The 51255-nt window shown below is 45.4% G+C and overlaps 7 protein-coding genes; 3 read left to right on the top strand and 4 right to left on the bottom strand.

The window, feature by feature from the left end:
• Window positions 1–33511: 33511 nt before the first annotated feature.
• Window positions 33512–35130, bottom strand: GSTUM_00000712001 (uncharacterized protein). XM_002838021.2 has 5 exons: window positions 34450–35130; window positions 34212–34274; window positions 34038–34130; window positions 33745–33890; window positions 33512–33677 (listed from the first exon to the last, which is right to left on the bottom strand). The coding sequence occupies exons 1-5, from the start codon at window positions 34475–34477 to the stop codon at window positions 33663–33665; spliced, it is 345 nt and encodes a 114-aa protein (XP_002838067.1). The 5' UTR covers window positions 34478–35130; the 3' UTR covers window positions 33512–33662.
• A 756-nt stretch (window positions 35131–35886) lies between these two features.
• Window positions 35887–36563, bottom strand: GSTUM_00000711001 (uncharacterized protein). XM_002838020.2 has 4 exons: window positions 36433–36563; window positions 36339–36368; window positions 36230–36280; window positions 35887–36108 (listed from the first exon to the last, which is right to left on the bottom strand). Exons 1-4 carry the CDS (start codon window positions 36473–36475, stop codon window positions 36032–36034), a joined length of 201 nt encoding a protein of 66 aa, XP_002838066.1. The 5' UTR covers window positions 36476–36563; the 3' UTR covers window positions 35887–36031.
• A 316-nt stretch (window positions 36564–36879) lies between these two features.
• GSTUM_00000710001 (uncharacterized protein) lies at window positions 36880–37679 on the top strand. XM_002838019.2 has 3 exons: window positions 36880–37060; window positions 37114–37440; window positions 37510–37679. Exons 1-3 carry the CDS (start codon window positions 36908–36910, stop codon window positions 37549–37551), a joined length of 522 nt encoding a protein of 173 aa, XP_002838065.1. The 5' UTR covers window positions 36880–36907; the 3' UTR covers window positions 37552–37679.
• Window positions 37680–38897, bottom strand: GSTUM_00000709001 (uncharacterized protein; the record flags this gene model as incomplete). XM_002838018.2 has 4 exons in its annotated part: window positions 37680–38141; window positions 38198–38647; window positions 38699–38791; window positions 38877–38897. The coding sequence occupies 4 exons, from the start codon at window positions 38895–38897 to the stop codon at window positions 37740–37742; spliced, it is 966 nt and encodes a 321-aa protein (XP_002838064.1). The 3' UTR covers window positions 37680–37739.
• A 73-nt stretch (window positions 38898–38970) lies between these two features.
• GSTUM_00000708001 (uncharacterized protein) lies at window positions 38971–40045 on the top strand (the record flags this gene model as incomplete). The annotated part of the gene is made up of 3 exons (XM_002838017.1): window positions 38971–39181; window positions 39292–39521; window positions 39698–40045. The coding sequence occupies 3 exons, from the start codon at window positions 38971–38973 to the stop codon at window positions 40043–40045; spliced, it is 789 nt and encodes a 262-aa protein (XP_002838063.1).
• A 123-nt stretch (window positions 40046–40168) lies between these two features.
• Window positions 40169–41070, bottom strand: GSTUM_00000707001 (uncharacterized protein). XM_002838016.2 has 4 exons: window positions 40956–41070; window positions 40821–40896; window positions 40745–40755; window positions 40169–40667 (listed from the first exon to the last, which is right to left on the bottom strand). The coding sequence occupies exons 1-4, from the start codon at window positions 40966–40968 to the stop codon at window positions 40396–40398; spliced, it is 372 nt and encodes a 123-aa protein (XP_002838062.1). The 5' UTR covers window positions 40969–41070; the 3' UTR covers window positions 40169–40395.
• Window positions 41071–43051: 1981 nt separating this feature from the next.
• On the top strand, window positions 43052–45512 carry GSTUM_00000706001 (uncharacterized protein; the record flags this gene model as incomplete). XM_002838015.2 has 2 exons in its annotated part: window positions 43052–43498; window positions 43569–45512. The coding sequence occupies 2 exons, from the start codon at window positions 43052–43054 to the stop codon at window positions 45180–45182; spliced, it is 2061 nt and encodes a 686-aa protein (XP_002838061.1). The 3' UTR covers window positions 45183–45512.
• Between the last annotated feature and the right edge of the window lie 5743 nt (window positions 45513–51255).

The following is a 51255-nucleotide window of genomic DNA, read 5'->3' as shown; positions in this document are numbered from 1 at the left end:
ATGATTGGTTTATGAGTTTTCGCATATGACCTTGCTATGAAGTCCTGGATTTTGAGCAAGTGACCACTTTAGTCATGTGACTAGTTTGTTATGATTTGGTTTCACACATGGGACCATTTTGGGTCACATGACTACAGGCGGGAAGAATACTATATAAGGAGACCTATATGGCAGAGGAGGATAGGTTCTTCACACTTTGTTCTAAGTACTTTTCCTCGTTCTTGTTGTTGCTTCGCTCCAAGCATTTCTTTTACACACACAATGGGCCTTGATGACTTGGATACTGGGGGAGATATCTGAGTTCGCTCAGTAGTTCCTGGGGTGCTTAGTGTTGAAGTCTGTTGGCATTGAATGGTAGATTACTTGTTTGCTTCTCTCTTTCGTTGCCTGCTGGCTATCTCATGATGCCGTCACTTCGAGTACTTCATCGCGGTTGCTTACGAGCCCCATTCGGTAAAATGTCTTCAGCTTCCTGTCTATGGCCTACTCGCAGCTTTTGCATTCTATTGAAGGAGATAGAATATTGTGTTTAGGGGGATCACCCGTCTCATTCTTTGGGCCAGCTCATGGTTTTTGAGTTTTAACGCAGTCCATAGGTTTCGCGATACTAAACGCCTTTGAGTTAGACTGATGACCTTCTGAAGTTCAACTCATCGTACCGGCCGCATCATTCCTCAGGTGGCAAGGTAGTGCCTTCCCAGCCCATTCCCATTACGTTACGTTTCTACAGTCGGAATCCTATGATGTTGTTTATCACCATTCCCTTGGAAGTTTTGTCCTTGTAGCTGTTATGGTGGTTCAGTCAGGTGTTTCCTCCTCATCTCAGTGGGGACAGCTTTGATCCTGAAAAACTTTACCCCCTGGTGTGGTTTTTTATTGCTGCCTGGGGTGGTATGGGAGGACTGGGTGTCAGACACTCGTATTGTCTGGGTGTTTGAGTAGTTTAGTTGTGGACTGTGGTTGGCAGCTTCACCCAATGTAAGTGGGGCCTACCTTCTATTTGTCTGCTCCTGTTGGCACACCCTCCCACTTCTTATTGGGTCAGTTAGGGGTGCCACTTACCCATTGTTCAGTCTGTGCTTGTAGCCGGACCTGTGGGGCTGGCTTCGGCTGGCTCTACCTACTCTTTCCCGGATTGGTTAGACTTCGGTTTGTCTAGGTTAGATGGTGTGGCTGGTGCCGGTACCTTTGGGTATTGGTGCTGCCTCCTTTGTGGCTCTCTGCTGTTGTTGGTAGGTCCCCCTTGGCTGTAAGGTGTTGGGGGTTGCGGCTCTGTTGGTGTGGCCAAGACCAGTAGCTGCCTGATGGAGCTAGGTATGGGCTGTCTTGTGGCTATCGGATAGTTGATCTGTCTGAGGGGCTGGAAGGCTGGATGGGCTCTGTGGCATCTGATGTGTGGGGATTGAGGGGGACAGATTATGGAGAGAGGCACCAGCAAGCACCATTTGGGCCTGCATCAGGTTGGGCGAGGTCTAATTAAGTGTTTCCAGTTCGGCTTGGGTGGTTGGGCGAAGCTTCTGAGTACTGCAAAGCTCCCCGATGGACTGGCTGGCTGACAGACACCTGTGCGACTAGTGGATTGCAACCACCTAGTTAGACTTGTTTGGGTCTCGTGTTCTGTCTTTTGTGGGGTTTCTTTGGTTTCTTTGGTTTGGCTACAGGTTTGGCAGTAGGAGGCATGGCACCATGGATGGGAGATAGGCTCTACTGACCTTCTTGGTCTGTTACTACCTCCACATATTTCTAATGTTTATTGTTTTGGTAGTAGGACAGGCAGCAGGTAGATATCCTCCTCACTGATATGCCCTTTGGAGGCAACCGGTAAAGTGGGTTCATTGGATCGACAACCTACCATGCGGGTGCTAGAGGTGGACATGTTAGTTGCCTCCTCCCTGCTATTGCATCCCCTGTAGGTTTAGTTTATGTGTTTGTTGGTTTTCTAATATAGTTGAGGTTTCGTGGGACAGTTTTCAGACCGGGTGGTAGTGATTTTATATTTGTTAGATGAGGTACCTGGTCAGGTTGGTCTTTTGCTCGGTTTCGGCTACGCTTAGTGTTGGTTAGCTTCATATCAGAGGGGCTACAGACTGGGACTGGGATGGGTACTGGGTTGTTTGATGGTCTTTTAATTGGTTCCCACGCGGGCATGACTTGTGGGTGGCAGGTGCGGGGCTGTAGACTTAGTTAGCTTAGAATTAGTGGTATACCGGTTAGCGCTATCCCTCTGCTGGTGGGGGCTCGTCGTATGCCTGTATTGGCGGTACAAGTTTAAATAATATTAGCTTGAATTCTAAGTACTTTTCCTACTTCTTGTACTCTGTGTCAGAATTGAGCATAACCAATACTTTACCTTATTTCCCTCGGGTTAAATACTTCATCTGCTGTTACTTATTTTTATTTTTCGTTTTCGGGTAGTCAGTTAAAAGTTAGCTGTTCTCGCTTAGAAGATACTTGAGTGTGAGATATCTACGGCCTGGTCATGGTAATCACTCAGTGTAGTTTTGTTAAGGATGCCATCTTCGACAGGCTCCTCTTCTACCGATTCTCCCCCTGCTTCGAGGATGTCGTCCCCCATTCAATACGACTCCAACCCCTCCTTCTCACTCGAGACTGTCCATATGGCCTTGTCTCTTGCGCCTCCCACTGAGGCTGGTTGCGGTCTTATCCCTACAACTACACGGTCATATGTTGTACCTCAAGGGAACTTTAATTTCCTACAGTTTCACCACTGTCACGGGTATCAGATTGCGCTAAACCAGCAGTTTGATGAGTTGGTTCGACAAACGGTCGCTGTCCTGACCATTGCCACGATGAAAGAAGTGGAGGTTTTGGTGCTGGGTTTCCTAATTGGGAGACGCTGTTCACTCACATGTGGCTTGAGCAAGGATACTACCACAAGACTCTTCATTCGGTTCAACTCCGATCATGGCTCAGAATATTTGCCAGTCCCCGCACCCTCCTCCCCCAAAAACGCAGGCCATGGTCTCCAAATCCTCGGTCTTGCCTGCTGTGGATAACTCGATTATGGCTATGGTTGAGACATGTTTATTGTCTGCTACCCCTCCTCTCACTAGAGCAGTCCAGAGCAAGATACCCTGCTTCCTTTACCAGGCCTCTGTTCATAGGACTGGCTCATCCACCCTCTCATTCTTGGCAAGGATGTCATCTGGCGAAAGGGCTCTCTACGAGACCCGAAAGTTCAAATCAGATGACCCTGAGGATGAAGATTACAACCTCCCTGCTGCTGAGATACGACGCCGGATGTGATCAGCGTCCCTCGCTACAAGATCCGCTACTCCTGTTCTGGGGCCAGGGTTTTTAAGGGCCATCAATGTCGATTAAAGACAAAAGAAAAAAATCGTTCCTGCCATCCCGGGCCTGCCCCTCGACATACATCACGTGCACCTGGCAATTCTCCCCTATGCGGGGCTCCCATCTACCATTCAGGCTACACTACCATCCTTATCTCCACTAGTAACAGAAGATATCCTGGCCACCTCTGAAGTATTGGTTCAGGACACTCCCATGGGCTTGGAAGAAGGATGTAACTCTGAAATGACTGGACTTGGTGATAACATCCATGTCCCCTCTCCAGCAATGGCATCATCACCACCAAGCTTTGACAGAGAATCGACGTCACCTGAAGGACAGCTGTTGGGCTCACGAGAAACCTCGCACGATGCCCAAATACCGTTAGAAGTTCAATTGCCAGATACCCAGCCTGAGGAAGCCTATACCACAGTGGCTCAGACAGACTCAATCATGGCAGGAGTATGCAAGATATTAGATGCAGGTAGGACTCTCTCTCCAGGACCCTGCTTGGGTAGTATAATTGGGTCTCTGTTGGAAGCTGGAAGACATCTGGTCTGGCAACACTCAGCCCCTCCTCTCCTCTGAATCTGGGTCGATTGAGGACGACATGGTACATGATATCTGGGCTTGGATGAACAATGGCATCGCATTTGGTAATGAAGCACCAGAGGGCAGAGTAAATTACTGGAGCTGGGTACACCTGTTGGAGCGGGCAGTAAAGACGCTAATAGATATTATTGGTAAGCAAGGAGAAGTGATAGAGACACTGCAAGGTAAGTTGTCCTCCCACCACTGATCCTTTTCAGTGGTGTACGATAATACCCCGTCTGTATTGTTAGAGACAACACCACCCCCTGGCCCCTCTAAGGGAAAGGAAACTGCTACGGCAGTCCCTACTACTAAGGCCTCCTTCACCGAGGTAGTGAAATGAATAGCGTATGTGCCCAAACCTTTCACCACACAAGAGAAACAGGCACCCTCTGCCCACCCCACATTGCCAGCATCCTTCCACCAGTCTAGTAGTGGAAGCTGCTCTAGTGAAGGGGGGGTAACTCTACGTGTAGCTCACAGGAGTGAAGGCAAATTGATATACTGGGAAAATGAGGACAGGGGGAGGAAGAAAAGAGAGAGGGAAGGAAAAGTGGTAGACACCTAAGCAGAGCTGCCAGAAGGAGAAGAAAGGCTGCCAGAGAATCTGTTAGCGAAAAGGAGACCGCGATCCCGGCCAAGACTCCGGGGAGGAGCACTGACAAACAAGAACTGGCTCCTATGGCTGCTGTAGCTGCTATTCCATCAGCTCAGTCAGGGCCCACAGCCATAGCCAGCATTAAAGTAACCGTAGTCCTGATGTGACAGGAGTACCTACGAGTTCTGAGAGGGCCTCCAGACCCACTCAACTCAGAACCAGCACCGCCACAGTCGTCGCCAACCACGGATGCCCGCAGGAGGCATATTACCATGCAGTTCACTACATACAAGGAGGTGGCCTTACCAGAAGGAGTTGGCATCAAGGGTATTAGAAACCGGATCAACCCGACCTTCTCCAATCAAGAAAAGATTTGTGGCAATGCCCCGTCCATCCATACCGGCAACATCCGGCCAGAGATTAGTTGTATCTTTCTGACCCTGGTGGGGCACTCAGTTACTGAATTAGGCAACCAGCTCGATAAGGCAAGGTATGACCTACTTAGAGAATTATTACTCCTGGAGTTTGAATTCCAAAAGAACCTGGAAAAGGTGAAGATTTTTGTCTCTGGTGCCTTACTTGTTGACACAAGGGGAGAATCAATATTGAGGGTTGAGGGATGGACTGGAAGCACAGCCTTTGATGGCCTCTGTACTGACTTGGAGCAATCCAACACTGGAGTAGTTACTGTTTCCCGACCAGATATTATAGGATCCATCCATGCCATGAGACAGGCCAATGCCACCACATATGGTATCCACTTCGTGGTTGAAAAGAATGAGGCTAACAGGGAAAGACTAGCCGAGAGAAAAGTTTGGTTAAGAAGAGGAGCCCGTAATGTCTGGGTATTTGAGGAACATAGACCCCTAAAGATTTGTTGTAAGTGTTTGGAGACTGGCCACTTTAAGGCAACATGTAGTCACCCAGCTCGCTATCGGTTCTGTTTTGGAGTACATTTCTTCCAGGAATATATGTGCAGCAAGCTTGGATGCCCTAGAGGCGTAGGATAGGCCAGTGGACATAATAGGAGACAATATTAGCTCTGTGATGGGATGGACCACTTCACCGGGTACGAACAGTGCCCCGGAGTCAGGTCATCACCACTAGCTGCATCATCCTTACTTCTAAAGCAGGGGGCGGCCTTACAAACGGAACCTGCTGAGGAACTGAAACAACAAGGAAGTCCGATAAGGAGGGCCCAAAGAAGATACAGCAGTCATAGACAGTCTCCAACACCACAGTTGGTTGAGATCAGCAGTGATGAGGAAGATGAGGGTCCCCCTCGTAAGTCGGATGAGACCAAGGGTAAAGAACTGGAATGCTCCTCCTCCTCTCGCTCCCCGGTGCATGGGATTTTAAAAACCACTGCCACCACCATACCCGGTTGGGAAGATACCTTTTAGACCACCCGGGGTCACGATAGTAGTGTCCCCTATACCTCTGGCCCTTGTGGCCTGAGTGGATCAGTTGAGGCCCCCTTTTAATAGTTATTACGACAATGGCATTAAATGTGAGGAGGAGTAGTCAGAATCAGGTTCTGGTGTTTGATTTATTTTCTTTTGTTGATTTATCTTTTATTGTTGAACCACCAGTTGACCTGGAGGGGCTACATGTACCTATAGATGTTAATGGGTGAGATTTGTTTTCCTTTGTTAAGAAGTCAGGTGTTGAGGTATTTGTTCAATCCCATATTTGTAGGATTTTTGACATGGTAAGGCATGGGGAGAGTAATGCCAGTATTGGTTATTGGAAGAAAGGGGTGAAGAGAGTGCTTGCTGGAGTTTACTTTCGACCTGGATATACTAAGGACCAATTTATCGGATGGTTGGACAAATTTGGAGAACCAGACATTGCGTTTGGTGACTTCAATGCCAGACACCAGGATTGGGACCCCAATGCAGACCATAACAACATGGGTGGATGATGGCTGAAGCAGTAGTTCATGGCCCCAACTCGCGATATGAATATGGTTCCCCCAACAGTGTCAATCTTTCGGGACGTTTCCAGAATCAACCTTTGCCTACACTGGGCAGCATACATTAGACATCAGTACCTAGATGCTGCTGGCTGTGAGCATAGTGCTCAAGCCTTTAAGTTGGCGGTTGACCTTCCTGATAACATCATGCGTAGGAGGCCAGCCTGGAAGAAGGTAGTGTAGAAAAAGATTGGGAAACAGTTGGACGCACTGCAAGAGGTGAATGATAAGAGGTTGTCTGAAGGAGTGAGATGGGTAGTGGATGCACTCCCATGGGCCTTTGTTGGTAGAGGCCAGTGCAAGTGGTGGATACCAGAGTTGGAAAGGATGAGGTTGGATGTGGCTCGGCTGCGTCGATACTCTAAATGAACTGCTGAACAGACGGAGGACTACAAGCTGGTCAGATGTGTTTACTGGGCATGCCTATTAAGGGCTAGATTTGAGCATATCAGGAAAACAATAGCTGAGAGCCAAGACCCAGATATTTTTAGATTGGCACGGAAGCTAGAGGCTAAGCGAAACCTCCCCTGCATGGCCCGCCCAGATGGGTCCTATGCTAATACACATTCAGACATTAGTGACCTGATTGCACAACAGTTGTTCCCGGTCAACCCCACCCCTTGGGAGGATTCAGAGATCAATATGGACAGTGCTCAAGAACTGAAAATTGCCCTTACTAGGTCCCCTACGAATACAGGCCCAGGAGAGGATGATATTGGCTACCCCTTCCTGCGGTTTTGGAAGTGGAGAGATACAGCAATGTTGAAGCACCTGGTTGACTACAGGTTATGGCACAATATCTCAGACTGGCATAGAGCTGAGGTTGTACTCATACTCAAGCTGGACAAACTCAGGTATGATATCGTGAAGTCTTGGAGAATGATACATCTCCTCCCGATACCTGCAAAGTTTGCAGAGCACGTGGTCCTGCTAAGAGTGGCCACCTGCCTTGATCTGGTAGAAACACAGTTTGGGTCTCGACAGAAGCGCGGTGTTCATGATGCCATAGTAGTAGTTTTTGAGTTCCTATGGCATAACAAGGGGTACAAACAACTAATATTGTTAATGGATGTCGAAGGGGGGTTCGATAATATTGATGTCGATCTCCTGTCAGATTTTCTTGTGGCTCGAAGATGCCCCGTGTACCTGTGCCAGTGGATCCGGCACTGGACTTCCTGTTGGTCGGTTTAGTTTCGCTTCAATGGGTGCATCTCTCAGCCCTACCATGTCAGTAAAGGAGTGCCTCAGGGCTCGCCTCTTTCTCTGTTCCTTTTTGGTGGGTACATGGCAGATATATTCAGGCCATACATGCGATACTCCCCAGGTGTGCGACAGCTGGTGATCTCATAAATTGATGATAGGGTTATCATGGTAGCGGCAGAGTCCTGTAAAGTGGCCCAATACCACGCAGGAGAGATATTTGCAGACTGTGATCACATAGCCAGGGCCAGGGGGATGGGGTTTAGTCCCCTCAAGACCAAGTGGATTGGATTTAGGGATAAGGCATGGGGGGAGAAGGAACTGATGGGAGAAATAGTATTGCTATTGCAGGACTTACGGGTTCTTGGATATAGATTTAATGTATTTCTTAACTTTTCCTCTCATGTAAAGCATTGGTTAGAAAGGGAGTTAGGGGTTAGGAGTAGGATTTCGGCGTTGAGGAGGAGATTTGGAAGTGTTGGTAGATTAGGAGAGTGGGAGATTTACTATTTAGTGCAGGCAGCCTACCTTCTGACTGTCTACAATCAACTTGAGTTTATAACTGACCATGCGTCATATGTAAAGCAAATTCAGGTTCACGTCAATGACTGTCTCTGATCAGTGTTTCAAACGCATATGAAGCTGGCAAACAATATCCTGTTAGCCGAGTTCAGGGTACTGCCCGTTGCTGTTCAGGGAAGGTACCTACAATGGAGGTGTTACAGCCAGTTTATCAATTATCAATACTGTGACCAGCATCCCTGGTTTGCGGAAATACGGTTGGAATGGAAAGAGGAGGGCATGGTAGCACATCGGCAGATTTCAGATAAAGAGCTTACCTGCCGCCCAGCAGTTTCAATTGGGAACAGTAAGGTGGTAATGGCTGCACGCTACCGTGCACTGTACATGGACCTCTGTGCATCTTCGGATATAATGATATACACGGATGAGTAAGGGAGCTCTGAAGGAGGTGGCATGGCCTGGGTGGTTTTAGAGAAAGGAACCTTGACCCAAGTTGACGGGTACTCGGTTCCCCCATCTTAGAGCATTGTAGAATGCGAAGTGTTCGCTGTTATGTGTGCCCTCCAATACGCTCAGAGTATGGCCACGGGGCATCCAATCTATATGTTTCTAGACTGCGTGCTGGCCCTAATCACTGTGGACAATATGTTTGCAGATGGCAATTCAGTTGAGTTGTGGGAGGTAATGGTACCCTTGTTGAATACATTCTCATACATTAGTTTCAGTTGGGTCCCCGGTTACATGGGCATTGATGGCAACAAGATGGTCGACCTGAAGGCTAAAGCCCGCGTTGGACACCCCTTATGCCTGCTACCTTAGGAAGGAGCAAGTTTCGGGGTTGGTCATACCGCCCTGGCTCATGAGCTTCGTAAAGAGGAATGGGGAACCTGGTACGCTAGGGAAAGGCATGAGTATTATGCCCTGAAACTGAAAGCACCCGGGCACCTCCGAGGCCTTACCCAGATAGATTCCTATGTTTTGATAAGAATCCACAGTGGAACAGACATGGTTGGCCATGACAGCTGTAAAGGGAGAGAAGACAGACGCCACTGGACTGAGTGCCTCTGTTATACTAGAGACCGTCCTGCTGGTAAAGACTTGTATAAAGATTCACCAGTCTCAAGATGGAAATGTTGGTGGGTAGATCATCAGTAGTTGGGCCTGAAAATCCCTCATCATATTGGGGTCGCAAATGGGGAGCTAGGTGTGGCAGGTCACCTCTTTGATAGCATACTGATGGTAGAGAGAAGTTGTAGGACAGTATCGGTAAGGGTTCCTATCACTTGCACCCGGTGTAAGAGAAGACATGACGGTAGCAGCTGCGTTTTTCCTGGTGAGGTGACACTGCCAAAGAAGTGGTTCTTTTTGCCTGACCAGCATTGGTGTGAGTGTCCCAGCTGTGGTACGATCATTTCCACTATGGCCACCAAGAAACACGCCACTTTCACGGAACGTTTCGAGAAAGGGTCCTGGTGCTTACAGATATGTCATGATTGATTTTGGCATTCTCAACACCAAGAGTAGGATGAGCTGAACTTGATAATATGGACATCGGTGGTTTTGAGTTAGGCTAAGGTGAATGGATTGTTAAAGAAATCCTGCTGCATCTTTTGTAGTTTGGTGTTAGTGGAAGGGTACTTGGATCTGGGGTTGCATTATAAGAGGACAAAGAGATGTTGGGATAGACTGTATGTTTCCTTTGTTGAGTTTGTAGAACAAATTGTATTGGAGGCGGATAGGGGTGAGGGTATGAGATGGTGGCTGGATAGCGAGGTGAGAAGACGGGTTAATCCAGGATGGTACTAGTTGCAGCGAGCGCCTGTGAGCCCACATAGGTAGTGATTTTTGGATTTATGTTTGGAAGGAGCAGTTGCGAGGCGGAATGAGTCCACGGTAGTGTATTTTTAGATAGTTTGTTTTTTTATGGGGTGTGGGGGAGACTAGTCATGTGCCAGTGTTGGTAGTACTAGTATAAATAAAATTAGATTGAATTCTACGTACTTTTCCTCGTCCTTACCGTCGCTTCGTCTCGAGTGTTGCTTTCGCACCCACGAGGGCCCTTGATACCTTTGATTCTGGAGGAGATATCTGAGTTCACTCAGTAGCTCCTGAGATTCTTAGTGTTAAGGTCTGTTGACATTGCATAGCAGATTACCTGTATGCTTCTCGTTTCGTTGCCTGCTGGTTATTTCAAGATGCTGGTACTTCGAGCTATTCATTATGGTTGCTTATGAGACCCTTTCGGTAAAGCTTCTTCTGCTCCCAGTCTATAGTCTACTCGTAGAGTTTGCCTTCAATTGGGGGGGAGAGAATATTGTGTTTAGGGGGATCACCCATGTCGTTCTTTGGGCCAGCTCATTGTTATTAGGTTTTAACGGGGTCCATAGTTCTCACGATACAAATCGCCCTTGGGTTAGACTGATGACCTTGCCAAGTTCAACTCATTGTACTGGCCGCATCATTCTTCTGGTAGTAGGGTGGTGCCCACCCAGCCCCTCCCTGTTTCATTTTCGTTTCTATGGTTGGAATCTTACGGTGTTGTTTATCACCATTCCCTTGGAGTTTTTGTTCTTACAGTATTTACAGTGGTTCAGTCAGGTGTCTTCTCCTTACCTTGGTGTGGATAGCTTTGACCCTGAAAGTTCTTACCCTCTGGTGTGATTATTGTTGCTACCTGGGGTGGTGTGAGACGATTGGCTGCCAGACACTCACGTTGTCTGTACAGTTGGATGGTTCGGTTATGGATTGTGGTTGGCAGCTTTACCCATTGTAAGTGGGGCCTACCTTCAATTTGTCTGCTTCTGTTCGTTCGCCCTCCCCCCTTCATATCGTAGCAGTTGCGGGTGCCTCTTGCCCATCGTTCAGTCTATGCTTGTTGCCGGACCTGTGACGCTGGCTTTGGCCAGCTCTGCCCACTTTTTCCTGGCTTTGTTGGACTTTAGTTCGACTGAGTTGAACACTATGGCTGGTGCCAGTGCCTTCAGGTGTTGGTACTGCCTATTTTGTGGCTCACAGCAGTGGCTAGGGGGTTCCTCTCGGCTTCAAGGTGCTGGAGGATGGGGCTCTGTTAGTGTGACCAAGACTACTGGCTGACTGATAGGGATAGGTATGGCTGTCCTGTGGCTATCAGATGGTTGATCTGTCTGAGGTGCTGGGGGGGCTGGATGGGCTCTGTGGCGTCTGGCATGCGGGGCTTGAGGGGGGCTGACTGGGGGGGGAGAGGCACCTGTGAGCACTGGTCAGGCCTGCATCAGATTGGGTGAGGTCCAATTAAGTGTTTTCAGTTAGGCTTGGGCAATTTGGTGAAGCTGCTGAGTGCTGTAAAGCTCCCCGATGGACTAGCTGGCTGACAGCCACCTATGCGGATAGTGGATTGCAACCATCTGGTTAGACTTGTTTGGGCCTTGTACACTGAGTTTTGTGGGGTTTGTTTAGTTTCCTTGGTTTGGCTACGGGTTTGGCGGGAGGAGGCATGGCACTACGGGTAGGAGATAGGCCCCACTGACCTTCATGGTCTGTTACTACTACTATGTATTTTTTAGGTTTGTTGTTTTGGTTGAGGGACAGCGAGTAGGTACAGGTCCTCCTCACATGTACACTCTTCGGAGGCAACCAGCAAAGTGTGTTCATAGGGTCAATGGCCTGGCATGCGGGTGCGAGAGGTGGACATGTTGGTTGCCTCCTCCCTGCCATCGTGTCACCTGTAGGTTTAGTTTGTGTGTTTGTTGGTTTTCTAATATAGTGGAGGTTTCGCAGGACGGTTTTCAGACTGGGTGGTAGTGATTTTATGTTTGTTGGACCAGGAATCTGGTCGGGTTGGTCTTTTGCTTGGCTTCAGCTATACTTAGTACTGGTTGGCTTCATACCAGAGGAGCTATGGACTGGGACTGGAGTGGGTACTTGGTTGTTTGATGGCCTTGTAATTAGTTCTCGTGCAGACATGACTCACGGATGACAGGTACGTGGCCGTAGACTTAGTTAGCTTGGGATTAGTAGTATACTGGTTAGCGGTATACCTGTACCAGCGGGGGCTCATGGTATGCCAGTGTTGGCAGAACGAGTTTAAATAAAATTAGATTAAATTCTTAGTACTTTTCCTACTTATTATGATAATGAATATAAAACACCTTTAGGTTCTTTATCATTATCACAACGTTTATTATTGTTACGTCAAAGAAAGCTCTTCACGAATGAGAGTTAGAGAAAGCTTACGATAAGGATTCCGGATAGAAGACAAAGGTCTTGTACTATGAGTAACATAGGCAGAGGCCTAGTGCTATCCTAAGATTAAGCAAAGAGAAGGAGAAGAAGAGAGGTATCGTTCCCCGTTACCAAGCGCTAACTATCTAAAGCGAGATCATTCCATTACAAAGCGTCACCTCGAGTGACGCCAAATATACAAGACCGCTTCCTTCAACCCAGACAGGAAAGGAGATATCGACATCAACGATCAAAACCTTAATCCAGGAGGATTTAGCGACGCCCTGGATCACGTTTCAGCAGAGCCCTCAAGGGCAGTAAGTCCAGTAACCGCTGTGAATGGATCACCTGTCGATAGCTTACCTATAGGAACTCCATGACAAGAAAGATTTTGGGATCAGTAGTACCTTAGCCACCAGCCCTAGCAGCTCCGGCACCAGGTATCAGTGTACTTGGAATGACTGAAAATCACTTTTAAACATTTCTGGCAGCCACAAGAAATACCGGACAAGAGAATATCCAACAGCCAAAAGCCAAATAACCAGACACATTTGAAGGAGCTGAAGATAAACTGCGAATATTCTTAGCACAATGTGAAGGATACTTTGCGGTCAAGGGGTATATGGAGAAAATCACAAGGAGATTAAGATTCCCTTTGTGGAATCTCTATTGAGAGAACACGCGGGATAATGGATCATACCTTTCCAAAATAGAAGGAAACAAAGAAAATAGGTCACCTATGCGGAATTCAAAGCAACTCTTTTTGAACAATTTGGCAATCCCAACACCAAAGAGATTACGAGAAGAAAGTTAGAAAAGCTCCAACAAGGAAAACAGACTTTTTCGATACACTGGAATGAATGTCAACTATTGGAATGTGAGGCAGAATTTGACAATGCTACGTTCTATATCATTCTGCTAAGAAACTGCAGGGAGAGGCTGAAAGAAACATGGGAAATTTTTAACCTGTACTATACCACATCAGAACAATTTGCAAGATGGGCAATCGACAAGGAAAGCAAACTGAACATGGTTCAGAACAATTCACAAAACACCATAGCACATAGGCTGATCGGATCGTTGAGGAATGTGGATGGAACTTTCAAACTAGTAGTAGCAAGTCACGAAAGCAGTACATTACTACTAGGTGAACCAATGGAATTGGACAAATCAAGAGCAGTACCAGCCATGAACCTATCCAAAGAAGCACATACTGGAACGATGAATGGGAAACTCTACTGCAGGTGCGGGAAAGCAGGACATCAGATACCAGAATGCCAAAGCCGACCTGACAATGGATACTAGGTGATAAAGGTGGCTGGAAACAATCGCTTCCAATTTCAGAAAAGGAGCAACATCCGCAAGATGATTGCCGAGGACTTATCAGTGGAAAGAAGTGAGGGTCCCCAGTAAAAGGTGGTCTGGGAGACCCAAGATACGGACATGGAAAACCCAACAAGTTAGCAAACAACTATACGGTACTGCACGTACAACATAGAGAAGGAGATGGAGATCATATGATGATCAAAACAAAGATATACAATGAAAAGCATAAAAAGACAATGACATGTGCAATGCTTGACCCAGGTGCAACCGAAAATTTCATCGAAAAGAGAATCTGTGACAAATATGGCCTCAATATCAAAGAAACAAAGAAAGCGAGACAAGTCTACCTAGCAGATGGAAAGCCAAGCGCAATGGGTCCTATAACCCACACAGCAGAAGTACCTATGGACATTGACAGCTATAGGGAAATAGCAATCTTCCAGGTAGCAGACCTCAAGAACCATGAAATAGTACAAGGAATGCCATGATTCTGTAGACACAACCTGACAATGAATTAGAGTGAGAACAAAATGACCTTCACCAGTGAACTATATGCAACATAATGCCTCAACAGTTCGCCAGTGGTCTGCTCAACACCAGTACTAGAAGCAGAAGAAGAAACTTTGCATATAAAGTTCGCTGAGATACAGCAAGACAAGAGAGTCTGGATACACAAACTGGACCAAGGGGCAAAAGTACCTACCAAGGGTTCGAAGAGAGCAGCAGGACATGACCTGTATGCCAACGTGAGAATAAAGATACCCGCCAATGGGCAGGCAATAATTGCAACAGAAATAGCCATTGGACTACCAGATAGTACCTGTGGACAGATAGCACTCCACAGTAGTCTAGCAGTCAAACATTGACTTATGACCAATGCCAGGGTAATCAATGCTGACTACACTGGTAAAATAAAAATAGTCATGGCCAACCTGGCTCAAGAGGACTATGAAGTCCAGAAAGGTGATAGAATTGCACAATTGATTATTGAAAAGATCAATGATGAAGACCTACACGAAGTAGATTAACTGGAGGAAATCAGAAGAGGAGACAAGGGGTTCAGGAGCATGGACCAAACCCAGCCCAATACAACAGGAAGAGTTGAGATCAAAGAGATCACAGCACAAGCCTTCGGAAGGTACTATCGAAGGAGCAACACTACAGGAATTCTCAAATGGACATATGAAGACAAAAAAGTGGTCCTAGCAAAAATCAACATCAACACTGAGCTAGCAATCCAAGATAAAAAGTATCAGAGCAACAAGGGATGGAAAGAATTGATTCCAAAAGAATATCATCAATTCACGAATCTATTCCAAGAAGAGGAAGCCACTGGGCTACCACCCAGAAGACCAGGAATAGACCATGAGAATCAGCTGGACAAGGATGAAAAAATAGGAAAAACGAAGGAAATTCCCTACAAGAAGCTATGCCCTCTAGAAGAGGCAGAACTAGAGGAACTCAGAATGTACATTGAGCAAAACTTGAATAGGGGATGGATTAGAGACTCCTTTACATCAGGAGGATCTCCTATACTCTTCATCAAAAAGAAGAATAGAAAAATGCAACTCTGTGTAGACTACAGCGTTCTCAATTTAGTTCCCAAGAAAGATAGATACCCACTGTCCTTGATTGCAGAAGCATTAGACAGATTACGATGGGCTAAATACTTCACCAAATTAGACATCAAAGATGCATACACAACATATGGTTCAAAGTAGGAGACGAATGGAAAACCACATTCACCTCACGATATGGAATGTTTGAATACCTGGTTATGCCCTTTGGGTTAACTAATGCACCGCTTCATTCCAACGATTGATTAACAAGGTACTAAACAAGTACGTCAACATATATTGCATCGTATATCAGGACGATGTTCTCATCTATTCAGAAGATATGCAACAACATCAGAAGGACGTCAGCAACATTATGGCTATGATACAGGAATCAGGAATGAAGATCAAACCAACACAATGTGAATTCTATAAGGAAGAAACCGAATACCTTGGGTTCATCATCAACCGAAGAGGAGTCAAGGTCGATCCAGTCAAAATGGCAGCAATATAGGATTGGGCAAAGCCCAACAACAAAACAGACATTCAATGCTTCAGAGGATTCTGCAACTTTTATCGAAGGTTCATAGAGGAGTTTAGCCAGCTTGCAAAACCAGTCTATAACCTAACTAAGAAAGACAAGAAATGGGAATCAGGAGAAATAGAACAAAAAGCATATGATGCAATTAGAATATACCTGACATCAGCACTAATACTGGTTCTTTTCGACCCAAATTGAAGGACGATGATTGAAACAAATACCTCGAGGTATGTATGCTCAGGCATACTATCACAACAATGCGAAGACAGAAAATAGAGGTCAGTATCTGACTGGTCTAAGACAATGACTCCCATGGAATACAACTATAACTTTGCGAACAAAGAACTATTTGCAATAGTTCAGGCATTAAAGGAGTGGAGGAGATACATTCTGAACAATGACCATCAAGTCTAAGTTCTCACCGATCACAAAAGTCTGGTCCCATTCCTGACTAGGAAGGAGTTAAACAACCGTCAGATAAGATGGATAGAACAACTCAGCAAATACAACTTCAAGATTGAATACAGACCAGGAAAAGAGAGCGGAAAGCCTAATACTGTCACAAGGATTGCAAGAGACAAACCACAAACAAAAGATGACGAGAGGATTAAACAGAAAACATGGACGCTGTTACCAAGAGCCTACTTCCAGGCAATAGAAGTTATCGAATTCACATCTGAGGAAGAACAAGGAATCAAGAAGGCAATAGAAGAAGACAAAACAATTTGGGAAATAAGGAAAGCATTCAAAGAAGGAAAAAATAAAATAAAAGGAATTGCTCTATGTTTATGCTAATGGGAAGATGGAAACATGTAGTACGATGGAAAACAGTGGATTCCAGAAGAAGAAAAGATAAAGATGAGCATCATATGACAATACCACGATATCTCAATGGCAGGATATGGAGGTTCAGTGAAAACAACAGAATTGATCAAAAGGTTATTCTATTGGCCAGGACTACATGAGGATATCAAAAGCTATGTCAAAAGTTGCGACATATGCTAAAGGATAAAAGGAGCTAAACATGCACCTTACAGATTACTGAAATCAAATGAAGTTCCCGAATGACCCTGGGGAACAATTACTATGGATTTCATCACGGACCTACCACCATCTGAACAATGCAAGAGTATCCTGGTTGTGGTGGATCACCTGACAAAAATGAGTCATTTTATTCCAGTCAGAAAGAATAAGGATACGAGGGATTTTAAACAAACTTTCTTGCAAGAGGTTTTCAGACTGTATGGCGTTATAAAGAATATCATTACTAATCGAGAAACATTGTTCACATCACCATTGTAGAAAAAAGTAATAGGAGAAATGGGGATACAAAATTGGCTGAGCACTGCATTTCACCCACAAACAGATGGATAAACAGAATGGGTAAATGCAATCCTCGAACAATTTTTACGGGTGTACGTCAATTATCAACAAGACGATTGGTATAAGCTGTTATCAATGGCGGAATTTGCATACAACAATGGAAAACAAGAAATAATAGGTACTACACCCATCTTTGCGAATTACAGACAACATCCACAAATTCAGGCCACATATCATATGATTAACAGCATAATACTGGATAAGACAGACATGGGAAAACTACATGAAACATTACAATACGAAATGAGTCAAGCACAGCAACGGCAAAAAGAATAATACAAGAAGTACGGCAGACCAGATCCAAACACACAACCAGGTGACATGGTGTAGCTACTACCAAGCAATATCCATACAACACAACCATCAAAGAAATTAGAATACAAGAAAATTGGACAATTCCTGATACTGAAACAAGTGGGTAACCCAGCTTATAAGCTCGATCTTCCCCCCTCAATGCGAATATACAACACATTCCACATCTCACTCCCTGAATTACACAGCAATAATATGTTTTCTACACAATCAATTATTCCTCCTCCTCAGGTTGAACTCGATGGAGAACCAGAATATGAACTAGACAAAATAATCAATTCCTGCTTCTTCTATGGTAACCTCCAATACTAAGCCAAGTGGACAAGTTATTCACCCGAACACGATAAAACTTGGTATTACACATACGACTTCAAAAACACACAAGATGCCCTCTCAACCTTCCACCAGCGATACTCAGACAAGCTCAGCCCAGGTGATGATGACGTTCAACCAAGACAAAGGTGAGGGAAAACCTTCCGCACTGTTGTAACCACACTAGAGCAGGGGTGATAGCCCCTCTTAAATCACACCAACCAGCCCCGAATACTCATTCATGGGGCCGACCGACAAAGAACTCAAGGAGAGGGAAAAACAAGCGCAGCATAATGCCTTGTCATGGACGGTATGCTATGATGACAGATGTCAAACACACTTTAGCGACAAAGAAGGCGCGGGATGGTTCCTGAGAAAATGTCAGAGGTGTGGTCCATACCTGATTCACGTCCTGAAGTATTGGCAACAATGCTTCAGAAACAGGTAAAGAATGTACAGGGTGAAGAAAATCTCTGCGTGATACTACTCGCAGAAGGACAGGAGTAAGAAAAGGTTGGAAGAAGAGGATGCCAAGAAGGCTGGGGCTATAGAGACATGGCCCAGGGAGGGAGGGGCCCTAAACTCCTCTGCATATACAGAACTGGATGCCAGGAGCCTACATAGGCAAATCTGAGGACTCCGAGAACAACTTGGCAGGGCCGAGGCCACAATTTCAGCAAACGCCAAAATGATTGTAGAGCTAAGACAGCTGAATGATAGCCAGTGGCACACAATTGAGATTGTAAACCTGACCTTAGAGTCAGTAAGAATGAGATGGAGAACGACAGATGAAAAGTTCCAGAAGCTGAGAAGGACCATACGTCCGACTGGACTGGAACTATTGAAACAAGGAGAAAAAGCCTGATGGGACTCAGGCTTAGTGGGAGGGGAACTAATACCACAAATGTGGTTTGGCATGGAAAATGTTTTCATATGACGCATAATTATAAGTCATAGGTATGTTATTGTTTTACACATATGTCACATTTAAGTCATATCATGCGATGGATTGATAGGTTTCACACATGACTTGCATATGAGTCATGGGACGTGCGCCCAGCGAGTATGCCTTGCGATTGTGCCTTGCAGGTATGCCTTACACATATGATTCATGTTTAGCATATAACCTCATTATGAGGTCATGGGTTTTGAGTATGTAACTCATTCAGAGTCATATGACTTGTTTATTGTGTTATGATTGGTTTATGAGTTTTCGCACATGATCTTGCTACGAGGTCCTGGGTTTTGAACAAGTGACTACTTTGGTCATATAACTAGTTTGTTATGATTTGGTTTCACACATGTGACCACTTTGGGTCACATGACTACAGGCGGGAAGAACACTATATAAGGAGGCTGGTATGGCCAAGGAGAATAGGTTCTCCATGCTTTGTTCTAAGTACTTTTCCTCATTCTCACCAGCGCTTCACCCTGCACATTTCTGTCGCACCCATGATGGGCCTTAATGCCTTAGATTCTGGTGGAGATATCTGAGTTTGCTCAGTAGTTCCTGGGGTTCTTAGTGTTGAGGTCAGTTGGCGGTACATGGCAGATTACTTGTTTGCTTCTCGTTTGGTTGCCTGCTGATTATCTCACGATGCTGGCACTTCGAGCTACTCATTGCGGTCGCTTACGAGCCACCTTTGGTAAAATGTCTTCAGCTTCCTGTCTATCACCTACTCGCAGGTTTCACATTCAATTAGGGGAGATTGAATATTTTGTTTGGGAGGATCCCCTGTGTCGTCCTCTGGACCAGCTCATGTTTCTTGTTGGGTTTTAACAGAGTCCTTAGTTCTCATGATACAAAACTCCCTTAGGTTAGATTGATGACCTTTCCAAGTATCAACTCATTGTACCCACTGCATAATTCCTCATTTGGCAGGGCGGTACCCCCCTGGCTCCTCCTTGTAACATTTTTGTTTCTACAGTCAGAATGCTACGATGTTGTTTATTACCGTTCCTTTCGAGCTTTGTCCTTGCAGCATTTACAGTGATTCAGTCAGTTGTCTCCTTCTCGCCTTGGTGGAGATGGCTTTGATCCTGAAAAATCTTACCCCTTAGTGTGGTTTTTCATTACTGCCAGGGGTGGTGTAGGACGATTGGCTGCCAGACACTTGCATTGTCTGTGTATTTGGGTGATTCAGTTGCGGAGTATGGTTGGCAGGTTCACCCATTGCAAGTGGGGCCTACCTCCTCGTTGTCTGCTTCTGTTCGCTCGCGCTCCCCCTTCATGTCGTGTCAGTCGGATGTGCCTCTTTCCCATCGTTTGGTCTGTGCCTACTGCTGGACCTGTGAGGCTGGCTCTGGCTGGCTCTGTCTACTCTTTTCCAGCTTAGTTGGACTTCTGTTCAACTGGGCTGGATGGTGTGGCTGATGCTGGTGCCTTCGAGTATGGGTAATACCTTCTTTGTGGCTCCTGACTATGGTTAGTGGGCCCCCCTCGGCTGCGAGATGCTGGGAGTTGGGGCTCCATTGGTAAGGTAAAGACTAGTGGCTTCCTGATGGGGCTAGGTATAGGCTATCCTGTGGCTATTAGATGGTTGATGTGTCTGAGGAGCTGGGAGGCTGGATATGCTCTGTGGCATCTGGCGTGTAGGGCTTATAGGGGGCTGATTGTAGGGGGAGCGGCCCCTGCAAGTACCGGTCAGGCCTGGATCAGGTTGGGTGAGGTTTAATTATGTGTTTCAGACCCAGCTTGGGCTGTTAGGCGAAGCTACTAAGTACTGCAAAGCTCCTCGATAGATCAATGGGTTGATGGCCACCTGCACAGATAGTGGGTTGAGACCACCTGGTTGGACTTGTTTGGGTCATGCGCATGGGGTTTTGGGGGGTTTTTTTGGTTTCTTCAGTTTGGCTATGGGTTTGGCAGGAGGAGGCATGACATCACGTGTGGGAGATAGGCCCCCTCTGACCTTTCTTTGTCTGTTACTACCTCTATGTATCTCCTATGTTTATGATGTTCTAGTTGAGGAACAGGCAGTGGGTACAGATCCTCCTTACCAGTTTGCTCTACGGAGGCAACCGGCAAAGTCGGTTCATAGGATCGATGGCCTGACATGCGGGTGCAAGAGGTTGACATGTCGGTTACCTCCTCTCTACCCTTGTGTCCCCTGTAGGTTTAGTTTGTGTGTTTGTTTGTTAGTTTTCTACTGTGGTGGAGGTTTTGTGGGATGGTTTTCAGACCAGGTTCTAATAATTTTATGTTTTTTAAATGAAGAACCTGGTCGTGTTGGTCTTTTGCTCAGCTTCGGCTATGCTTAGTGCTGGTTGGCTTCATACAAGAGGGGCTACGGACTTGGACTGGTGTGGGTACTGGGTTATTTGATGGCCTTGTAATTAGTTCTCGTGCAGGCATGACTCAGGGATGGCAGGTACGGGGCCGTAGACTTAGTTAGCTTAGGGTTAGTGGTATACCAGTTAGCGGTATCCCTGTCCCAGCAGGGGCTCGTCGTATGCCATTGTTGGCAGTACGAGTTTAAATAAAATTAGATTAAATTCTAAGTACTTTTCCTACTTATTACTTTAACTAATATAAAACACCTTTAAGATCTTCATCATTATCGCAACCTTTATTGTTACGCCCAGGAAAGCTCATCACGAAAGAAGAGTTAGAGAAAGTTTACGATAGGCATTCCTAATAGAAGACAAAGATCTTGTACTATCGGCAATGTAGGCAGAGGCCTAGTGCTATTGTATGATGAAGGAAAGAAGAAGGAGAAGAAGAGAAGTATCATTCCCCATCGCCAAGAACTAACTATCTGAAGCGGAATCGTTACAATTGCCTTTAACCTGCATTAGTGTACTAGAAGTAAAGATCTAATAGGATTATAGAGTACCCAGTATCATGGTTAAGACCCCCACATCTTTCAAGACCAAAAAAAAAAAACACCTCGAACTAAAAAAGGTTTTGTGCACAAGGGAACGTATTTTCACCTTCAAAGATCTCAACACAAAGGGAAATACTGAACAATAACAACAATACCATAGAATATCATGATGCCATGCGATTACTCTGAAAGCACCATTTGGACGAAAGATGAGACCAAGAGCCTTATTCAATGGTTTGAGAATCCAGAAAATCTTCAAAAAATCAATAAGAGATATGGTATCACCAAGAAAGCTGTTGTAAGTAAGATTGCAACTCGAATTCCTACCAATGAATCTGTTAAGGTCGAATATAAATACGACAATCTGATGAAAGACTACCAAGCTACAGCAAATCTGAACAATCAGAGCGGATGGGGTTTATCCATACAGGGTTTAGATGAAGGAAGACAGAGTTTACATGGTATAATAAAACGTTTTATTTTTCTTCCTTCTCCTAATTATTTATACTAGTATACTATAAATTACCAGTTTCAATATTCTTTCTTACAAGAAATTATAATATCAGATTCACTAATTAAAAATATCAACAAACAAACTACTTTCACGCTGTCCATATTTCTTCTGCCTGGAGAAGATACTGGGGAATTGACCTAATATACGTCCACCTGTCTCTTATGACTCCGGCCTCGATCCAGTTACTACTGCTGCTACCATTGATCAATTATTGGTAGCTGTAGTCCCTACCATGACTACTACAATGAGTGATGAGCTTAACAGGTTCCAAATTCCAAGTCTTGGTAATATTGGAAAGAAGGAGGAGGAAGTCACAAGCGGTGTAAGTCGAAGTGTGGAGGAGAGGGAGAATTGGTGTAACGTGTTCGCAAGGTGCTAATCACGTTATTGGTAAAGATACGATAGTTGGCAGGTGGCCTGCTCTTCCAGAGAGGAGGCGAGAGCTGAGAACTAAAGGAGGCTTCATGGGCGTACTGAGGAACAAAGAAGTAACTGTTCAACCAAGTATATTGAAATACTGTCTGTCGAAGTCTGCCTTTTCTATCGTAGAAACAGGCAGTCTTTAAATACACAAATCTGTTCATGTCTAGCATGAACGAAACTAATCAAAGGTATCAATTGATACTCTTTGGTAAAATTCCTTAAGTATCAAAAACGATACTTAAAACATAAAACAAAACCAAGTATCAAACGATACTTAAAACAAACCAAGTATCAAAGCGATACTTAAAACAAACCAAGTATCAAAGCGATACTTAAAACAAAACATAAAACAAAACCAAGTATCAAACGATACTTAAAACAAACCAAGTATCAAAGTGATACTTAAAACAAAACATAAAACAAAACCAATAACCGAGTACCCGTACCGGTTACAATTGGGGTAGAGAAATTGGAGAGGAAGTTGTTGTTGTTGAATGGTACGTCAAGGAACAAGCAGCACAGGTGATAGATACTTCAGACTTTATTCAAGCTACAGCTCCTCGAGAATCCAGAAAATGACGATTTCCAGAAATTTTACTAGTCAATAGAGAGGAGAACACATCATCTTTGGGGATTCAAAGAAAGAAAAGAAGTAGATCAAATGCCCTTGTAGAAGCAGTTGGTATACTTGCTTCAGCAAAGGCAGAGGGAGAACACAAAAAGTTTGACTTTTTCAATCGGCATCTTCGACAATAAGGGAAACTATGAGAAAGAGAGATTGAATTGAAAAGAGAAAAGTTAGAAGTAGAAAGGGAACGGATCAAAGCAGAACAATGTCGAACTGATTTACTGTTCCTTCAGCTTCAAGGAACATTGGAGAATCAAAATGCTGGTGGTAGAGGCAATTTTGGAGAGTTCAATTAGAATTATTTTGAGTAAGATGTAATGTTTGAATATATAAAAGTTGTACTATTTTGAATTATTATTTCTATTTTCAGCTAATGTTATATGTTTTACTATTGATTGTTATTTTGATTATTTTTGTTTTTATTTCATAGTTTGTGTATTGTTTCATTAATTACATTCTGTTTAAAAAATATTCACATATTCTGTTTCTCCATTCTATTCCAGCGTAATGTTCAGCTTCAACTCCTAATACCTCATCCTCCCAGTCTTCATTATTCTCTATCTTATAATCTTCTTCTATTCTTTGTAGTAGCCACCACTCCTCATCATCTTCAATATCACAAAGAAAATTATGTAATACTATACAGGCCATTATCCAAGCAACTACTCATATATGATCATTTGAATTAGTTATCTTGATTGGTATTTCTCGTGAAGAACATCACCTGTTTTTTAAAACACCGAAGGCATGCTCAACCTTAATGTGTGTCTCTACTAGCTTTCTATTGAAATCCTTATACCCTCCCACTTCCCAGCTCGCAAGTGGTTCTTTATATGGTATTACACAGCAAGGTATAACTTGATACACCTTGTTTGCGAAAATATACTTGTCTCGTCGTGAAAAAAATAGATTAGGCTGTTTGAAAAATGATGTTCGACAAAAGGCTGTTGGATCAGCAACTGAGGCAGGAAAGCCACTCGAGAAAAAGATGAACTTCCATTTGCTATCACAGATCCCTTATATATTTAATGCATATTTCTTTTTTCTATTGAAATATGTCTTGCCATGGTATAATAAACCGTATTGCAGTACCATATCTGCACCATCTAAAAAGCTGACACATCCTGGAAACCCACTATCTCTTTCTATCCCAATTCTCATATCCTGAAATTGAATACTAGCTGAATCTGGCCATTTGATAAGGCATGGAAGGAGTCAAACAAGAGCAGAAATACTGCAATTACAGTATAGTCTTGCAGTTCCTTCACTAATACCCAAATGAGCAGCTCCACGAACAGTGGATGTACCATTAAAGCCCATAAAGTACAGAGCTGTTGCTAACTGTATGGTGGGAGAGGTTTGAGGATTATTAGAGTTGTTTTTAAAAATCGGATCATTGCGAATAAGGGAGAATAGTTGATTGAAAGAGTCTTGTTTCATCCGAAAAAATGCCATAAATCTATCTTCTGATATCATATAAATCTAATATATATTAATTTCAATTCTTTTTCCTTAAAAGTAGTCTATATTTGATTTATTACATACATGATAATTAAACATGTACTCAGTACGTGGTATTGGGTCTCATAGCATAAAATACTGCATCATTGGTATCCCAAGTCCAAGAAACTCAATAATCTCCATTTCTGACTCCCCTATCACCTCTTCCCCTCCACCAAGACATAGTTCTAGCCCATTGTTCCCATCAAGATTTATTATCACAGGAGTGTCAAACATCACTGAAAAAAACGTTTTTGTTGGAGTCTTCCAAGTTTTAAGGCCAATTGGAAGCTGAGCGTGAAGGTTGAAGGCATCTAAAAAGAAGAGATAAATCATCATCATCGTTGAATATCAATTGAATAATGACATTTTATAACCATATATCATGAAGTTGATGAATGATTCTTGCTTTTTCTGAGGTGCATGGCATCTGGTCCTGATTGTTGTTGTTTGGATATCACTTGTTTTTCTTCTTTACATTCTACATTATTCTGATTCTGATTATGTCATATTTACGTATTCTGTTACTGAATACTCACTTTTACTCATTACTGACCTCTTAACCTCCATCTCTACTAGAGGGAAAAGTATTGTCTAGTAAGCTAGACTTATGGTAAGTTAACTGTTTCTGGATGTGCCAAGCTTACATGAAACAGGGAAGTAAGCTATTTTTTTTCAGGTTTTTCAACTTTGAATACCCCTACTGTTGTAGGCACCTAAAATCCACCCCTAGGTTAACTCACTATGCAAATTAGGAAGAGCGGAGAGGGCTATTTCAGACTTCGGGCACAGCCCAACCTTTAGCAACGCTCGGTCTTGGCGAAAAACCATAACTCGAGATAAGATGGTACTACTAGCCCATTTGGGAAATCGGGAGTAAATCTACGCGGGCGATGCCCGTTCTCATCATGGCCATACTGAGCGGTACAGATTTTGTGGTATTCCGAGCACTACACCTCCTCGAACAACTGGGCTTTTCCCATCACGATTACTCAAATAGGTTAGTGCTTCCCATTTCAATTTGGACTGGCCAGTCTCGACAACTTAACTTGTACTAACTGTTACTGAGCGCTCGATGCGGTACATGTATTGTGTTATGAGAGTAGGACTGCCTGATAAAACTGTTCTGCGCATATACTGCCGTCAAGAGAGCATCCCCCCCGAAAAGTCTCGCTAGATGCACTTCATAACCCTCCCGCCCGCGCCACGCTCTGAGCTCCAGAGGATCACATTTGATATCTTCTCGTCCAGATTACAGTCTATAGACTCTTCACCCCATCATCATATGCCTAAAAATCAATATCCCTCGAAAGCACAAATACAGCAACTCACCAAGTACGGTATGCCAACATAAAAAAAAGAAAGGAAAGGAAAAGAAAACCTTCATCAATCATCCCACCACTCCCCTCCCACTCTAATTCATGTTCTCCCCCCCCGCCAATTTAAATCCTCTCCCGCCCCTCCTTCTCAAGCCACTCCCCAACAATTTCAACAACAACCTTAACCTCCCTCCCCCCCTCACCCGCAATCCTCGCCCTAACGGCCAAGACCCGACACGAGAGCGTGTCCCCCACCTTGACCTTCAAATTGCCCTTCGCATTGATAAACCGCCCGTGTGCCACCTCAAGCGTGAGACCAGCAGAGCTGGTCACGATGCGAGGGACTTGAAAGTCTATAGATGGATGATTCTCCATGACACCAGCGATGCCTTCTGTGTCGACCCGGGTTATGGTGATTTTGAGGATGTCGTTGCGTTGGGGCGCGGGAGAGGAGGTCATTTGGACCCAAGGGCGGGCACGTGGGTTGGCGGGTGGACGTGGTCGGTCTGAGGAAGAGTAGTAGTATTCAATTAGCCGGTTGGAACTCTCTTTCTTTTTTTTGTTTCCTCTTTTATACTCAACTCTCTGGATCGTCCTGTTGTGTTGACAGTCGGTTGAGAGAAAATTCCCCCGTTGGAATGGGTTTCCCGGGGGAAGTAATTATACGACGTATTTTCTTTCACGCTTGAATCTTTCCGAGGAGTTTTGAAGGCTGGTTTTTGAAAAAATTGCGGGATCATATCATACTATAGCTTGCATTTGAGAGCTCTTGAAAAATATTAGGGCTTGTTAACGCCCTCAGTGGTTTTTCTCTGGTTTTCTAGGTTTGGAACAGTTTAGGTTTTTTTTTTTTTTTTTTTTCTTGCCGTGCGGTTCCCACTATCAAAGTGCTCACTTAACAATCCCCAACCCCATTTGATAATCACGAGTTATGACTCGCCCATATCCCGGCGCCGAGGAAAGCGGCCGGTTCTTCTAACACACTTGTCAAATCTCACATTCCGAATCTCCGAGACGCTGGCGTATCGTACCTGCCATAGCAATCCATAATAAAGTCCAGCCTGCAATGTCTAGGCGGCTGTTATAATTCCAAGGCATGATTACAGAAACAAGAGACCCGCCGAAAAAGGGTGGGTAGGGGGGCAGGGCGCTGCTTATTACCCCAGAGATCTTCAAATATCCCAACATTATGATACACTTTTTTGCTTACAGTTCAACATGCAGGCTTCCTAATGAATTTTTGGTTTCATAAAAAGGGTCAGTAAGGTGCTACATGGACATCGATTTCCTTTATGCCCTGCGTTCACAGGGATTCAATTCTCAGCAAAAAATATCAATTAATAAAAAGCACAATGTACCGCCGAACAGAACCCAATAAGTCCGACCAAATACAGTACGATACCCGCACGCACCAAGCCAGAACCCAAGACACTCCACACTTTCCCCAAGCCCTCCAGAGACCCACCAAGACGGCGTGTCAGACCGCAAAAGCGGGAGTAAAGCGCATCCATTCCGAGAAACACCAATTCCCCAGGTCTCCCAGCACGGGCAGTCAGTCAAGCTTCCTGTCCAAGTCAAGTCAAATCATTTCCCCACTGCCCAGCCCAATACAAGGAAACAGTCCATCTCGGTGTCCAATTTTGTAGCGTAAACGTTGGTGTTCCCGGCATCCGCCGCACACCAAAAACCCACGACGAGATCATTCCCAACCGGAAATTCATCTCAACCAGGGCACGGAATGTATCCATATCCACATCTCACCCCGAGGACGAACGAATCCCTCCCATAGCAGCGGCACGCGGTAGTCACTAGTACCGTATGAGTATCCGGCATCATGCCTGCTAGAAGGAAGAAAGAAGAAAAAAGCCGTAAGCCTGATAGACGGATGAATGAACACCGAGTAAAAAAAACCCACATCACACACGTAATCCAAGTTGGAGTCGGCGCCATATGATACATCCGTGCTCGCACCCACTCCCCCAGATCCTGGATACAACTAAAATAAGGCGAGAAAAAACCCCCTCGCTATCGGGCGAGACCGGACCGCATTCTCCAGGGTTGGAGATTTAGTGTGCGCCAAGGACCCACAAAAGAGCGGGTTTCGAGTGACATGTTATGACCGCCACGTTCCTTCATTCTCCACCCCCACCGACTGTGTCGTGTCGCACTCGCATGCACAAGCCGACGGACTCGGTCAGATAATTCCCTCAGACCCCCCCCCCGTTCCAATGCAGCGGAGGAGGAGGACGCAAGCCCCGGCATGCTTCGAGCCACACTGCGCCAGGGCGAGGCACTGTTCACTAGACCACCTGCCGTAACCAGAAAGCTGAGAAGCGTTCAACATTGCACGCTTGCGGTTCCGCCTCAACCGGTGCACCAACGACCATCGCAGCCATCATAACCAACACAACCAACCAACTAAACCGCCAGACTCCTCAGCGAGGCGGCACCCTCAGCGAGGCGCGGCATACCTTGGCAATCAAGAATAGTTAGTTAAGTCAAAATAGTTAGTAATATGAATTTCATCATATCGTCTTAAGCACAAGTGAGTGAATCAAGAAACTCAGTCCACGACTTTCATACCATACATTCTGATAATGGGATTGAAAGACTCCACAATTCCTGTCCATGTTCAAGAACAAATGGCCATCAATATGGCTGCCATTCGAACTGCTACAAGCCTTACTGTTGCTGCTGGGACGGTAGGAGCAGCTCCTAGCACCATTATGCATCTCCAGAAGGGAAAAAGGAATTTGTAACGATTCCTGTTCGGATGGTTAGTTCATGGCGATGGGGAAAGATAGTTCTCTTCTTTTTTCTTCTTCTCGCCTTATGATAGCACTAGGCCTCTGCCTATGTTACCAAAAGTATAAGATATTTGTCTTCTATCAGGAACACCTATCGTAAGCTTTCTCTAACTCTTCTTTTTAAAGAGTATTCTTATCGTAGTAGCAATAAAGATAGTGATAATAATAAAGAACGCAAAGATGTTTTATATTCATTAAAGTAATAAGTAGGAAAAGTACTTAGAAGAAAGCGTGAAGAACCTATACTACTCGGCCATGCTGGCCTCCTTATATAGTGTTCTTCCCGCCTCAAGTTATGTGACCCAAAGTGGTCACATGTGCGAAACCCGTGACCTCATAGCAAGGTCATGTACGAAAACTCATAATCCAATTATAACATAATAAACAAGTCATATGACCCCAAGTGGTCACATGCACAAAATCCATGACCTTATAATGAGGTCATATGCAAAATATAACTCATATGCACAAGGTAAACCTACAAGGCATACTTGCAAGGCATACTCACTAGGCACATATCCCATGACTCATGATCAAGTCATGTGTGAAACATAACAAATCATAATATAACAAGTCATATGACCCAAATGAGTCATACGTACAAAGAAATAACATACCTAGGACTCATAATCATTAGTCATGTGAAATCCTTTTCCATACCAAGCTATATTCATGACAGAAAGGTAAGGAAGAGGGCCAAAGAAGGCAAAAGCTCTTACCTGAAGAAGAGCGAGCAGTGGTACACCAGTGCTACTTCCACTGCATTCTAGGATTTCCACCGACTTTATAGCAGTTGCATGAAATTGCAATCTCAATTGTACAAAAGAGAAATCTCCATGAAACACTCGGAAAGCGATGGAAGGAAGGTTTTAAAAAAAATATCCAGAAGTGAAGTCCTGCTTCAGTAAGTAATTGGATTTCATTTGTATTATTTGTGGAAATAATCAGCAATTAATACATTATTTCTTTGACAAGATATTCATTTTTTCTGATTTTATTATTTTATTTGATTATATATTTTATTTCTTTTCTAAATTAGTTCTTCTTGAACATGTATTAATTAGATTTATATAGTTAGAATCATTTGTACAAGAGTACAAAATTATGCTCCAAAATATCTACAATTTTGATGAAGTTGGATTTTTATTAGGCTGAGGTCAGTGAGAAAGAGTATTAGAGGTTGTTAGAAATCCTTGTGAGAATGGGGAATTGAAGTATTGTGTACAAAGTAGATTTTTATTACTTTATATTAGATTTACTAAAATGAATACAAAGTACTAATGGAAATATAGATGGTGCATGTGAATTGTGACCGTTATTAAAGGTGTTTGTGCTAATAGATCTACACTCAAGATTACAATTATACTTAAAGCAGAACAGTTTGTAGCGGAGTGGTTCAAGAAAGTTAGAGGTATACCAGAAGATATAGTTTTTGGGCGCTCGCATAACGGCTGGACCAATGAGAAATTGGAAATAGAGTATTTGAGACAAAACTTTAGAAAAGACAGTATTACAGCACAGAAAGCGAAATACGAGTATTGACTTCTACTATTCGATGGACACAGTAGCCATGTCAATATGCCATTTCTTGACTTCTGCATTTTACAAAAGATCATTCCCCATTGCCTACCTCCCCATCCAACTCATTGATTACATCCATTAGATGTTTGCATTTTTAGTCTCTATAAATACCAGTATCAAAATGTTAGGAATACAAGAAGCGGATACCCAAGAGTCACCTTAAGTAGGATAACCTCACCCAGAATCAGAATCTCTGGTCTCCAACACCCCCTTCCAGCCCCCTGACTGGGCCTGCATATCATCATACATATTAATCTCAGTTGCATCCTGTGACTATAATACCACAGAGTTGAAGGTATCAGAATAACACAATATACGTCATTACTATCAGTCCGACTGGATCCAGTTGACATGATATGTGAGAGGGGACCTTCCGCTAGGTCTGAAAAGTGGAATAGAGTAAATCTGTCAACTACTCTAAAGGTTAATAGGCTTCAAAGATGCGATACCTTTGGAATGAATCGTAAGTAACAGGACATTTTTACATAAAGAGATGGTATTAAATGGTAAAGGATCTCAGCAAGAGACTAATACATTCACATCCACCCTACAATGTCTGAAAGAATCTAGAACTCTGAGCTATACTACCACAGAAGCCATTGGACTTCATGGAGTATTGAAACCATATTACCCAGAGTAATCAAGAGTTGTCGACCGAGGGAATATTTATCAATCCGGTGGAATAGCTTTCTGTGAATTAGTAGGAAGTCCTCTGGAAGATATCTATTGGTTGTATAAGGAGTTATGCAGGTTTAAAGTCTGATAACATAAAAAAAGGTCATAATATGACTAACTTAGCAGATGCAATCCACAAATGAAACTGATCATTTCATCAATGACGGAAACAATTAGAGCTAACTCAATTCGACTTGAGAGCTAGGCCACAAGTCTAAAGACTGTAAGGATAGGATAACTACTATTGAGAATAGTATAGTTCCAAGTTAGTTATATCGTAATTATCAAAGAGAGTGTGGTGATTTTCAGGGTCTTTAGGTGTTTGCATCTTTCAAGAATACCCAATGTTATGAGTTATAATCAGAGAGATTTATAGTTATATGATAAATAGATGTAGTCTGTAAACACTCAGATGCAGAGTATAAATATTGAAGTACCTCCCAAGTTTTAGACATTATCAAGCAATAGAGGGGACCTTAACAATATAATATTGTTTTACAATTCTATCTTGCTTTACCAAATTTACTTCGCTCATAGTAGTCATAAACGAAATGAGTGAACTTGAGCCTTTCTTGACAATCTCTGTTTACAGAAACGAATTTTAATTGACCTAGACAATTCTGAAGTCTATCAGATTGTTTTCACCTAACACAAAAGAAACTAATGTCCCGCTTTGAAAGATATAAATACGGAGTATCAAAAGAGAATTTTGATAAAATTCTCATAGTTACCCATAGAACTTTCTTCTCATCCAGTAACATTCAAAGCGGATTCCGCAATATAGGCCTTGTTCCTATCAACAGAGACATTGTACTTGCAAAAATTCAAGCCTTGTCTTCTAAATCACCAACAGTTCATTAAACTTTCACAAGTTCCAACCAACCATACCCTAATCTGACTTCACCATTGCCTGAGCCCTTGTGTGCTCTCTTAGTCTAACAAATCGATGACTTGTACATACCACGGAGCAAAGTAGAAATCAAAAACAAGAACTAATTATACTTGCAATGCTGCTGACAAACAACCCACAGGAGTGGGAACAAAAGAAAATAGTTACCAACCTACTCTTTACGGCAAACTGGGAACTTACTGAGATTGAAGAAAAGGAGTGGCAAATTCACAATCAGAAACCACAGTTAGCTGATATTCACCATAAGTGCGGAGTAAATCAAACAAGAATACTTACCTCCAGAAAGGGTTGGATAGATTGAGATGATATTAACCACTTTTTTGAATCTCAATTGACTGAGGAGCGTAAGGTAGCTGAGGGGAAGTACAATTGTGTGACAAGTTTGGTTGCTGTAAGAAGTAAGAAGTTAGCAGAATGTATTGAGAAAAGGAAGGAGACAGAGAAGTTAGAAGAGGAAGGAAAGTTACCTAAGTGTGGCAAGACAAGTGCTACCCTGTGAGAGGAGGAAAGCCATCATACACATCAGATATCTGAGGTGGAGCAGAAGGTTGAGAAATTTGACAAACACCTTCAGGATTTGGCCTTTGATGTGGAAGCTGAAAGTGAAGATTTTCTTGGAGGTCCTGAAGTGGAAAGCGTTGGTGGCTTTGAGGTAAAAGGAGCAGAAAATTTGGAGGAGGGAGCAGGAGCTGATGGAGCTCCTACTCCGAGAGATGTGTCTTTGGATCTGACACTTGATTTGTAGTTTGAACCTCTGAAGTAGACAAGCATTCCTGAGGTGGTTGTGTTTTTGATTGTTATGTGGAGAGAAGAGAAGAAAAATAATAAAATAAAGGCCCTCGTCCATAACGGGTAGAATCACATCCACCATCCATGCCAAGACACGCCGCGCCTCGCTGAGGATGCCACCTCGCTGAGGTGTCTGGCGGTTTACACACTCGAATAACAACTCGTTAACCAAGATAAAATGATTGATCGAGGCTATAACCGCGGTCTAAGGTAATGTGGGGCACTTTTTCATTTTAAGCTCAACTACGTCATGGCCATGGCCCAGGACCTTCTTTCTTGTTACAAGGTCCGACAAGCAATTATGAAACGGTTATTTGGGGTTAACCAGCCGAATATATCCTTATCTGTTCAAGTTAATGACTTCCCTACCCTTGCCAGGTGAGCCCCGCCTTTTGCCCACGGTTGGAGTCAGGTGCTGTGTGGCGGAGCATCTCAGCTCTCGACAAATATCATATCGTATCGTACAGTACTCGGGTAGTCAGAGAACCCCACTCGAGGTCAGGTATATACACATGTGCGGTACCCAGACCTTTGCCTCCATTCACAGTTCACAATGAGAATAAATACGACTTAAGGTCATTTTATTGATAAGTCTACCTCAATCCCAAGTCTCACAAGGCATCCAGCGAGAAGAGGGGAAAAAGAAGGAAAAAAAAACACACCCCCAACCAACCAACCAACCAACCAACCAACAAAACCCCCTCCAGCCAGAATCCGTTGGAGTAACGTTTTATTAAGTATGTATACTGCAAACCCCCGAAATCTCAAGCATGCACACTGTAATAAACCCCACATGTCTTCCAGCGCAAAGCATTCCTCAAATACCAACGTAAACGGTGTTGAGGAAGGCTGGAGACGCAGGGCTTAAAACCCGTGGATCTAAATATCATGTGAGCAGAGCCTCCAACCGAATTGCCGGAAATTATTTCCGAAGAAAATGGCTCACCTTGATATTCTCTTTGGCAAGTGCGTACTTGCCCATCTTGTCGCTTCCTTTATCGGTAAGGAAGTCCATAACCTTTGTACGATGATCGCCTTGAAGCTGGATCACCTCTCCCATGTCCTTATCCTGGATAATAGTGCCATTGCAAGCTGCAACGATGGAGGTAACACAAGGTCAGCGCCTCCGTTATCTCAAAACAATCAAGGGGCAAGATCGATGCCCTGCCTAAACGATATGGAAGACAGACGGGCAGAGCCCCCGAATCGAGCAGAATGGTGGGGAAGGGGGATAATTACCATATTCCTTTTTGAAAGCTTTCAAAAGAGCTTTAGGACTGTATTCTTTAGACAACCCCTGGACAGTCGTCAAGGTCTTGCGACCGTTGCGCTCTGAGAGAAACAAGTAAGTAAAAATGTGCAGAACCAAGTGCAACTAATTTTCTCACAAAAAAAAACTCAAAAGGTACTCACGTTGGATACGAATATGGACGTAATTCTTGGGCTGAGTATCACCAACGTCGTCGGCGAAAGGATCTAGGAAGGTGTTAGCATTCAAAAACGACAGCTTAAGCGATCGAGAAGCATCCAGCAGTAAGGCGGCGAACAAGGCCAACCAATGATATCGGATTAAGCTGGAATCTGAGAGGAGTTGTGCCTCCAGGCGAAAGCACTGATGTGGCGAAAAACTCGAGAAAGAAAAAAGACTCACCATTAACCTTGAGATTTTCGATGGACATAAACAGACTTCGAGGGGGGTTGGGTATGCGGGAAAGCTGTTTCTGGGTGCTTCGGAGCAGTGGTTTGGACTTGAAATGTAGTAGTGTTGTGCCGGTGATAGCTTGTGTGTTGGACGGGAATGCGAAGGGAGAGGGCGGAGGCAGGAATGTTCTTGGTGGGGAGAGAGAGAAGGGGGTACCGTAGGAGGAGGCAGAGGGGTGGAACTTAAATAGGCGCCGCTGGGCCACAGCGAAATCAGTCAGATGGCGACGAAGCAGGGCTGGAGTGGGCTGGCAGCTGGGTTCCCTCCTAATTTACTAATTTACGAGCACAACATGTAACTCGCAAACTACCGGTACCGGCACGCCATCATAGCAACCCACCAAAACGAGGCCCAGCAACCGAAACCAAACCAAACAAACGGAGCCCCACCACCAATCATGTTCTATGCAAAAACCTTATGATAGTCCACTCGAGTACTCTACCTGTGCTCATATGCGTTATGGGTAACCCAACTTTGCTACGCTACCCCGTAGAAGGCTGTGCTGAGTGAGAAAAGGAAATGGAGCAGCGAGGGGAAAAGGAAAAAGGAAAAAGGAAAAAGGAAAAAGAAAGACGACCGGATAGAGTAGGGAGGAACCCCTTCTTCCCTACGATCTTGCCCTTCAAGGACTGAGGGAGAAGTTGAACAGCGAATGAACGAGTGGTCTTGGCGACCTGGTTGGATCTGGGCTGAAGCAAATCGGAAATTTGGCTGGGATTTCGCAGGTTTCCTGTCTGCTGCACGCTCTCCCACTGCTCGCTAGTCTACTCGAGTAAAGGCCTACCGGTATCGTATTGCACGGGGACTGGTGCAGCACCCACAGCGATACAGTACCGTACCAGCACCCGAGTAGTCCATCGTAGTCATGATAAAGCCAAAACGAACCATGAGCTCCCTACAGCCTGTTGCGGCGTTTAGCAATAGCACGAGGTGCTGATCAGGCATCTTTACTTACCCTATCATTTCTTCAGCACTGAGGATACCAAAGCACGACACAAACACCGATACCGCGCGAGTACTCCAGTACAACCTCAGTCATACACTACCGGCACGGCATTATATTGCCCTCCTCTCAAAGGACAGAACTATTTGATAGGGAAGCGCCGAGTCATCTACTCGAGTACCGTACTCGTACTGTTTGCATCTCATCCTCCAGATAACAAGAGAAATCCCTCGTCCGGAGCCCCTATCACCCCCTCAATAAAATTGTCTCACATTCCCGTCACCCTTAGTTCTGTGCGAATTGATCTGATCGTTGCCACCATCGCCGCCTACGACTCATCTTCACCGCAACAGAGTGACACAAGCCCGCCATCGTGGCAGGGCCGACTGAAACCGCCCGCTTCCGTCTCAAGAGCCACAAAATTGAAATGTGCGCTGACGAGGGATGGTAGAAGAGGTATTGATATTTCAATGATACACGACTGCCAACACTAAATTCCAGTACCCTATCCAGCTCGTACCATTCACTTTCCCCCCACCTGACAGATCTATGCTTTTCTAGGAGAAATAGTAGATAGTGAAAAGAGTTCTAATGATGCTGTCCAGCATTTCCGGAGGGATTCGCCCTGGCGTTGGGGTTGCGGGGGTCGTTCTTATACTCTTCGGCTGTGGTTTGTTAGTCAAGATATGGTCCCTAACTTCGTACTTTCCTCGCAAAATCCTCCAAGCACAGCAATTTCCATATGCAAGAAAAAACAGAGCAAAGGGATGGGCCAAAAACACATACTATTGGCGAGAAAATTGGAAAGGCTGTTAACTCCGTAGAAAACAACCACACCTGCACAAATTAGTCAGCAATTCCGGATTGAACCCTCCCGATTAGAAATCCTATGTACCAGCAATATAGAAAGGTGCCATCGGCTTAGCTAATCATCGTGCTCGTTGTTAGTGAGATACTGAGCGGGGAGGAAATTAATAGTAGAAGCATACCGATCGGCGTAGGCCATTTCTTCCCAAAGATTCTTTCGAGCATGGCGAGAGGTCCGTAGAAGTCTGAACGGTTTGATGGTTGGCGTTGGCAGGGAGGCGATTGACGGCGATGAAGAAATTGTGGGAAGTGGTGGTGATGGTTGATGTTTCGATGGTGGTGGAATCGGGTTCGGGTTTGTGGGAAAGGGGACGTTGTCCGTGAAATGGATCAACCCCACCTAAAATTATTTCTAGGGAAACTCAAGAATACAAAAAGCAATAACAAAACATCCACTGAAAAGTGCAAATAGATTCAAACTACAATTTTAGTACATCCTTCACATCAACTTCCAATTCGCTTGACTTGCGCCAGAATCACTTGTGACAAAGAATACCCTGCACAGCAGTGTACGAGTACTCAAAGCTGGCCTTATCAAGAGCCTCCAAACAACAATCACCCTATCCCACCAAAACAAAAGCAAGGCAGAGCAAAAAAATGTCGTTCGGAACCACAAGCACAATTTCCTCACTAAACGGCTGCGTATCCTCCCTCCAAAACTCAATCCGGCTCCTAGACTCTTCGATATCAATCCTGGACTCGGGAGTCCACGATTTCCCACGCATCAAGAAAGTCCTACAATGTACTCGGGTTCGTTCGTCCCGACTGCGGACACTGCAATAGACGGCTAATAGGGGGGTTAGCACTTTGAACTTATCTCCGAGCCAACACTGTACGCCGCACAGACCGCCCTCGCTGACGAGATTGGGCCGGAGGTTGAGCATTTGCTTCGCCGGGTGGAACAGCATTTGGCCAAGATGGAGAGGAGGGAGAAGGCGCTTATTGCGAAGTCGGAGTTGCAGGAGGGGAGGCTGCAGCAAAAGCCTTCGCTCTATACCACAGCTTCTTCAAGGCAGAGAAGTGGACTTGGCGGGAATGTTCAGAATATAGAGAAGCTGAGGATATTGAAGGGGAAGAAGGAAAGGTTGGCTCATACAATTGAGAGGTTATCATTACAGGCAGGTCACAAGGTATATCATTCTTTTCAACTTGTTGGGCTCTTCCACAGAACAAAGGTTGACATTGGCTGCAACCAACAGGAAAGGCAATTGAGGATGACCATGAACTACGGAGCATCATAATGGAGTTTGGTGGTGTCGGTCGGTTTCTCGCACACGCATCACTGGTGAATTGGCGTTATTGCGGCCTTAGAATTATTGTTGGAATCTAGTCACAAATATTCGGGAACACTATGCTTTCCAGTAACTTATTTCAAGGTCCTCAGCACAATCGGTCCAATCAAAGACGCATCTGCAAAGAACAATCAATCCTATCTCTGGCAAACTCCAGCTGCACACTTCGCGATGTCCAAGGACTTGATGACCAGTTCCAACGCATGCTCTAGACCTCCCAGCTTTGCCCAGATAGCCATTAAGCTGGGATCCTGACTCTCAACCCTGACCCTCTCCTTGACCCGCACGTCCCCCCCTCTATAGCTATAAATCTGGTCCTGATTAGCGGCCCCAACTCCATTTCCCCCACCCCCCAGCCCCACAGCCGCAGCAAATCTTTCCCGAAAGCCAAACGGGGACTCCAACGACGGTAATACAAATGCGGGCCCACGATGCTCCGGGGGAGTTAATGGTTCTAGCGTCCGTAGTTCCACTATGAGTGCCGCCTCTGATATATAAACATCAAGCGCAAGATGAGGATGAAGTGGAGGGTCAAATATCTGAGCAATCAGCCTGCCGTAAACCAAATCGCAGAATAGATCTCGGGTGAACTTACTCTGTGATCCATGGCGTGGTAGGGAAACAATCGATGCGCCTGGGTCCCTCTCAATGCATCTCTCGCAGCACGAACGCTCCTCATTGCCCCACCCAGCTTCTCAGCAACGCCCATTCCCCCATTCACTATGTCCAGACCCTCCGCAACGTGATTTCCAACATCCGCCAACTGCTCCAGCACAATACCCTTCCCCTTGGAGTCCAAGCTCAGTTTATGGCAGGCAAACCCCTTTGTATTTGGCAGCCCGTACATCTTGACCTGCATATCCGATTTAATGACTTTATTAGCCACCCGCGTCGCATACCCCTTGAGTGACTCCGAGCGCGGTGAGGAAAGAACTAGCGTAGAGCCTGTGCTCGATGCGAGGAGGTTGGAGCACTCTCGCAGGCCAGAGCGGACATTGTCGACTGTTTCCTGCAGGGTGTCCAGAAGCCAGGCTAGCTCTCGGACCTGTTATCAGTTAGAGCGAGATGAGGATTTGGGGTGAGGGAGAGGTCTGACGCCAGATTCTTCTTCAGCTTTCAATATATCTTCTTCGACGCGTGGGGGGTAGAGGGCTGCTGCCATAGCGCCGTTACCGTTAAACCGATAAGGCTGGTTTGGTTTCGTTAGTTGGTTTGGTTGAAGCGAGGGAGACTGCAGCACCAAGACACATGGAAAAGGCTCAAGTTAAATTTACTTGTAGGATTGCCCGAGACATAGGATCACCCCTAGTCTAGACTACGGTATTGTACCTACCTACCCCCGCGTCCCTGCCGTTGACAACGCCAACGATGAATTCTCTAGTGCTGAGACCGGTCATTAGGCGAACGGGTCTGGCGAGGGATCTTCCCAAGGTTGCTTTCACATCTCAATTCGTACCCTTCACTTCCCTATCTCGACCACCACCCAATTACGAGGGTCATGTTCCGCTCACTATCCCCGAGAGAGGATTCCTTGCTGTGGGTTCGGCGGTGATGTCACTATTGAGCCCTCGGCGTGCAGGTAATTTTCTTCTTCTCCCGAGCTTAGCTCATCCAGAACTACGATAGCTGTCTGTTCTTTATTTTAATGGCCGTAGCCGCCCTCTATCAGGGATGCTAATATGCACACAGACCTGATTGCAGCTCTCGGAGAAGCTACAGCAACACCATACTTCATTTACAGGCTCCGAGATGCCATGCTATTATCCCCTACCGGTCGGAGGATTCTCAAAGATCGCCCCAGAATTAATTCCACCACAATGAGTATGGGGAAGCTACGGGAGTTGCCGGACGGCACCGTGGGCAAGGAATACGTAGCGTGGCTAGACAAGGAGGGCGTCTCGCCAGATACTCGGTCTCAGGTATATATTGCTGTTCCCGTCCAAATGCGCCAAGGGTCTCAAAGTGTATTTTTGCACGTCTTGTTACATTTGGACCAGCGGCGGTTTGAAGACCGTTAGTAAGGCGTAGCCGGATGGTGGCCCCGATATCTACATTGGGGGAAGAATCTCAGAAAGGAATTGCTAACAAGAAATAGGTTAGATATATTGATGATCCGGAGTGTGCCTATGTTATGCAGAGGTACCGGGAGTGTCACGACTTCTATCACGCTCTTACAGGGCTACCTATCATGGTTGAGGGAGAGGTTGCTTTGAAGGCTTTTGAATTTGCAAATACACTTATTCCCATGACTGGCCTAAGTATGTTTGCGGTGGCAAGACTAAAGCCAAAGGAGAGAAGGAGAATCCTGACCACGTACTTTCCTTGGGCCATCAGAAATGGACTGCAGGCCAAGGAAGTGATGAACATCTATTGGGAAGAGGAGTTGGAGACTGATGTGAAGGAGTTGAGGAAGAGGATCGGCTTGGAGAAGCCTCCGGAGTGAGTGTTACCATATTTTAAACATTGGCATTGGTGCTAACATGATACATTGTCTACTGTAGTCTGCGAAAGATCAGAGCAGAATTGAGGGCCCTGAGAAATACCGAAAAAGCTACAAGGGAGTCCGTGCAACATTAGAGTACTACTTGTATCGCTACCACCGCACAAATGGTTCTGTTTCTGCCCGTTCTCTCATGGCTCAGTCGCCCAGCAAATTATTGGTGATAGCGTTAGGGAATTTCAACCCGCTCAGTCCATCATTAAGATGGCGTTTTGTAGAAACAGCACGGCACTCAAAAACCAAGCAAAACACCATTCCCCACATCCAGGATGACCAGAAAATCACGCCACCATTCACAGATCGAAATCGTCGTCATCATCAAGAACACCTTTCCGACGTGAAAAAACAACCTTCTGCTCGGTGGTCTTTTTCTCATCGATGGCATTGATCAGGGCAATCAAGTCCTCCTCCGTGACACGTTGGCGAATCTGATTAGAACGGGCCATCATGATCAAACGGTTCTCAAGATCGCGAGCCCTCGATTCCTTAACCATGGCTATCCGGCCAAGACGGTCGACGGCTTCCGGAGCAAGTATTTGCGAAATTATAGACTTCCGAGCTTCATCTGTTGGTCCCCAGATATGAGTTCAGAAGACAAATGAGACGGCGGGGATCAAGATTTGGAAGGGCAAAAAAAAGAACCTTCTTGTTGCCTATAGCCACGGTAAGAAAATATCTGTGCATACAACATTTAAGGGGGGATCTTATTAGACAATACTTCTTATCATTTCCACCCTGACCTTGGCCCTGTTGGGCGAGCTCCTGCATCCTCGCTTGGCGTATTTTCTGCAAGTCTGTGCTAGCCTGGTCAGCTATGGTCATTCACGCAAAATGAAAATGTAGGAAGCCGAACCATCGTCATCCATGTTGCGAGATCTGTCGGGTATAATGTGACGGATAGATGAGGTCGGGGAAATTTGACGATAGGCGGTGTGGGAGATGGGATGATGGTGGTGATGAAAGGTTCCCCCGTGCCCCTCGTTTCCGTGCTTCTTTGCCCCGCATTCCAGGATTTTTCTTTTGGTTGCGATGCGGCTGCCAAGTAGGGCCAGTGACGGTTGGGCAGCGCCTGGGTTCCCTGTATCATGCTTGCGTAGTTTTCCTCCCCGAGCGGCTTCAGCGGCGCGAGGGCCGTTGTTACTTCATTGGGGCGAAAGTTGCACTCGTTAGACGCCGTACTCTTCCCGTCAGGGACTGATCGGATGGTTACAGGGCAAGATTTGTTTGAAGCATGACAGGATATGGGTGCTTTTCCATGCCCGAGCAGCCGCCTTACTCTCTGCTATCATAGCTGTACCGGTACGTGTACAGTACCGGCACGGTACCCGTACCCGAGTAGGTACTCGCACTCCACTCAATCGCCCATTTCTCCGGCTCTTTTCCCGGCCAATTCGTCACCCATTCTTCCTTGTCACACACCGGTACTACAAGCACCGTACTAGTACAACCGCTTGCCGCCTCTTCCCTCCTGGATTCCCCTGTCTTCCTTTTTCTTTGCCCTTTCGTGAGCTGGGATCCACAGGCTCCAATCAGCCAGCAAGTTGCTGTGCGAGCACGTACTCGTACAGCACAGATGGCACTTGTACCGGTGCAGAACGGTACGTGTATGATACCGATACTGTAGAGGAGAAACGGACACAAGCCGCTTATCCTAATTCGATTTTTTGGTACTGTAGAAAATGGTAGCCATCATTCCGTCACCCGTCACTTCCTTCTTGAGCTTATTCCGTATGGCCTTTTTGGCGTTTTTGAGGGTTTAGCTACACCTCGCAGTTACAGTTTAAGGCTTAGTCCTCGCCAGGCGCCTGCTATCCTGTCTACTTGGAGAAGAGAGAGTGTGTTGCACTTTTTCCCGCTCCTCTCTTCTCATCCCTCGAAAAAAGCCTTCCTGCTGCTGCTTCCTGCTTGCTATTTGCTGCTCGCTGCAGCCTGTGTTGAAGCATCTCGTTTCCCCTTCGTCTTCTTCCGGGAAACCTGCTCCGGTTTCACACGCCTGCCGGCCAGCCAGCCAACAATCCGCCGGGACAGACTGATACCGATACAGTACTTTATTGTACTCCTACAGTACCATACCATTGACAGGACAGACGGTTGGGCTAGCGAACCAGACACTTCTGCTCTTTCCCTTCCTCTTCCCCCTCTTCCCCCCCTTCCCTTTCCTCTTCTCTTCACCTTCTCTCATTCAGTTGTTAGTCCAACCATTCCCTCCTTTCCTTCCCTTTTCCTACAGTACTCCTAGCCATCTTCCGCCAAACCTTTCGCACCGCTGTTGTCACCCTGTACACTCCTCCCCTCCCCCTTGTAGCTGTCAGTTAGCCAGTCGATCCTTGACATTTCCCTCCGGTCCCTTCCGCTGCTACACCATCATTCTTTCTCTCGCTCATAGCTTTTACAAACATTTTCCCATTTTCTATTCTCTCTCTCACCTTCTATCTCGAATTTCCCCCTCCTCGCGAAAAAAAAGGGAGTGTCAATCGTTGCATCAAATAGATCACCGCCCCGCTTCGAACCGTTCCCATACTCGAGCATAAAGAAAAAAAGTACTCGTACACATCTCTCCCACGAACTCTCTTCTCTCATTCACCTCCTGCTCCATACATATCTCTCCTCAACTCTGTTCCCATCTTCTCCGACCCTGCCCTTCGCTCCTGTTTCCGCGCTTCCGAGCCATCCTTTGGCCCCTCCCGACCCCCTTCGAGACTTATTTCGTTCCAGGCCGCCAAGCTGGCTGAGTGAGTTTTCCACGATAAAACCTGGCTCTCGTAGCTGTCCACCATGTCGCTAAATCCTTTCGATCTCTCTCGCAGATATCTTTATCTGGTCCATGCCAACGGGCCGCATGGGCCCCCCTTTTCGGGACCTTCTTCGAAACCTCCTCTCCGTTCGGTGACGACGACCGGCCATAAACTCTCACCCTTATCTATAACCTCCCCGCCAGCGTTTTCAACAATGACCGCAGACCGTCCGAATCTGTGCAAATCCGCTAGCGAGAGCGCTCTACGGGTCCCGACCCCTGATGGAACATCAAGTGGCAGGTCAACACCCGGCGAGAATGGGAGCATGGATCTCAATGTGGAGGTAGCAGCCCTCAGTAATAAGCTCATTAATGCGATCAATCATCAGACCCAATTGGACGACTCGCTCTCGCAAACAAGACATGAATTGGAGATTTCCCGTGCAAGAGTTAAGCAATTGGAGGCGGTGGCCAGGGAGAACACTGACATGTTGGCCAAGGGGCTGCTGGTCAAGAAGTCGGACATTGAGGCCGAAACGAAGCAGCTCAAAGACCGCTTAAATGAAGAGAGGAGGTTGAGGACCAAGGCTGAAGAAGAAAAAAGGGTCATAGAACGGGAATTGGAAGGTTTAACAGCTGCTTTGTTTGGTGAGGCTAATGAGGTAAGCAGTCGCTCCTTAGGCCTATTTCTTGTCAGTTCCGGGTCCTGTTTCTCGCAGTTAACAGTATTAGATGGTCTCCGTAGCGCGGCAAAAGGAAGAGGCGGTTGATAAGAAGAATGAGCAGCTGAGATCTCAATTAGCTGATACTCAGCTCCTTTTGGCTTCTCACCAGGAGCAACTCGCCGAATTAAAGCAAGTAATCCAGCAAATGACAGCGGAGAAAGAGGAAGCAGAGACCACTATGTCTACCGGGACACCTTCAACTCCGGCGCTTGGGAGTAGGACGAGCAAAGAATCGTTAGGTCGTGTCTTTGAGGCCTTGCACTTGTCTCCCGACCTGGCCACTATCGAAGATGTACAGCCGTGCCCGCCTACATCCCTAACGAGCTTGATATATCCTGTCCTTAGGCATGATATCCCAGCCTATCTCGATTTCTGTGAGGTTTTGCATTCTCCGAAAGGAGGTACCAAGACTTCGCCCATACCCCGACTGTCAAGCGGCTCTTTTTCGCCTATACAAGCTATGGGTATCGGAATGGGTATTTCCTATGGTTCATCATCAACCAGCAACTCCTCCACCGGGCTCTCTAGTGCCCTGTTTGGAGCTAGGGTGGACAAGGGCAGTGATGGCCGTCCAGCAAGTCCGGCGGGTGTCGGCTCCGCTATCAATGGCAATGCTCAGCAGCAGATCGGACTCGCCTTAAAGGAAACTAAATTTTATAAGCGAGTTTTGGTTGAAGATATTGAACCTACTCTCCGGGTCGATTTGGCGCCTGGGCTTTCCTGGCTGGCTCGCCGGAATGTGTCCTCAGCAATCATTGATGGCTCCTTGCAAATCGATCCTCTTCCTATGAATTCGAAATCCAGTGCCGTTAGTTGCTCCATGTGCGGTGAGAGCCGGTTGGACGAGCAGCATGTCAGGACTCATCAGATGCGCACGAGCGATAGTGCAACTGCCCTGAGACACATGCTATGTACCTATTGTGTCAACCGCACAAGGAGTGTTTGTGACTTTCTGGCATTTCTACGAACTCTCAAGGAGGGCATGTGGAAGTGTGACAGTGAAGGTGATGAGAAGCATGCGTGGGAAGAATGCATCAAGCTGAGGGAGCGTATGTTTTGGTGCAGAGTCGGGGGCGGGGTAATACCAGCCTTTATTCACAGGGAATCGGCGAGAAATTCTGAGGATCACGGCGGAGCTGGGAGTTTGAGGCCTGCCGGTGACGAGACCCCACGTGATCTGCAATCTCCTAGGACACCAGAATTGAGAGGATGTGAAGGCCAGGTGAAACTGGAGGTTCCCAGGAGGAGAATAAGTAGGGAATTACCACCAATTGTCCCTGGGAAGGCTTCTGTTAGCGAAACTCCTTCGCCGATAGCTCCTTCGCCGGTCGACAAGGAGCTTCCCCCACCTCCTAGAATCTCCCTCGACAGCACCGCGAATGAAGAGGCAACTATTGAGAACCAAGAGCCGTCCTGGGAGAACGGTCCTGCTGTTGGCATGACCTCGGAGCATTCACCCCCCGCAGTCTCAAAGCAACCCATCGAGCCCGAATCGTTGGCTGCCCCGATCGCAAAAACACCTGGACCGCCTGCGACCACTACTAAAAAGGAGCCCACTGCGCCCGCTGGCGCAGCCGGGTCAGATATGGAGATTCCTCAAGCAGTTCCAGGAGCTTGGTAGTAATCCTCTAAGGCGTTTATAATACTGGAGATATTATTTTATACGAAAGATAATGGATTGCTGAAGCTAGATTTTCGTCCGGGGGGGTGTTATGGGCAAATGTTTTATGTTGGACTAATGCAATGGGGAAGGGGGGGATTTTGCTGGGGCCGAGTATTTATTTTTATTTTTATTTTTATTTTTATTTTTTTCCTTCTTAATATTATACTTCTTTCCTCTCTCTTTCCTCTCTCTTCTCTCAACTAGCTTCTTTCCTGATATATAGTTTTACCACGATTCCATCGTCCAACTGTGTTTGTTTCTCTGGAGTTCTTTTCCTATCCCCCCCCCACTCTACCTGTTTCTATTTTTGTTTCAGGATCTCTTGTTTCGCATTTACAGAGGTTTCACGGTGTACCATGTCCTTTTTTTTCCTTCTCTTTTCATTTCTCTCCAGTTACCTTACTTTTTTTACCTTCCGTTTTTCGTTTTCATTCCTTCTTGCTTTGATATTATCATATGTTACGGGACACGAAGAAAGGAAGAAAAAACTGGAACCAGAGGCTGTTCTCTTTTTTTATTTGGCTGTAACGGGCTTCTATATCATAAAAAGCTGTTCTTTTCTACGGCATGCTAAGTTTGGTTTTATTCAGTTAGTTAATACAAGGCTGGGCTGGGCTTAGGTTCTTCCAGATATCGGTATCATATGGAAGAGGTTTCCGAGTGATTTGCTGTGCGTTTGATATCCTGGTGAGGGGTGAAATTGTTCGGCTTAATTTTGCTCCCCATACTGTTTTTCCAGCCCAAATCCGACTCCGGTAGTGTATAACAAACCGCTCAGCCCCCTCTATATCTCCCCCCTCCTCTTCCTCCGCTGCATCTCAAGAACCACGGGCGCAGCACGCATTCTCGCAAACTCCTTCATAGCGACTGAGTCCGTCTCCGTGCGGATGGCAGTTCCAATGGACATGAAGAAGCTGTTTTTGCCGTTGGTTAATCAAGTTGCGCTCCACTGGGGTAGGGGTCAAACCCAAATGTAGCGGCAGAGCCGAGCATATATTGTCCTAGTGAGCGAAGGAACCCGTTTGGACCTGCGCCGTGTTTCATGAGGTTGTAGCCTCCTATCATCTCAGTTAGTTGTGCTGCAGCGGGAGGGAGGGGAGGGGGAGCACCGAAGAGGAAGCCGATGCAGAGCCCAACGGCTGTTTATAGTCGTTAGCATTAGTATGGGAGGGTAGGGAGTGGAAGGCAAACAAGTCCCCATTATGGCCCCGAGTTTCACTAATCTCCGTTAGCAAATTGAATAGGGTACGGAGAGGGAGAGGAAGAGGAGGGATACTCTTGTCGAAGAGAGTAGGGCCATGAGAGCCATGGCCTCCAGACGCAGATACTGGTACGGGCATGTTTGTGGGTTTTGTGGTGGTGATGATGGTGGGGTGAGTGAGTTGTGGCGGGGTGGTGGGGGATAAGGGATGGGATGGGATGTGGATGTGGATGTGGATGTGGATGTGGATGTACGGTACTCGAGTAACTTAGTGGCTGGTTTGGTGTAAGGGTATGATATGATATTATCCCTTGGGCGGTCTGAGACAGTAAAATTCGCGACAGGCACACTAACCAATACGCTAATCCAGACCTGGGCGCTTGGCAGCTTATTAAGACATGCTGTGATATCAGAATAAGAGAAGGAGTTTATATATGAGTACAGTAACCAAGAAAACAACGGTCGTGAAAAAAAAAAAAAAAAAAAAAAAAGAGAACTAAGAAAGTTGAAAGATCTATTAGAGTACATGAATATCCTTATGACGAATATTAAAACAATGGCGGCAAAGGGCAAATCCACATCCAGGGCCATGACACCGATACTGAGTAGTTGGTGCTTGCTTGTCCTTCTAGTTCATAGCACGTAAAATAAATTGGCACTGAGTACATTCCAGCCTTTTAGAGCCAAAATGTATATACTGATGGGGGGTTGAGTTGCCTGGTGGACAGCTAGGGGCAACAGGAGAAGGAAAAGTGGTGTGCTGCTGGAGTTTACTGTAGCAGGTTTTGTGGATGTAGGAGGCTTTGCAAGGCTTTGAGGTGGGCATTCAGGCATAGTGAGAAATTAAATTCTCTGCAATAGCAACACAGAAGAGCTGGGATTCAGAAAGTAGTCTGCAATTAATGGAGACTCGGTGAGAGAGAAGATAGGAATTTATTACGGTGGTATCAAGAAGTCAGTAGAAGATCGGATGCCAGTTCCGTAAGCATTTCAGTTGTGTGAAGCAGTAGCTCTGGTACTGGTCCGAACCATCTACTTCTACCTTATACTAGTTGTAATCGTTTGTGATTACAGGTATTGGAACATTTGCCCAGTCTATAGTACCAAAAGCCTTACCAATTGCAGGTCTATTGCTGCTACTCTGTTGAGGCTTTTTCCACAAAATGGTAATCCTGTCTTTCCAACTATGGATTGTTGTATAGAAGTGAACTGCACTCTGATCCTGCCATTGTACAGCCAATACCTTTCCAGTACTACTAGCAGGGCTACCAGAGAGCTCATTCCAAGGAATATTGGACTGATTATCATGTAGGTGGAGTGGAAAAGCAGTTTTCCGTACTCTTGCTGTACGATATCCCCCAATTCCCAAGTCTCTTAACCTCTCAAAAAGCACAATTGATGGAAAGTAATTATCCATATAGAGGTTAAAGTGAACCTAGGGGGTTCTAGGTAGAGCTAATGCTAGCTGGTATACTAGTGATCCAGTAATCTTAAGATCACTATATTTAGTCTAAACTTATTAGTTTAAATTTCTAATTAAAATTCAAATCATAATATTTAAATAGAATTACCTCAAGCCCAGCAACAGACTCACTTCTAGAAGCATATAGCCAATTATAGGCATACTCGGTATCACATAAGGCAAATACCTTATAGCCTTCTGTAATTGGCTTACTAGTCATTCTATAGGTATGAAAGCTTTTTTCCCCCAAGTAAATCATCGTTTCATCAACAGTTACATTTGACAGAGGTAGGTAATATTTTTGACACCGGTCACGGAAGATGTGATTGAGTGGTTCCAGCTTTTGGAACCACTTGGCCTAACTAAGCTGAATCTCCAGATCGGATATGTGTAAAACGCGCTTTATCAGACAGAAGTGCTTTAATGACATCGCTCGAACTAGTGTGGATCCTCAGTACTCCTCCTTCCAGTAATGCCATACTACTACCTCTCTCTTTGTACCTAAATACAAAATCAACAGAAGAAAAACCCGTACTTCATCTGAAGTTACCTTTTTCCACCTCCTCCATCCTAGTCCTCTAGCGCCTATCTTTTCCTGCTCCCTTTCCTTCATTACAGCATACTTATTGGTACCTTCTACCAAGATACTAATTGTAATCTCATCTAAGAAGAGTTCAAATAATTGAAGTGGAGTGATTTCACTATCATTCCATAGACGCAAAGGCAGACCAGTAAGCTCCATCCGAGATTGAAGTGGTCTGTAGGGCTCTGGGGTAGTTTCACTAGCATCATGGTTCCCAGATTAGTCTAGATTTCCCCTTTGCGATCACAACTTTTCTGTATCACGTCTTGTACTAACTCTGGGTATCATATTTGATGAAAGCTGTGAAAGAGGAATTTGTGACTTCTTTGATCGTGGCATGAGGGAAGCTTGGTATATCTTCTTAATCAATTTACTTTACATCTACATGTTATAAGATGTGAGGTTGCCATCTCTTGTCAATCTTTACAGAGTTTTTCTTTAACATACCTGTCGCGGATTTTACTGTCTCAGACCGCCCAAGGGATATTATATCGTACTGGTGTGACCTAGGGGGATAGGGTAGGGTAGTTTATCAGTCATGCAAGTCATTTCATCACCCACTAAATGTTTGTGTTAAGTAGTTTGCTAGATGTGCAGAGTTTTCTGTATTCAAGCCACCTTTCTGTTCCTTAGTTTAGGAGTGTGTGACCATTGGGAGTACACCATAGGAAAATCACCACTCTTAAGTTCTTTCAATTTGGCCGAGCCACATTTCCTTTTAGCCTACCCTTGTATAGTGGGTTTATTGATAGTCTGTTGGGTCATTTCTACACTTATCTACTGTGTGGGTTAACGAGAGGTCATAACTGCATCATGGAGATAGGATACGGTACACACAACCCACCATCAAATCAATACAGGTAGAAGAAACAGTGTGACAACTGGTACTCTGAAATGGATTGGGGTTAAGAAGCTTGACGACTTGCTCCTCAATCATCACATCAGATCTTGTCATTACCAGTGTGGAATCGCAAGATTGCGGATGGAATTGAAGAGAAACTGGTGCCTGTCCTTGGAGAGTGCCTAGACTGCTTGAGGGCAACAAGACTAGAAGGAGCTGAGTCAGACGACCTAAGTATCTTGTATTATAGAAGGGACAGGTACTGGTACTCTATCATAATGTGTGAGCTGTGGGAGGAAACGAAGGAGGAATTGAGAAGTCTGAGTCAGTCAGCATCCTCCGGGTATCCCGTGTTGTTAGCTAGTTGGCTTAGTGGTACAATAGGTCGACAACACAAGATGGAATTGAAGTTTACTGAAGAAGAAGAGATCAAGATGAAGGAGTTCTTAGAATGGATGGACCCATAGTTCGCTACTTTAGGTGAAGAGTTTGATGGAGTAACTGCTAAGTCGAAGAGGATGCGGGTAGCTTGGCTACATGTTCCTTGTCCGGCACGCTCCGTTACTGTGAGGTTCATGCTTGCATTAGACCAAGATGTCTAGTGGGATGAGGAGTGGCTGAGGGAGGCCATGATTGACCGGTTTCATAAGGCTGAGTGAGAAGACCAGACAGATGAAGATATCTTGATGACAATGAGCACCCTCCAGCAAGGCAATCGTGATGTCTTCAGGTACTCATGCAAGGTGCTGAAACTACTCCTGTGGAAGCCAAGCCGCCCTCGGCACTACGACAAGATTCTCATTGGTTACTACCTTATTGGCCTCATGAGCCGACGTCTGTAGGAGCTTAGCATCATGAGCTTCTGTAAGCATGACTTACAGGAGACTCCTATCCAGGTTGTTAAGGGCGTGATGCAACTGGCCACCCAGCTGAAGATTAAGGGCTACCGCAATTACGATAGTAGGCAGAGTGGCGATGACGATGAGGAGGCAGATAGGAGTGATAGTGGCATTGACTCCAATTATGCAGAGGACTCCAGCAGTGCTGAAGATGACGATAATGATGATTATTGGGATTGAAGGAAGAAAAAGACAAGAAAGGTAGTAAAAGTGAAAAGCTTGAGCAAGAGGAAAGAAAAGAGACTGCCGAGTCAGGAGAAGGAAAACTGTAGAGGTAACGGCCATGAGGAAAACGTTAGTAGTGAAGTGTGAGAACTGTGTAAAATGATGTGGGATCTGATGCAGTTGTGGAAAACAAGTATCACTCGCAGGACTGGAGCCGTCACAGGGTGTGCTGAGGAAGATGTCATTCTATTAGAGACCTATGCAGTTGGAAAAGGGTATATGAGATACCCATATAGCCAGCAAGACGCCAGATGCCCAGCTGCTTGCCGTGAGGAGTACCCGAGTAGGCATAGCCAAGTATTGCACCCAGCAGAGTTCTATCAAGAAAGTAAAAAAACGCACCCTACAGTGTCTGAAGGCACTTATTGGGAGGCAGCCCATAGTGATTACCCTACAGGCTCATATTTCGATAACTTTGCCAGACGGTCAATAGAGGACCCGCAAGTCTCTCAAGTTAGTATTCCTCCACAACCATGCACCACATTAGCCTGTTCTTCTGAGGAGTTATCACGACTGCAACGGATTGTCAGCTCCAATAGAGTGCTATATTATCTATCCTGCCCGTGTGTTTACTACTACTGCTATGTGGAAGGCCACTTATACTCGTAATGCTTGAGACTTGACAGTTTAGCCACTAGGGTAGACAATCTTGGACTAGAATACCCAGATACTCCCACTGAGCCCAGAGGAGAGGCATCAGCGCAGGACAGGAACAGACCAGTCAATGTAGTCAAAGTCATAGCAAAGTTGTCAGCACTGGAGGGAATGAAGGTCCAGGAGGTGTCAGTGGCAGCTGTTAAGGATTCAGCAGATTTGATAG

The sequence above is a fragment of the Tuber melanosporum genome (genome assembly GCF_000151645.1).
Source record: "Tuber melanosporum whole genome shotgun sequence assembly, scaffold_214, strain Mel28".
Classification (NCBI taxonomy): domain Eukaryota; kingdom Fungi; phylum Ascomycota; class Pezizomycetes; order Pezizales; family Tuberaceae; genus Tuber; species Tuber melanosporum.
Note: the sequence above shows the minus strand (reverse complement) of the source record. Positions and strands in the feature narration are given on the sequence as shown.

What these genes read in the sequence shown, in the direction of transcription:
- GSTUM_00000712001 (XM_002838021.2), bottom strand. Translation starts at nt 34,477, where the DNA reads ATGTCCATCGAAAATCTCAAGGTTAATG. An exon ending in CGTCCATATTCGTATCCAAC is followed by an intron (nt 34,131 to 34,211) that starts GTGAGTACCTTT and finishes TGTTTCTCTCAG; the next exon opens with AGCGCAACGGTCGCAAGACC. An exon ending in AGCTTTCAAAAAGGAATATG is followed by an intron (nt 33,891 to 34,037) that starts GTAATTATCCCC and finishes CCATCGTTGCAG; the next exon opens with CTTGCAATGGCACTATTATC.
- GSTUM_00000711001 (XM_002838020.2), bottom strand. Translation starts at nt 36,475, where the DNA reads ATGCTCGAAAGAATCTTTGGGAAGAAATGGCCTACGCCGATCG. An exon ending in GGCACCTTTCTATATTGCTG is followed by an intron (nt 36,281 to 36,338) that starts GTACATAGGATT and finishes TAATTTGTGCAG; the next exon opens with GTGTGGTTGTTTTCTACGGA. An exon ending in TTCCAATTTTCTCGCCAATA is followed by an intron (nt 36,109 to 36,229) that starts GTATGTGTTTTT and finishes AACAAACCACAG; the next exon opens with CCGAAGAGTATAAGAACGAC.
- GSTUM_00000710001 (XM_002838019.2), top strand. Translation starts at nt 36,908, where the DNA reads ATGTCGTTCGGAACCACAAGCACAATTTCCTCACTAAACGGCTGCGTA. An exon ending in AAGTCCTACAATGTACTCGG is followed by an intron (nt 37,061 to 37,113) that starts GTTCGTTCGTCC and finishes TAGGGGGGTTAG; the next exon opens with CACTTTGAACTTATCTCCGA. An exon ending in CATTACAGGCAGGTCACAAG is followed by an intron (nt 37,441 to 37,509) that starts GTATATCATTCT and finishes TGCAACCAACAG; the next exon opens with GAAAGGCAATTGAGGATGAC.